Source organism: Lycium barbarum, chromosome 8 (assembly GCF_019175385.1).
Source record: "Lycium barbarum isolate Lr01 chromosome 8, ASM1917538v2, whole genome shotgun sequence".
In the NCBI taxonomy this organism is placed as follows: Eukaryota; Viridiplantae; Streptophyta; class Magnoliopsida; order Solanales; family Solanaceae; genus Lycium; species Lycium barbarum.
Window position 1 is genome coordinate 129055661 of NC_083344.1, and position 60948 is coordinate 129116608.

A 60948-nucleotide genomic window follows, 5' to 3' on the forward strand; every position below is an offset into this window, starting at 1 on the left:
TAACTACTACTAGAGTTGTGATACACTTGCGCATGCCCCGGCTTTAGGCGTTATATTAATTGCAAATTCAAATTGCGCGTCAAAAAAAATAATTATTGCCTTCCACTTGATCTTACGTAGGGTGACAAAATTAGCATGAAAATATGATCCGCTCAATCCGTTTAAGTTTGAATGGGTTAATACATAGCCCATTTTTATCGAAGAAATTGCACGGTTTTCCCTTCAAATGGGATTGTCTTTAATTTTTGTCCTTCAAAATCGAACTTATACCTAAGGAGGCATAAGTTCTTTCATGGCGCGGGGCATAACTCGTGGGATATTATGATATGAAAATATAAACTTATGTCCCGAGAAAAATTTGTTTGTGTTGAGGGAAAAAAATTAAAGACCAGCACAAAATAGGGGAAAAGTGCAAATGAGCTCAATTCAATTTAAAAATTGAGCTGATATGTAGCCGAGATTGATTGATGAGAAATTTTGCCTAAATATTTTTAAAAAGATTTTTTTTTTTATTTGATAAATTATATATAACCATAATAAAGAAAAAAAGATTCACTAGGTACTTAAATAAATTATAAAAAAATTGATATTGAAATTATAAGTTACTGCAGCTTATCGAGAAATGACCCTAGATAAGAGGATATGAAGGTCGAAGATTAGGGCAGAATGTTAGTAGGTAGTCGAGCGTTGTCAAATTTTTCTTATCAGTATTATTATTATTACTCTCCTCTATCTTTTATTTTAATTTTATTATTACTTGTTGTTTTCTTTACTTCAGTTATCGTATTATTTGTTGTTACTACTGTTCTTTTATGCATTATTTTCTATATGGCTTCTTCAATATTGTAATTTCCTTTTCATATATACCTGATCTGATATGTTTTATTTGAGCCGAGGGTCTATCGGAAACGACTTCTCTACCCTCACAAGATAGGGGTAATGTCTACTTACACACTACCCTCCCCAGACACCACTTATGGGGATTGGGTAGATTGAATTATGACCCGTTTGTTAGCACATTTCAGCCCAAATAACTTTTGGACAAGTCATTGGTTCAATGACCCGTTTACTTATTAACTCAACCCATTTTGACTCTCCCAAATTCAGCTCAACCCGTTTATTTGTTACCCCTAGTCTTACTTTTGGAAATTATAGCTTTGGGTCTTATCTATTTAAGTCTTCTTACTCAACTACCATTGAAGTTAGAAATTTTGTTACGAGCATTCAAGATTTGGTTGGGTGGGTGGTTTCCCACGTGGGAGACCTGGGATCGATTCCCCTCACCAGCAGCCTTCTCAGTCAGAGCTCGTCACACTAGGCTTGCCTAGTGCGGTTTACATCTCCTGTGTGTTTGCGAGCTATTGCACAGTGAGCAGGTTACCCAATGCGCATCCGGAGGTAGCAGCTGCGGATTTCCATGCAATTTCCAAAAAATATTTGATCACCCTTCACAGCTTGTCGCACTGCCATGTATTAAACTAAAATGCAATTAGCAGTCTACAAAGTAATTAATTTCCCCTAAAATATACATCTAAACGGGACCCTAATAATGATCCAAATAGAAAACCTACGGATCATAATGCTGCCGCTGAGTGACTTTATATTTGCCACAAAAATTCGAATATAAAGTCAAAAATTATTTTAAATGAACGTAATTGATTAAAAAAAATTCTCACCATAACTTACAAAGCCTCATGCCTTTGCCCTGCTTTTATCGGGTTCATGTTGCTTTCTACCACTAATTACTTGCAACTTAAACTCAAGTTAGGGTCTGTTTGGAAAGCCACCTGGTAATTGGAACTGGTGTAATTACTAGGGTAGTAATTACACAACATTGTAATTACAGCGATCTGTTTGTTTGTCATCACGTAATTACAGTATAATTACAAGCGTACTGTTTGGTTGCACAAGTGTAATTACACAGTAAGTTTAATTTAAAAATAAAATTTATTATCAAAAATTTAAAATTAATCTTTGAAAAACGTGTGCCTTTATAGATGATATTAAATATGTATTTACCAGCACATTATTTCTTGAAAATATATTAATTAATAATCATATATTTGTAACTAATATTGTAAAAAATAATTGATATATATTTTTCAAATAAATAATATTTTAATTAATTATAAAAATTAAGTAATTTTTTTTATGAGAACATCATTGATTGGATGTTTGACAAAAAAAATTATAAATATAATGCCATAATATTATTCAAATGTTTGACAAAAAAAAAGTCAAATGTAAGTAAAAAATAAACAGCATGTAATGTGAAATAACAAGTCAATAGTACTAAAACAAATAAATTAAAATCGTAAATATAACCTAAATTCAAAATCCAAAAAAAATAAAAAATAATACTCTTATGTCAAATTCCAACATTACATAAGTAAGTTCGAACGTAACTTAAGTAAATATAATTTTAGGGAAATATATAATATATCCTCATTCACAAAGAGATTCTACTTTAATAACATCACTCGTTATATGCTAATGACTCATTCTTTCTAATGCAAAGAGGTAGTTTAAAAAAAATAGTATAATAACACAGTTATGCTAAATGAATAAAATAAAAATAAATACGAGCAATTTCATGGAATCACAAGAATAGATTGGGAATGAGAAAAAAGGGAATTTAAATAATATCAAAAAGAAAAATATGTTTTAAAAATAAAAATAATTAAAAAGCTAAAATAATAGAAATAAAAATAAATTAAAAAAAAAGAAACTAAAAAGTAACCCTATAATTACACCCAATTCTCATCCCCCCCCTCTCCCCCCTCCCCCCGCCTTGAGAATTAGATAGTATAATTACTCTCAATTCCCACCTAACCAAACAAACACGCCAAACTGTGTATTACACCCAATTATAATTACCTTGGTGGCTTTCCCAACCAGGGGCGGATTTAAAGAGTGCTGAGGGTGTTCACCGGCAAAAAATTATAGTGTACATATAGGGTAAATTTTCTGTGTTTATGTGCATATATTAACTTTTGAACATCCTTAAATTATATTTAGGTTCTTCTTTTTTTTTGAACCCCTAAATGAAAATTCTTAATCCGGCATTATTCCAAACCGGCCCTTATATTTGTTTTTAAGTACATCGTTTTCTTGATTTAAATAATTACTATATGAAAAAAGTCCAAGGTTCCTAGCAGTTGAAAATGACATAGCAGTTCTGAGACGCAAATTGATGAAAACTTTACTTTTTCCAAAACCTTATACACTCTTACATTCCATTCCCTCTAAAACAAATTTAGAGTCTGTTTGGATTGGTTTATAAGTTGCTTATAACTTGCTTATAAGTTGTTTTCAGCTTTTTTGAGTGTTTGGCTGACCAGCTTAAAGTCATTTTGTGCTTAAAAAAAGCTCAAAAAAAATAATTGGGCCCATTTGACTTAGCTTATCTAAAGTAGCTTATAAACTGAAAACAGCTTATAAACCAAAAAAAAGAAGTTAGACTACCCTAACTTATTTTTTTTAGCTTATAAGCTGTTTGCAGCCTATAGGCATAAGCCCATCCAAACAGGCTCTAAGAGGGTGTTTGGATTGACTTATTTTAAGTGCTTATTGGCTTTTAAGTTTTTTTCCCCCTACTTTTTGAGATGTTTGGGTAAAATAAAAAGTGCTTTTAAGCACTTACTTTTAGGCTAAAAAGTAAAAAGCCAAAAGTTGTATATTCTCAATTTATTGCTAAGCTACTTTTAAAAGGTCAATCCTAAGAACATTGAAGAATCGATTGTTCTCACAACTTCAATGATTGTACGCAGCTTATCAAGTGTAATTTCACAAATGGGATCTGGAAAGAATAGAATGTGCGCAGATTTTACCCCTATTAGAATTAGGTTGTTCATCCATAAGCGGTGCTAATTAACACGTAAACCAATTAGTTAGTGCTCATTCTAAATCCCTGCTAGTTTGTGACCTATATAGACATAACTATAATAATATAGTAACATAAGTTTTCCCTAATGTTTCTTGTGGCAAACAAATAACGGCCAGCTAAGGGTTATTGCTTTCTTGCATCAGGATATATAGTCTAGTATGTGGATAAGGGGAGTTCATTCGTATCATAAGTATTTCCTACGGTCAGTAACTTAATTCGCAGTTGTTATCGATCAGCATCCACAAGTAGCTAGAAACCCATATATATAAGTCTTCTTAGTATTTATTAAAAGAATACTTCACTGTTCTAACTCTTTTGATATGTTTCTGAGTCATGTACAAGTATTCGAAACGATAAGACAACAACAACAACAACAACAACAACAACCCAGTGAAATCCCACAACGTGGGGTCTGGGGAGGGTAGAGTGTACGCAGACCTTACTCCTACCAAGGTAGGATGGCTGTTTCCGAGAGACCCTCGACTCAATAAAAACATAAAAAGAGGTCAGATACGGCTAAGAGATTCAAAGCGATATGGAAATGAAGTAACGCAAGCGACACAGATAACATAGAATAATCAAAGCACAGGAAATAACAGATAATAGCATAATAGCATAAATTAGAGCACAAGAAATTATACTACGATAATGCGACTATTAATAAGGCAGGGTAATGAGACTATCTACTAGCCTTCTACCCTAATATGGGTCCTCCAAACCCTCCTATCTAAGGTCATGTCCTCGGTAAGCTGTAACTGCGCCATGTCGTGTCTAATTACCTCTCCCCAATACTTCTTTGGCCTACCCCTACCTCGTCTGAAACCATCCATGGCCAACCTCTCACACCTCCGCACTGGGGCATCCGTGTCTCTCCTCTTCACATGCCCAAACCATCTCAATCTCGCTTCTCGCATCTTGTCTTCCACCGAGGCCACTCCCACCTTGTCCCGAATATCCTCATTCCTAATCCTGTCACTCCTGGTGTGGCCACACATCCATCTCAACATTCTCATCTCAGCAACTTTCATCTTTTGAACGTGAGAAACCTTAACTGGCCAACACTCCGCCCCATACAACATAGTCGGTCTAACCACCACTTTGTAGAACTTTCCCTTAAGTTGTGGTGGCACCTTCTTGTCACATAACACTCCGGAAGCAAGCCTCCATTTCATCCACCCTGCCCCAATACGATGTGTGACATCATCGTCAATCTCCCCGCTGCCTTGCATAATAGACCCAAGATACTTGAAACTACTTTTCTTCTGGATGACTTGGGTACCAAGCCTCACTTCCAAGCCGGCCTCCTGAGGTGCTTCACTAAACTTACACTCTAAGTACTCTGTCTTGGTCCTACTCAGCTTAAACCCTTCAGACTCCAGAGTTTGTCTCCAATCCTCCAGCTTAGCGTTAACTCCGCTACGAGTCTCATCGATCAGGACTATGTCATCCGCGAAAAGCATACACCATGGCACCTCACCTTGAATTTGCCGCGTCAATCCATCCATCACCAAGGCAAATAAGAACGGACTAAGAGCTGATCCTTGATGCAACCCCATCACAACTGGAAAGTGCTCTGAGTCTCCTCCTACTGTCCTTACCCTGGTTTTGGCTCCCTCATACATGTCCTTGATCACCCTAATGTACGCCACAGGTACACCTTTAGCCTCCAAGCATCTCCATAGGATTTCTCTTGGGACTTTGTCGTAAGCCTTTTCTAGGTCAATGAATACCATGTGTAAGTCCCTTTTCCTCTCCCTATACTGCTCCACCAGTCTCCTCACAAGATGGATGGCTTCTGTAGTTGAGCGTCCCGGCATGAATCCGAACTGATTCTCTGAAATAGACACGCCTTTCCTCACCCTCATCTCCACCACCCTTTCCCACACTTTCATAGTATGGCTTAGTAGCTTGATACCTCTATAGTTGTTGCAACTCTGGATATCTCCCTTGTTCTTGTATAGAGGGACCATTACACTCGACCTCCATTCTTCAGGCATCATTGCCGTCTTAAAGATGACATTAAACAACCTAGTCAGCCACTCCAAACCTGTCGGGCCCGCACTCTTCCAAAATTCCCCAGGAATCTCGTCAGGTCCGGTCGCTCTTCCCCTGCGCATCCTACGAACAGCACCCTTAACCTCCTCAACCTTAATACTCCTGCAATACCCAAAATCTTGACGCCTTCCAGTATGTTCTAGATCTCCCAACACAATGTCTCTGTCCCCTTCTTCATTTAAGAGTTTGGAGAAGTATGACTGCCATCTCCGTCTAATGAGAGTCTCCTCTACCAATACTTTGCCATGCTCGTCCTTGATGCACTTCACTTGAACCACATCACGTGCCTTTCTCTCCCTCGCCTTGGCTAGCTTGAACAATTTTTGATCCCCTCCTTTCTCTTCTAGTTCAGCATAAAGGCGTTCAAAAGCTGCCGTTTTTGCCGTCGAAACCGCCAACTTCGCCTCCTTCCTCGCCATCTTATAAAGTTCCCTATTCGTCCACTGCTCCACCTCATCCTTGCTTTCTATCAACTTCGCATACGCCACCTTCTTTGCTTCCACCTTCCCTTGAACTTCTCCATTCCACCACCAGTCCCCTCGATGCTGGCCACGACTACCTGTCGAGACCCCCAACACTTCCCTTGCTACCGCCCTAATGCAACTAGCCGTCCTATCCCACATACTTGTCGCATCCCCACTGCTATCCCAGGCGCCCATAACCTTCAATTTCTCTCCCATCTCCACGGCACTAGTCGTGGTCAAACTCCCCCATCTGATCCTAGGTCGGTCATCCACGACCCTCTTCTTCCTCGGCATCTTGATCCCTAGATCCATCACCAAGAGCTTATGTCGGGTTGTAAGATAGTCGCTCGGAATGACCTTACAGTCTTTGCACAGACCTTTATCGTCCTTCCTAAGGAGTAAAAAGTCAATTTGGGTCTTAGCCACTGAACTACGGAAGGTTACCAAGTGCTCCTCCTTCTTTGGGAAACTCGAATTGGCTATCACCAACCCGAAAGCTCTTGCAAAATCCAAAAGTGAGACTCCTCCTCCATTCCTGTCCCCGAAGCCAAAGCCTCCATGCACATCATCATAACCTCCCGAAATAGGCCCGATGTGCCCATTGAAATCACCTCCCACGAATAACTTCTCAGTAGGCGGTATGCCTCCCACTAATTCGTCCAAATCCTCCCAAAAGCGCCTCTTCTCCTCCTCGCCTAGGCTCGCTTGCGGCGCATAAGCACTAATAATGTTCAAAGTGAGTCCTTCAACGACCACTTTAATCGACATCATCCTATCAGTGGCTCTCCTAACCTCTACCACCTGGTCTCTTAAATCACTATCTACTAAAATGCCCACCCCATTTCTATACTTCGACCTACCAGAGAACCACAGCTTATACCCGTCTACCTCTTTAGCTTTAGGACCTACCCATTTAGTCTCTTGGACACAAGCTATATTAATCTTCCTCTTCTTAAGAATCTTAACTAGCTCTATGGACTTTCCCGTTAACGTCCCAATGTTCCAAGACCCTACTCTCAACCTAGAGACTCCTTTAACCCACTTACCCCTCCTAACCCTCGCCCCCGTCCCCGAACGAGAACATGACCCTAGTCTACCATCACTAACCAAAGCCACGAAAATAAGTATGAACTAATAAATTATTCAAAGGTCTAAAGTCAGCAAAATATAACTACAAGTGTATAGACAAATAGTGAATATGGCAACCGGAGGTACCAACTCCAGTTGAACTAAACCTGGTTGTCGCCGGAAAACACTGTTCACGGTCGAGTACTGTTCACTGCCGGAAAAATGTTCACAAATACCTGAAAGGGAGAAGAGAATAGGAGGGAAAAAGAAGAAAAGAAAAATAAAAGAAAAAGGGAAAAGGAGAGAGAAAGAGGGGGCTGGCCGGAAAAAGTCGCCGGAAAAACTCGCCGGCGATGGCGCAGCGGCGTACTGGCAGCGCCAGGAGCAGATTAGAAAAGGAAAAAAAAGGAGAAGAAAAGGAAAGAGAGAAGAAAAATAAATCTAGCCGGAAAAGTGGCCGGCGTTACCTGGTCGCCGGCGTTACCTGGTCGCCGGCGTCACCTAAACAGTGGTGACGTATGGTCGCCGGACGGAGTGGTGGGTGGGCAGATCTGGGAGAGAGCAGAGGAGAGAGAAAGTGCAGAGGAGAGAGAAAGAGCTCATTGGGGTTCCGAAACGATAAGACAAGAATTTCAAAAATCATTAATCGGAGTATTTAATTTTTGGCAACTTGGTATAAAAATTGTGAAATGACCACGTACATCTATTTAAATTTGTTCTCATTAAAATAAAAATAAAACAAGACTAGCCCTCAATGTTATACTGTTTGACAAGTTAAATTTATTATACATGATGTACGTTATAATGTTGAATGTTTGCCTAATAGTGAGATTTCACTATTGCAACAACTATGATTGCAAAACAAATCACATAGTTTTAGTCTCAATGGTTAGCTATATGGTTATCCATATCCTTCTTAATTTTGACTGGTATTATATTACTGCTATTATTGTTGTGGCGGGCTGTGTTGTTACTTTTTGAACAATTATAAATTGTATTTTTGATGACTGTCTTATGTAGAAAATGTCCCTTGTAACATCACCCAAAAGAATAAAGAAGTTCTTACGATAAATTGACAAGCAAAATTAGATCATTCTCCACTTCACTAGAAAACAAAAGATTTCTCTTTTTTTTCTCAACCCTAGAAAAACAAAAGATGATCATAGAAAAAGAATGGCACACACTAAAAGACAAATGGACAAATTTAAAAATAGAAAATGATAGCGACAAGAAAAGAAAAAGGAAAAGGATTATACTAGAAAATATTAACCCATAGACTTGGTTAAACTGACTAAACTGGAAAACATTACCCGTAGACTTGAAAATGACAAGTCTTTATTGAAATGCTCAACGAAAATCAGTCATATTAGAACCTCTGTCGCTCGCAGATATATTTTATAGTTCATTATTAATGCTATTTTAAATACATGACTTTTTATTTATTGGATATAAGTAAAAATAGCACGAAAAATCTGAAAATAAAACGCAAAAACCTACTCTTTATAGGATCATTTTATTTTATTCAAATGGTAAGTTAGCATGAGAGATTTTCGAATCTCTGTTGATCCTTTTTAATTGTTAACAACGTAGTTTACATACTGACAACAATCTTTATAATGTTGGTGTTTTATTTCAGCAGGAATATTTACAATAGTAGAACTATATTTGAATAAGTTTTATATAATTTAAATTCTTGTAAGTTGGTTTCTTTATAAAAAATAATAAAAAAAGTGTTCTAGTAATAATAACAAAGTACTTTTCTTCTCACTACTAGGATTGGCCAGTTAAGATCTCTCACGTTCAAAAGATGAAAGTTGCCGAGATGAGAATGTTGAGATGGATGTGTGGGCACACTAGGAGCGACAGGATTAGAAATGAGGCTATTCGGGATAAGGTGGGAGTGGCCTCGGTGGAAGACAAGATGCGGGAAATGCGACTGAGATGGTTTGGGCATGTGAAGAGGAGAGACATAGATGCCCCAGTGCGGAGGTGTGAGAGGTTAGCCATGGATGGTTTCAGAAGAGGAAGGGGTAGGCCAAAGAAATATTGGGGAGAGGTGATTAGACAGGACATGACGCAGTTACAGCTTACCGAGGACATGACCTTAGATAGGAAGGTGTGGAGGACCCACATTAGGGTAGAAGGCTAGTATATAAGTCTCGTTATCTTTCCTTATTAGTAGGCGCATTAGCGCATTATAATTTCTTGTGCTCTGATTTATGTTATTATTTGCTACTTTCTGTACTTTGATTACTCTATTTTACCTGTGCCGCTTTCGTTATTTGCATTTCCATATCGCTTTGAATTCCTTGATTATCCTGTTTTACTGTGTGGCTTGCATTATTTCATTGCAATATCGTTTTGAATCTTTTAACCTTATCTGACTCCCTTTTTATGCTTCTATTGAGCCGAGGGTCTCTCGGAAACAGCCATCCTACCTTGGTAGGAGTAAGGTCTGCATACATTCTACCCTCCCCAGACCCCAAGATGTGGGATTTCACTGGGTTGTTGTTGTTGTTGTTGTACTAGGCTTGATTACTTGTGAGAGGAAAAGCTAAATTAATTAGAAAATTATATGACCCGAATACATTGTGTGAACAAGATAATCCTGTAGAATTAACGAATTCAGTTAATAACGAAATTTTCCTTATTTATAAATTAGTTCAATAAGAGTATTTTTTTTCCTCTTTTATTTTTCTAGTCACAAGAAATTACTTGGATACATTATTCCGGGAATTTAATTTACCTCAATGGCCTGCCAATAGTACACTAATTTTCAACAGGAGGTATTAGTCATATTTAAAGATATAAAATCATTGATTTATAGATTGAGTCCAACAATAATAGATAAGTTCTCTATGCAGTGTGACATGCTCCAATTTACATATTCCGTTATATCTTTTGTTGTAAATCTAAATTTTAGAGGGATACAAATAGTTCACAATCTATAAAGTTACTATTGTAAGTAATTAAGTTACTAACTAAATGGGTCAAATTTGCGCTTAAACTTTACAAATGATGTAAATTTTCTCTTTAGTTGTTGTCGTTAACCTATTAGGGTGAACTCGAGCAACTTTAATAACGATAAGGGTAGGATGGAGAGAGAACTCAAGCCACTTTAATTTGATAATAACAGGGATAGGAACGAGATACTTTTTTAACAAACGATAAAATTGTTCCATTCTGCATAATCTAGAGGCAATTTTGACATTTTGCTCTAGTAAGAATACCTAATAAATATGAATATGAAGGTGTTTAAACTAAACAAAGCTAATTTTAGACTTCGGTATCATGACATTATAATGACCTACCTAGTTCATGAACCAAACAACTTAATATGTTGCTGCCCGTGGGATATTTGGCTCTAGAGTTACCACATGATTTGACCCCGTTCTTGTTCAATTATTTTTTTTGTAATAGTAATGTGCATCTTCAAGATCATCCAAAGAACAAATAGCTGTTGTAGAAGCTAAAAAATTCTTGTTTAAGTGACTGATAAAAGCCGCCATGGTTGTTAAATGCAAATGGTAATAAAATGGGACTCATTCTTTTAAGAGTCAAAACCAAAACGATTGGATTAAGTAACATGGATGTGTCACCATTTTAGTGATAGCAGATTTACATCATGATGTTTTTTCACTTTGTTATCTAAAGCTAGAAAATGAATAAGCAACTTTTAGGTCAACTTTATGATTACTTACAATATGATCAAGTGTGATGTAACATGTTTTATTAAAATGATTTCTTCCGTGGAATTTGACCATTTCCATTAACAATATGATAGACGAAGATACTATTGGATGTCGTACCAAAGCAAAGTTAAGGATTTTGATTTTTGGATTTTAGAAAAGTCAGCTTATTGGATTTTATATAGATTATTTATGCATAGTAAATAAACTTTGTTAATACGGTATATACATGATATTTGAACAAAGCCATTGAATTCTACCGAATCCATAAATAAACTGTAGCTTCACCACACAACCCCCCCCGGGGGAGATGTTGTGTACGGTGTTGCTAATACTGTGTGAAGGATGAACAAATGTAACCTACAATCAGATGTAAAAAAATAGCCTAACAGTAATATTGAATTGAATATGTACAATATATATGGCCCACCTACTAATCTCAGGCCAGATCTAGCCCAACATTGGTCTTGGGCCAGGTAGAATCAATATATGTCTTGGGCCAGATCCAGCTCAATCAGCCACTTCAATTTGCAGGTTTGGCCTTCGCTGGGGGTGGTCTTTAATTTTCGTCCCTCAAATTGGTGGTCTTTAATTTTTATCCCTCAAGCCCAAATTTTGCCTATCAATTTTTTTTTAATTTTTTTTTACTGAGCTGGGTGCGAAGGCCAAAACTTAAAGAGCAGCCATTTGAAGAGCAAAAATTAAAGACCACCCCAATCTAAGGGCTAATCTGCGCCAAAAAAAAAAAAAAAAACTCCAAAATCTCTGAAATTGTATTATCTTTCTATCATTTGTGCAGATGTGCATCATCTGAAATTAGAATTTGTCGTCTATAATGTACTTTAAATGAAGATTTCAAACTTCGTTTATGTCATTACAAATGTTTATACGTCAATTTTCTTTTGAACCGTGGTAGTATTAAAATCCAATTTCGTTGTGAACTCTTCTTAGAGTATATAACATGAAAATAGGATTTCTTGCCTTCTTACAATTTGAATAGAAGAAAATGGTTTTTCCAGATCTCTTCTGTGCTTTTTTCAGATCTCTTATTTGTAAAAAATGAAGATCTCTTGTAAAAAGGTCATAAAACTAAATAAAGTTATATAACTGATTAAAAACTCTAACGTAAACTGTAAAGTATATCACAACTTTATACTATTCTTAGAGAGGCTAAAACTACAAAAGAATTTTTGACAACGTAAATAAGTTTTACACAATCTATCATAGCATTGGCTTGATAATAAGCAAGCGGTTGACCCACAAATATTGGAGAAAAGAGAATCTTGGAAATTGATTGCTGTGTTCTAAAATTATCCACAAACAACACAGAGTTGGCTGAAAGGAGTGACAATACATCAGAAATGATCAAGCATGTTATCTTATAAGTACTTCAACCAAGCGGGGATTTTCACTGAGAAGTAACCAAAGGAAAAAAGCAAAGGAGATTCAACACCTACTATTTATACGTAAAAAATAATTATGATCGTGTATATACAATGTAATTTTTACCCTAGCTTCGCAATGCTTACACCAACATTAAAAAAAAAAAAAAAAAAAAAAAAAGAAGAAGAAGAAGATAGCTCTAAAAATGATATGCGTCTGCCGGGAGTCGAACCCGGGTCTATTGCTTGGAAGGCAATTATCCTAACCGTTGGACTACAGACGCTTGTTGAGAGGGTGGCTCAAGATATTACTTACTATATGTCTATATCACTCTGGAAATTCTTCTTGTTTTAGACATAGTTTGTTATCAATGTTTCTGTTTCTAATTTGATGGATTTTGCAAAAACATCAGCATAGATATTTGGATGCATTGTTTTCTGGTCTTTCTTGTGTTGTTTCTGTGCCTTTCTACACTGCTTTCCTTCCCTTGCTCTTTTGGGTATGCTTTTCTTTTGTTGCTTCTGTTCTGTGTATGTAAATAGGTACTTTTGTATACATTTAAATAAAAATACTACGTGATTTCTTCCCATCTGTCCAGGTGGGAGTTAGCACGCACCCATGTAATTAATCAAGGTGCGTACAAGCTGGAGTGGATACCAAGAGAAGGTACATTTGTATATAATATATAATAAGTGAAAATTGTGAATCTTTTTCTAAAGGGTCCAATTTAGTGAATTGAGTCTACTTATGTAACGGAGTGGGCATTGGCAGGAGTCCGCGACTTTTGTAGGACAAAAAAAAAAGTTGAACCAATCTAACAAAAAAAAAAAAAAAAACATAAGTAGGTTTCACGCACTAATTTAGTGCATGAAAGGACCAAACTGCAAAAATAAGAGTTTGACCTTTCACGCACGAAATTTGTGCGTGAATGAGCCCGAAGTCAATTCTTGATTGTGTGCTGTATGTGTGCATATTTGATTGCCACGTTTTGGTAATGTGGGCCACTTTTGTCTTTCCATTCTAGACCTCTCTATTTTTCTGCATTGTCTGTTTCTTTCCTTTAAAAACTTTGGTTATCTGCCTTAACATAGCCTTGACATTTTTATTTTTCTTTCTGTGTAAAAATATTTCTCACATTTTCTTAATAGAAAGAACTCAATCAATTGAACAAATATTAGTTAGAATACATAGAATTGATGCATTTTAAGGATAATAAGTTACAACTATAAGAAAAGTATGTGGCTTCTCTTTTTTGTTTTTTTTGCATATTTTCTTCTGTGACTAAAATTGCCAAACATGTTTTTCGTATAGCACAAAAGAGCGTGCATAACATTTATGTATATAGCTTAATGTATTGTAAGTTTGATTAAGCACATAGTTTAGTACATGCTAACCTAACTTATATGCTAAACCGTTAAGATAGGATACCACATCAAATAATGCAGATATTTAAAAACTAATTAAATTCAGGTTATGCATAAAAATTTGTAGAGATTTATGTAGCATTTATAAAATAAAATTCAAAAATTGTCCAAAATAATTTCTTCTTTAAAGTGCAATTTACATTACTAAATAAATATTATCTTATCTTAGAAAAAAATTAATTTACATTATTAAATATCTGCATTATTTGATGTGGTATCCTATCTTGACGGTTTAGCATATAAGTTAGGTTAGCCTGTACTAAACTATGTGCTTAATCAAACTTACAATACATTAAGCTATATACATAAATGTTATGCACGCTCTTTTGTGCTATACGAAAAACATGTTTAGCAATTTTAGTCACAAGAAAATATGCAAAAAAAAAAAAAAAAAGAGAAGCGACATACTTTTCTTATAGTTGTAACTTATTATCCTTAAAATGCATCAATTTTGTGTATTCTAACTAATATTTGTTCAGTTGATTGAGTTCTTTCTATTAAGAAAATGTGAGAAATATTTTTACACAGAAAGAAAAAAAAAAAAAGTCAAGCCTATGTTAAGGCAGATAACCAAAGTTTTTAAAGGAAAGAAACAGACAATGCAGAAAAATAGAGAGGTCTAGAATGGAAGACAAAAGTGGCCCACATTACCAAAACGTGGCAATCAAATATGCACACATACAGCACACAATCAAGAATTGACTTTGGGCTCATTCACGCATAAATTTCGTGCGTGAAAGGCCAAACTTTTATTTTTGCAGTTTGGTCCTTTCACGCACTAAATTAGTGTGTGAAACCTACTTATGTTTTTTTTTTGTTTTTTTGTGTTAGTTTGGTTCAACTTTTTTTTTTGTCCTACAAAAGTCGCGGACTCGCATTGGCAGTGCAAATTGGCAAAGGACATGACCCGTTTGATGGCCTTCCGTGATTATGTGGGTAACTGTATTATAAAGGTGCACTTTTCTCTTTCTTTAACTTAAATTATCAGGTAGCAGTCTGTTAGCTAATAATGTATCATAAACCTATATTCCTCGGACTCTTAAAAGTGTCTGTTAGGTGCGTGGAGGATCCTCGAAAATAGTGCATTTTTTTGGAGAATCCGACACGGTCACACGGGTGCGGCATCATTTTTGGAGAGTCTGAGCAACATAGTCATAAACTAAATCGATGCAATTAGTGTGTTGCTTGTAGAATGGTGTATGCACATTTTATGTCCATCTCATTAATCCTAAATGCTTCTAAAAAATGTCACAAAATCTCAAATGCATTAGGAAATACTAGGATAAATCTGTATAAGGCATGCCAAAGACAACATTACTGTCTTGAACATGCAGCACTTTTTGGTAGTAAAAAAGTTCTTTTACTCTCATTGATATAACTTTTTCTCTGTTGCTACTCATTTTCCTTCATGTGTTATCCTACACACAAAATGAGGATGTCATTATCGACTTAGTAGGACTTGCAATTGCTTCTTTGCTCGTGTTCTTGATAGGTCCGAATCATCTCTCTAAAAAGTCGGATGAAATAAAGCAACCAGGTTATATTCAAAAGCTGTTCAATTCTCTCGGCAAGAGTCATTTGATGTTTATACAGGTACAAGGTTCCGTCAATAGGCTGGTCTGTGGTTGATCTTGTGCCTTTTCTATTCACTCACCTGAATTTATGATGCTTGGTGTTTCACATACAGTAGAAAGAGTAACATATTTGTTGTGTTGGTACAAACAGATACATTCATAGCTACTCATTTTAAGATTTTGTGTAATTGTAATATATATCATTATCAATGAAACAAACTACTTTCTGCTGGATGATTAAAGCAATACTTTGCTGCTTTTCAAGTCTTCGTGATACTCTTCCCCCTTACCAATACATCTTTTAGTTCAAAAGTATATTTTATCCTGCAAAAATCTTTTTGTGTTACATGCAGAAGAACCCCAAAAAGCATTGAAGATAGACTTACATTGCGATGTTATTTCATCAGTGATTAATGGGAAGCACTTTCTTTTTCAGCTAAAATCGCACAGCTATGAGGGGGAAAAAAGGAAGAAAGAAAACCAACAATTCTACTAAGCAGATACTATGAGGATGAACTGCATAACCCTCTTCCTTTCATTACATACTTCCTTAGCCCTGGAATGTGGACATTGGATATGTAATCTTTCCAATCTATGTTCTCCACATCAAAACCAAACTGCCATCGTTCTTCTTTAGACATGCATTCCATCAACCACTGAGTGTTGCTGTTGTCAAATCTGGCAAATTTTCACTATTTTAATAGCCTGTTTGGCCAAGCTTCTGGGAAGCCAAAAGTGCTTATTTAGAAAGTTGAGGTGATTGGCCAAGCGTATAGGGAAATAAGTGCTTGGCCAAGCAGGCGATAAGTCTCAGAAATCCAAAATAGGATTACGAGGTAGATAGCGAGGATAATAAACAAACTCTTACCTTCCTCCATAAAAAGTGTATGGTTCATAGATATGTGCCAAGTACTTTGCTTGCTCCACTGATTTTCTGCAGATATTCTCGAGTTTCCTTGACAACTTTCCGTTAGGATCAGCCGTATCTGTTAGCCCACTTCTGTTAATAGCGTCTTGCCAGAGGTGGAAAGACAGGTCTTCCATGGAGTTCAACAGCTTCATTCTTGGAACATGAATAGGTCTTCCTTTGGAGTCAATATACGGTGAAGAATTGAAGTGATCGAAAAGCAACGTGGCCAGGTCCTTGAAGACTAATGGATTTACAACAGACGAAGCAACCTGGTAAATATTACTCCCCGGTTTTCCTGCTGCCCCGTGCTTTGCAATAGCTGCCAACGTTGCGTTCACAACCATGTCAGCTGGAACCTAAGTGGAAAGAGGTTTATGCTTGTTAGAATTATGCTTTTGGACTGCAGTAACTTTATTTTATAGTTTAAGTTTTTTGTTAGCCAGTTATTTCGATGTTAATCAAAGAGCTGTTCTGTGGAGAAATTCTAGACTAGGATTATGATCGTTTTTTTAACTGCTTTGCTTTTAATACTTAAAGTACTATAAATGCAAAGCTAAATAAAACAGTTCCCAGGAACTGCATAGCCAGTATATTTCTGTTAGCCTTCCCCTGTTATTTCTATAAGTTTCTTTTGTTAAAAAACAACAATGCTGACCATTCAGTACCCGGTACAAAAGTAAGATTCATCTGCAGCAACATTAGGTCACTGGTTAACTTTGTGAAAAAAATTACCACATCTAGAACTCCGTTGGGATCTACAAGAAAACCGGTGAGCTGCCCTTTGCCATAGTGGAGAATAATTGGATCCATCATCCTGGAAGGGAAGACTAAAGTTATCCCGATTTTAATTACATCATTATGAGGCAATGGAATTCTGTTATGTTTTGAGAGTATTACCTGTTTCCTTCCATCCATCCACTGAATGGTTCTCTATAGGTGCTCTCAATAACACTTGGTCGAATTATTACTACTGGTATATCACTTCTCATGGTATCGATCATCATCTCTCCCATAGCCTTGGTGAATACATAAGTGTCTTGCCACCCAAATTTGTTCGCTCTGATCAGGTCACGACTCTTCTTTTAGTAAAAATGCTGTATAAATAGTTTGTTAAGAAGAATGATGATGGAAGTATGTAATGCAATACCTTTCCAAGCCAAGTTCTCTAATTTTCTGGCCCGCTACGTTATCTTCTACAGCTTGTTTAGATTCCAAAATCAGCTTTATCTCATCTTCAACATTCAAACTAGGGAAGGAGTTTTGGTGAATTCCAGAGAGAGGAGTCTCTTTTGTTATACTGTCTCCAGAACAGAAAGGCTTTTCCATGATTCTTCCTTGTCGTTGTCCGTTAACATAAGCTGTTGGCAGTAGAATTAAAAACATAGAGTAAATGGTCTCTAAATAGATGACCACATTATTATCTAACATGAAGCTTTGCTGCTCATAATCTGTTAGCCAATGCTTTATACAGTCAGAACTCTCTATAACAGTCATCCTCCATAACACCATTTCACTATAACAATCATGTATTTTTGTGGAATCGATCTTTCATCGCTATGTTATATTATGTGCTATCTATAACAACATTTCATTATAGCAACCAAAAATATCAAGACAAACGATGCTTTTATAGAGAGGTGTGACGAGACGAACGATGCTGTTTCATGTAACTTTTCTTGGTAACTGATCTATTTACTTGCCTGTGGATATTTGGAGGAAAAGCTTCAGGTTATGACATTGTTTTGCATAATTCATTAGGCGGCTAGGTCCACCGGTGTTTATATCAAGTGCAATATCATACCTACAACATCATCAATCTTTCACTAGATATACTTTCTGCAGGCACAAGAAAAGATTGAGAATGATACAGTATGTGCAATTCCCAAGTACCTTTCATCAAAAGTAGTATTAGCAGCAGAATTAACAATTATGTCGACCTCTTTAGCGATCACATTGGCTAAACCTTTGTCTAATCCGAGATGAGTTTCACAAACATTTCCAACCACAGGAACCAACTTACTCAACATGAAAGTATGGTAAGATTTCCCATGGACTTGTTTGAGGTTCTTGAATATGTCAGCATTGAGGATCTATATATGGTGCAAACATGTGAAAAAACTATGTGAATTATAGGAAATGAACCAAAATAAACAGTTAGCAAAGAGTCAAAACAGAAGTATGATGTGCATACTTCATTTTTCAATCTATTTATAGCAACTTCTTGATTCTGTGCCTTGACCAAGATGAATATTTTGTTCACATCAGGTATTGTCCTTAAAATCTTCTCAATCAGAACTGCAATTTGTTTATTCAGCAGAAAGGGTGTTGGAAAATCATTTGTAAACGAAAAATGACATGATAAAAAACAAAAGAAACTTATGCATTGAGAGAAATAACCTTTTCCCAAGAAACCAGTTGCACCAGTTAGGAGAAATGTTTTGCCTCTGAGGAATTTGATAATGCCAATACCATCATCATTCCTTAAATGCTTGTGAGCTATGCTATTATCTGTGCTTATCGTCGATGACCTCTCAGTTATAACAGAAGAAAGATTACTAGCTTTTACTGCATTTCCACCACTACTTTGGCAATGTATCACACTTTTGATCTTCTTTGGCGGGCATGTTCCGCTATTATTAGACAATTTCAGAATACTTTTTGATACAATGGAGGAAGAACTTAGACTACACAAAGCCTCCATGGTTAACAAAGAGAAAGTGGAAGGAAAAAAAAGGTATAAAGGAAAATGGCAGGAATATTATAGCTATGAGCTAGGTGCAAAGTTGGCTTGCATACTCTACTAGCGAGCTAATCACTACCATTTTTTTTGTTGAGAAAAGAAAGTCAAAAACAAGTCAACTAACTGATTTCTATAATATATGTGAGTTTGGTTTGATGTAAGAGGGAGAAAAAGAGTGTTTGGTTAATGTCTATTTAAGGGAATTAAGAGGAGATGAAAGTTAGGAGAATGACACAAAAGCTCTCTTTTTGCCCCCAAAAATTTCTTCACATCTTTTGACCTATGGCTAAGATAGCGGGTTTAGGGACTGAGGCGTAGTTGTTGTTTGGCTAAGATAGCGGGTATTACTAATTTTATTTCTTGTTCTTATTAAATTATCCACTTTGTGTGTATAACAAAGTCAAGACAGTAATGTACAAGAAGAAAGGGTGTGACAATGTTAGGCAGAAAGATCTGTTTGAAAACTAATTAAGTGGTGGCGTAAAACTAGAATTGCAGCCTTGAAACTAAAGTGTTAGTACTCTTTCATTTTTTTTTTGTTCAAGAGATAATTAATAGTACTTAGTATGTATATTGGAGTTAAGTCTTAATGCATCATATTTTCTGAGGAATTTAGTGAGTGTTACTTGACTATTGTATTTATATCTTAGGCCAAATGTTACTGCATAAATTTTCCCAAGTCTCAACCATTTGTCTCTTGGTTGAGTTAGTAGGTATATACGGTAGAAGGCGTTGCTTAAAAATATCAGCACAAATAATACAAACATTTTTTTTTTTTTTTTGATAATTACACAAAATTGGATCAAGACATATAGTTCGAATCAAAGGAATTATAGTAAATGGTTACCTTTGACTCAAAAAAAAAAAAAAAAAAAAAGAGTTCGAATCAAAGGAATTTAGTAGAGATAACTGATATGTGTCAAACTGTGATGTTAATTACTTAACCATGAGAAGAAGAAAAAAAAGGATTGAAAGCCCCCCAACTAGGGCCACTGTCATGGCTAGCAATACGAAAGAATTCAATGAGAGTTGAATCTTACACATAGAAGATGTTAACGAGATTGTCGTAATAATGAAAATCACCACACGACTTTATTCTAGAAAGAGGTACATGTTTGTGTTAATATTACTCAAAATAACTTACTACTCTGAATTCATTCTGTCTCAAAACCATGATTCTTTAAGAGTACTATAATTTATGTTAGAAAAGATTACCTCGTTAGCTCAATTTACTAAATCGAAAGAACTTAATATATTATGACAACGGCTACCTGTCAACAAGCGTCTGTAGTCCAACGGTTAGGATAATTGCCTTCCAAGCAATAGACCCGGGTTCGACTCCCGGCAGACGCATATGTATTTTTATAGCTATCTTTCTTATATTTTGCATATATCTTTTTTATAGCTAAATTCTTATATTTTTGTATGCATAAAATTGTTTCTATATGTCTAATTAAGCAGACTTTGTTGTAACTTTGTAAGTTGCTGTAGAGAGCTTGTTTTTTTGTTGAATAAAAGCCTCTTGCAGAAATGCTGGGTAAGGCTGACTACAATAGATCTTTGTGGTCCTGGCGCATAGCGGGAGCTTAGTTCACCTGGCTACCCTTTTTAAATAGCTCTCTTATTCTTCTTCATCTCTTAGGAAAACAAAATCAGAATATGGAATGTTTAGAGGCATTTATGAAATCCCTGCTGAAACAAAAACAAGGTGCACGTAAGCTAGCCTCGGTATCACTGTTATGAAAAAAAAGATGTGCTCATACATTTTTTAGCCTGAAGAATTTTTCCTGGGTTCTTAATTAACCCTCCCACCCCCTCAAATACCTCTCTTTTTTTGGTCTAAAGAAGACATGAAACGAGGAAAATAGTGCTTAGTATCATGACAAGGCATTGTTGACTTTGCAAAAGTTTGGCCAGCTTAGCTACATGGTTTCTGTCTATGGGATTATATTGCCTGCTAGTGTTCTATCAATGTAGGTAGCTAAAATTGAGCCGAATAAAGAATTGATAGCACCAAAGTACTTTGGATGATAGCAGATCTGTAATATTGTCTATTTATTGGGGGTCAATCTTTTGTTTTTAATGAGCATGTATCATTTAATATGTGCCGATCTTTATTAAATTAGACTTGTTCATCTCAGCAGTGTTCATTTTTAGCTGTATTGAAACTGAAAAGTTATACAGTATAACTTATACTAACATATAATGATGTATTAGTAGAAGGCCCTATGCCCATGCCATTACCTGAGCATCTGCATCTACGTGTCTTATTCCACAACACTAACATAACGTCTGTGATTATTCAGACTTTCAAGTATTAGGCTGTAGAACAACTGATAAAAGATGAACCATCAGAAAAGTGACATTAAGAGCAATTGGCTTGGCTGTATGCAATCATGTTGACAGCCACTGGAGATAAGCTTGTCGTCTGGATTTACTGAAAAAATGCAGCAAACTAGATAGTGAGAGCACATGCACAGGTTTCTTCCAAATCCAAATTCTCATGTGTTGTTTATTTAAAATTGACGAATTGTGAAACAGTGACATCCAGGAGACCAGGACCATTAGTTTGATATATGGCCACAAATGTTATCGATTTGGACGTTGCTGCTGTTCTTGGTGATAGAATCTATTGGCGGATCGATCCCTTTGGTGCTACAGTCCTGTCAGTGTCAGAGCCAGAATATTCATTAAGGGGAGTCAAAATATAAAGAAGCTGATAGATTATGTAAATATTAGATAGAATATTTTGTAATCTCCTATTTTAGGTTAGAATATTTTGTATATTTTGTAATCTCCTATTTTAGGTTAGAATAATTTGTATATTAACCAATTCAAGGAATGAAAGGAAACTACGGAAAATAATTCTTTCATGGTATCAAGTCTAGGGTTTTCTCTCCTCCTCTCCGCTGCGCCCTAGCTCCGTCATCTCTGCCTCCTCTTTTCCGCCACCATGTCTGACTCAAAGACATCTTTCCACCCCGCGTTCGCCGTCTCCAACATCCGCAATCACATTCCTGTGGTTCTTGAAATGGAGAATGCACAATACGGTACATGGGCGGAATTGTTTAAAATCCACGCCAAATCCTATAAGGTCATACACCATATCATCGCACCAGAGAAAGGGAAGCAGGCAGCCCCTCCCTCCGATGAAGAAAAAGAGCTTTGGTCGACTCTTGATGCGACCGTGCTCTAGTGGATTTATTCCACGATTTCGAATGACCTCCTTACTACAATTCTTGAACCTGAAGCAACGGCCATGGAAACCTGGATTCGCTTGCGTGACATCTTCCTGGACCATCAAAACTCCCGTGCCGTAATGCTCGAACAAGAGTTTTCCACTACTAGGATGGAAGACTTCCCCAACGCGTCTGTGTATTGTCAAAGGCTCAAGAGCATCTCTGATCAATTAAAGAATGTGGGGGCTCCGGTTTCAAATTCTCGACTTGTTCTTCAGCTTGTTTCGGGTCTCACCGAAGCGTTCAAGGGTGTGGGAACGCAGATTCGCCACAGTAAACCATTGCCTCCATTCACTGAGGCGCGCTCCTCACTTGTTCTAGAGGAACGAGAACAGGCGCTGCAGGCGGCCCACACTACTCCTTCGGCGATGGTGGCTGCCACAGGTGGTGAGGATTCCTCTTTTTTTTTTATTTATTTTTATTTTTATAATACTCACAATCCTGGTCATACTGTGAATAACAGGGGCAAAAATAACAACAACAAAGGCCGCAATTCTGGCCGTAGGAACGGCGCTGGCCGTGGTAACAGCGGCGGTAAGGGCGGCCGTGGTGGGAGCCGCAGTAACAGCGGCGGTAATTTGCAGCCATAGCAAGGCAGCTGGCCGCGTCACCCTTCTCCTCACCCTTGGCAGCTTTCGAATTATGCATGGGGTTGGATGCCACAATGGGCCGTACCTCCTTGCCCATATCCTTCAACTTGGACTAGACCTGCGAAAGGCCCATCGGCCAAACAGCCAGGCGTACTGGGCCCTGCTCCCCAACCTCCGCAGCAGGCCTTTGCTGCTACCCCGTATCAGCAGATGTATGCCCCACCTTATGCTCCGTCTTATGCTCCAACGGACATCGAATCAGCAATGCATACGATGACTATGAATCCTCCGGATCAGAAGTGGTACATGGACACCGGTACCACATCTCACATGACATCCACGAATGGTAATCTCTCATCTTATTCTAATTTGAGCAATCATCATAATGGTATTGTTGTTGGTAATGGTCATTCAATTCCAATTCGTAGTTGTGGTCATACTCATTTACCTCCCTCAAACCCTCCTTTATCATTGAAAAATGTCCTCCACGCCCCAAAACTCATTAAAAATTTAATCTCAATTAGAAAGTTTACTACTGATAACTCTGTGACTGTTGATTTTGATCCATACGGGTTTTCTTTGAAGGATTTTCAGACGGGGATGCCAATAATGAGATGTGAGAGCCGGGGCGATCTATATCGCATCACCACCACCATCACAAAAACAGCCAATTCTCCATCAACCTTTGCTGCTTTGTCTTCTTCTCTTTGGCATGATCGCTTGGGTCACCCGGGAGCGTCAATTTTGAATTCTCTTAGATCAATAAAAGCATTGAATGTAATAATTCTAGTTGCTCTAGTATTTGTCGTTCTTGCGTGCTTGGTAAACATATTAAGTTTCCTTTTGTTCCGTCTAATTCGAACACTTGTATGCCATTTGATATTATTCATAGTGATTTATGGACGTCTCCTGTCTTAAGTTCCATGGGTCATCGGTATTCTGTTATTTTCTTGGATGATTTCTTAAAATATTTGTGGACTTTTCCCTTAGCTAAGAAATCTGATGTCTATGCTAAGTTCTTAGAATTTCGGGCCCATGTCCGAACACATTTCGAACGAGAAATAAAAAATGTCCAATGTGATAATGGGAGAGAATATGAGAATAATGATTTTTGGCGTTTTTGTGAGTCGAATAGGATGTCTTTCCGTCTTTCTTGTCCTCATACATCCTCACAAAATGGGAAGGTCGAAAGGAAAATTCGGTCTATCAATAATGTCATGTGGACTCTTCTTGCCCACGCTTCTCTTCCACTTTCATTTTGGCATCATGCATTGCAAATGGCAACTTACCTCCTCAATATTTTACCAAGCAAATTATTGAATCAAAAGTCTCCCCTCTAAGCTCTATATCAAAAGGAACCTTTGTACTCTCATCTTCGGGTTTTTAGGTGTTTGTGCTACCCCCTTTTTCCGTCAACTACGATTAATAAGTTGCAAGCCCGGTCTACACCTTGTGTATTTTTGGGGTACCCATCAAACCATAGAGGCTACAAATTCTATGACTTATCATCAAATAAAATCATCATTAGTCGTCATGTTATTTTTGATGAGACTCAGTTTCCTTTTGCTAAACTTCCTGCCCCTCAATCCCATACTTACGATTTTTTGGATGAAGGAATCTCACCTTATGTTTCTCATTACATCAAAAAATCCGGAGCTGCACCTCCACCGCCCTTGGTCCAGTCGAGCAGCCTTGCTCCGTTATCTCCCATTCCCGCTGCTGGCCCACCATTGCAGCAGTCCCAGCCGGCTTCCCTCCTTATCTCTCCATTGCTCGCCACTCCTATGGTTGCACCGCCTATCGTGCAGGCTGCCTCACAAACGGCCCAACAGGCCCCTAGCCCAACCACCAGCCCCCTTCCACATACAAATGTCCAGCCGCATATCCCCACTCCACGACACACCATGGTCACACGTAGCCAACGGGGTATTGTCAAGCCTAAACGTCAGTTTAACTTACATACCACGGTTACGAAATCTCCTCTACCTCGTAACCCATTGGCAGTTCTTCGTGACCCGAATTGAAAAATGGCTATGAATGATGAATTTGATGCTCTTGTTACGAATAAGACGTGAGATTTGGTCCCCCGTCCACCCAATGTTAATGTTATTCGTTCTATATGGATTTAGTCATAAAGAAAATTCTAATAGTGATTTTGAGAGGTATAAAGCTCGACTTGTAGGTGATGGCAAAACTCAGCAGCAGGTTGGCATAGATTGTGGTGAGACATTCAGTCCGGTGGTGAAACTGGCGACTATCCGCACTATTCTTAGTCTATCTTTCTCAAAGCATTGGCCTATACATCAACTAGATGTGAAGAATACTTTTCTTCACGGTGAGCTCAAGGAAACTGTGTCTATGCATCAACCTATGGGTTTTCGGGATCGCACACATCTTGATTATGTTTGCCTATTGCGTAAGTCTCTCTATGGACTTAAGCAGGCTCCACGTGCTTGGTATAAACGATTTGCAGATTTTGTGTATTCCATTGGCTTTTCAAATAGCAGGTCTGATAATTCTTTGTTCATCTACCATACGGGGACTGATATGGCATACATTTTACTATATGTTGATGATATTATTCTCACCGCATCCTCAGACACTCTCCGTTGTTCCATTATGGATCGTCTTGGTTCCGAATTTGCTATGAAGGATTTAGGTCCTTTGAATTATTTTCTTGGCATTGTTGTGACCCGTCACGAAGGTGGGATGTTCCTCTCTCAACGAAAGTATGCCGAGGAAATCATTGATCGAGCTGGTATGTCTTCTTGCAAGCCCTCTCTCACGCCGGTTGACACAAAACCGGTCAGTGCTACTTCGGGTGCTCCTTATGAAGATCCCACTCATTATCGTAGTCTCACAGGTGCTCTTCAGTATCTCACTTTCACGAGACCCGATATTTCATATGCTGTACAACAGGTGTGCTTACATATGCATGATCCGAGAGACGATCATATGCATGCTCTTAAGCGAATTGTGCGTTACATACATGGCACTCTTGACCATGGATTGCATCTCTACCCCTCCTTAATCACCGACCTTGTCTCATACACAGATGCAGATTGGGGTGGATGTCTAGACACTCGTCGTTCTACGTCGGGGTATTGTGTATTTTTGGGAGACAACTTGATTTCTTGGTCGTCAAAGCGACAACCTACTCTTTCTCGGTCTAGCGCTGAAGCGGAGTATAGAGGTGTTGCTAATGTTGTTTCTGAGTCTTGCTGGATTCGCAATCTTTTATTGGAACTACATTGTCCGGTTCACAAGGCTACGTTGGTATATTGTGACAATGTGAGTGTCGTATATCTGTTAGGAAATCCGGTGCAACATCAACGCATCAAACATATTGAGATGGACATTCAGTTTGTGCGTGAGAAGGTTGCGCGGGGACAGGTTCGTGTTCTTCATGTCCCGTCCCAATATCAGATTGTAGATATTTTCACTAAAGGTCTTCCTCAGGTCCTTTTTGAAGATTTTCGAGACAGTCTAAGCGTTCGTAAACCTACCGCTTCGACTGCGGGGGTGTGATAGATTATGTAAATATTAGATAGAATATTTTGTAATCTCCTATTTTAGGTTAGAATATTTTGTATATTTTGTAATCTCCTATTTAAGTTAGAATATTTTGTATATTAACCAATTCAAGGAATGAAAGGAAACTACGGAAAATAATTCTTTCAGAAGCAAACAAGAAGAAGCTAAGGGGGTTTAAGTTTTAACATATAATAGTATATATACATTAAAAATATATTTAACCTAACTACATTTTCCGGCGAAGGGATGTCAATACAAATGTGGCTCCGCACTGCTTCCTGTACTTACAATTACTAATTGGTCACGAATTGTGCTGGAAAATGTAGGTTTCCTCCCTTTGCTCTGGAAATGGACTTATTTGATTCTGTTTCTGTAAAAGTAATCAACTTACTCACTGAATACAAATTAAGACATCCTAAAAGCATGCTTATCATTTGCTAAATCTAAATGGTGTTTTTTGTAACGAAATGACAAACTACGCAAAATTATGTTCTTGAGATTCCTATAATTAAATAATTCTTGAATAGCATCACACCCTTCTGGAATTTGTTGGCTCTAAATGTGCAGATTTGCAAACTTAAGCACTTCTTAACTGTTCTTTCGCCTTACCTTAATGTTCTGCTTTTTGTCTAGGAGATATTGCAACAAACCAATGATTAGTCTCTTTGAAACATGATTATCTGATTGTATAATATAGTATTAGTTTCACTAGGAATTTGTTCAAGATTCAAATGAGTCGATGCTTATGAATAATATTCACTTAATAATCTCTATGGTTCTCCTTCCTGCAGCTTCTTTAGTTGTACGTACAATTTACTCCTGAATTTCTGCAGATACTTGCATAACTGGTACTAAGGCACCAATTATATGAGTTTTAAGTTCTGTGCATTTACTCTGTAAAAGATGTTTATAAATCATATTACTTTAGTTCATTACAGATAATTATCTATGATAAGCATTAATTAGTAACCTAGTAAGCATTATTGGCTATCACAGCATAAAGTATATTGATGGTGTAAAAATGTATAAAACTTAAATCCATGCCACATTAATCAGTGAAGTGAAAACTCATGTCATACAAGATAAATTGAAACATCATCGAAGTCTTTCCTCTGCTATATCATGGGGAAAACATAAAGCCAAAATTAAACTAAAGCAAGCCAACTGAACTAATGAAAAGAACGAAGTAGTGGCAGGGCCTAAATTTTCACTAAAATATTCAAAATGTAAAGAAGTAACCACACAAAAAAAAAAAAGTCAAAGGAATTCGACATCAACTACATATAACAAAATAATCTTGACCTATATATCAGTGCAATTTTCGGCGAATTGGATTCGAATGAATCCCTCGTGCCCCTAGCTCCAACCTTGTGCTGAAGGTTGCAATTGAAGGGTGTGAATGGCTCTTCAAATAGTTCTAACTTTCACATAATTCACATAACAAGGGTATTTAATTAAATTATCCAATAAATCTTCTTAAATAGTCAATAATGAAGCTAAAAAATCAAGGACCTATTAGCATACTAGTATGATTTATGAACAAGGATAAAGCCGCCTTAACCATTCCACACTTGAAAAAAAAAATACTAAGATTAGCAATGAAAAGAATTTCATATATTAAACCAAAGTGTAAAACATTTCATATATTTAACCATTCCACACTTGAAGACTAAATTAAAACACTGTACTTTCTGTTACCAGACTTGGTTGTCTTATTTATAGCTTTAGCTTCAACATAGTTGTACTTTTGTCACCTATCTTTTAAGAACCTCATATTCGTTTTTATCAGCCATGGCCATCAAGGACCCCTCCACCTTATTGTGAAGAACAAGTCAAGAGTTCAATATGTGGAGGAAGTAAAAGAAGATATAGAAAAGATCAATAATGATAATCGGTGATGGACGAGAATTTTGGGCTCCTTATATGGCTTAGGATATTCTCCTCCCTTTGAGCTAGCTTTTGGGATGAGAGTTAGGTTGAAGACCTAATTTAACATGGTATCAGAACGAGACCCCATTCGATGCAGGCCCTTGGATAAGGGGGTGGAATGCCCCCGGACCAATGGGAGGGGATGGGGGTGGAAATACCCCCGGTCCATGAATGTTCACGCTCCAGGTGAGACAGTGGAAACCCGAATAAAGATGTCCCAATCTGGGCATGAGGGGAGTGAATGAAATGGAATGCTACATCGATGACGGACGAGAACTCTAGCTCATTATATGGCTTAGGAAATCCTACTCCTTTGAACTAATTTTTGAGGTGTGAGTTAGGCCCTAATTTGAAAATAGTATATTCAAGTTACATAGTTTGATAATAAGAAAATTTAATTTTAATATAGTTAACATGTGGTAGCAAGTTGCTTCAATTGCAGTCAAATCATTCTATAACAATCGGGTGAAAATCATTTACCTTTCCCATTTTTGCTTTAAAAATCAAATTCTCCCTCCCCTCCCCCAATCAACTTTGAACAATAGACATCCCCCTTCTTTATCCTAATTGACTTTTTAAAATGTCTATTTTACCCTTACATAATCAGCCTTTGTCTTTTTATTTTACTATTTAAAAATCATATATTTTTAATTTTTAAATCCGTGTAATAAATTTTCTATGAAAAAAAAACAAATATAGTATTTTTCAGACGAAAAAAGAAAAGTGAGATATACTAATTGAGTATATAAGTTAAAGCGTTCCATAATGCATAAATGAGCAGAATAAAAATTAATTTAATTACTAATAATTAAAAATCTAATATCTATTTATACAAGTAAAAATAACAGGTAATAATAACTTTACAACATAATTCAATGCAGGTAATATAAAAATAATAGAAAACTAGAGGTATATTTTATGATAAATTCCTAAAAGATTGTCTATTTATAATGTAAATGGATTTTAAGTCATAATTTAGAAAATATCTCATTATTAACAAACAAAACTCGTTTATCTATATAAACATTAGAGAATATACAAGAGAGGATTGAAACATGCATCTATATACATGTACCATACTTAATGCATGTAATATTAAATAAAAATCAAAAATATTAGCATTAGATTTTGTGACAAAATCATTAAATAATTATTCTACTTATAATGCTAAATTAAATTAAAATATATATAAATAAGTTAAGAAAATTAAATATTATGTATATTATAAAAAGGAATTATATAAATGGAGAATTGAAAATATCAAGGGTAAAATAGACATTACATAGGATTGGGAGGGTTTTTGGTGTGTGTGGGGGGTTGGGGAGGGGGGGGGGGGATGTCTATTGTTCATAGTTGAGGAGGAAGTTTAATTTTTAAAGCAAAATTGGGGAAGGTAAATGATTTTCACCCATAACAATCTCATTTATTCGGAACTTTTTTGCTTGCGATATCGATTGATTATAGACAAAAATTACTCAAAAATTAACATTATTTTATCAAAAATTTTATGTTATGCTTCTAAAAGATAAAATTTCATTTAAACTTTAGATCTAAAAGATATTCAAGTTCACAAGAGCATTTGACGTTCCAAATTGCTCGTTGAAGGTTGCAAAATTCATTGAAGGTTGTAATGATGGGTGCTGTTGTTTTAAGAAAAAATTTAATATGAACAGTAAAATATACCATAAAAAAATTGAATACAAAAAAAACTTGCTTATTTGAGTGATTGTTGTTGCAGAGAATAGCTATTATAGAGAAGTCTAGTTGTGATTTCCAAATAGCTAGTTATTACAGAGTGTAGCTGCTATCATGAGGCATGATTGTATTTTTCATGTAACTAGTTTCACTTATTAAGCGCAACTATTTGTAATTGTCTTTTAGATGACCTGACAAAGTAGATATTATTTAAAATATCAGTGTATAATAATTAAAATTGAATGATAATAATATAGGTATGTAGAGAGAATATACATGTACTTTTTAGGAGAAGTGGAAGCTAGGGACCATTGTATATGATGATGCCAAAAACATTGCTTATGAAGAAAAGCAGCAAGTCCCACAAAGGGCATGGACTTCGACTCCTCTCTCTTTTTCTGGTTCTATCTGTATTTGTAGGGCTAGTTTAGAGTTGATAACAAATGTAGAAACTACCAAGAAAGACCAGAAAATGATTGCGGAGGTAGGAAAAATTCAATAAAGTGAAAGGAAAACTTTCTTCCAAACCTAGAAAATTTTCTTTGCGTCTCTCTTTTACTTTTTACGAAATTCTTTGGTTGCATGCATGATTGACGGTGTATAAAATTAAACTCAAAATGAAGCAGTTATAATTAATTTTGTTTTGATAACAGTTAGAGAAAAAGCCCGTGTTTTATAGAAACATAACATAAGTATTAAGTACATATTGTACATTTACATATACTCTTAGATATTCAAAAACAATGTAGAATGTGCAATTGATTATTTAAGGCGGATCACAGTTGATTTTATAGGTTCGGCAGAACTCAGTTACTTTGGTTCGGACATTGCATTTGTTAAAAAATTCACTTAATATGTATAAATAATTTATTCATAACCCAGTAAGTAAAAAAGGTTGTACTCCATAAATCATAAATTTAAAATTGGAAAATTTACTTGTCATAGCTACCTCTAAGACTTATTTATGAATAATAACTACCTTATTTTTTATTTAATTTTTGTAGCTTTATTTTTCCAAAATTACATTTCATAACTGGTCCAGTAATTTTTGAAATACATGTACCTCTCTATTCTTTTCACTACACATTTAAGATTTATCATCTTCTCCAAACCCTAAAAAAAAAATCTCTCTCCTCTCTCCCCTTCCCCTCACTGCCGCCTCTCTCCCTCCCTTTCTCTATCTCAGGCCTCTCTTCTCCTTCAGCCAAACTTCGTGAGGCAACTGAGCGTTAAAGCTCATAGAAACTATAGCAACATCGTTGTTGCACAAGTTGTTGCTGCTTCCTAGTCGAATAACAATCATGACTTTACTCTGGCGGCTGCTAAAGTCGTCGATGCCGCTGCCGTTGCTCCTGTTGTTGATGATGATGAGGTGGCAGCGATAGTGGTGGAACGATGCCAAATCTGAGAACACACTCAAATCTGAAAAAGAGGGAGCAGTTATCATTTCATCATCTTTAGATTTTTTCTTTGTTTGAACGGAGTCCATTAACCAAAAGACCAGCAATGGAGTTATTCCACAAAGCAAAAGCAGTACGTTTACAAAGTCATCATGACAAGTATTTAACAGCTGATGAAGATAAAGAATCAGTAACACAAGATCGTAACGATGCTTCAAAAAATGCAAAATGGTTTGTTGAATTTGTGGAAAAAACAGACAATGTTATACGTTAAAAAAGTTGTTATGGAAAGTATCTTGCTGCTTCAAATCAACCTTTTCTTCTTGGTATGACTGGTAGAAAGTCTTGCAAACTTTGCCTCAAAGACTTGATTCCTCAATGAGGAGGTTTTTTTCCAGTTTGTTGTGGTGGTTCGGTAGGGTTTTTGGAGTGAAGCAGGATGGTGGATCGGAAGAAAGGCGGTGGAGGAAGGAGGAGGGTTTTTCCAGTTGTTGTGATGGTTCGGTAGGGTTTGTGGTTGTGGTGTTTCAGTATATTTAAGTATATTTCGCTATATTTCAATGTACTGTTTCAGTATATTTCTGTGTACTGTTTCAGTATATTTCGCTATATTTCAATGTATTTCTAATTTACGAAACAGTTTCTGATACATTTCATTGTATTCCATTGCATATACGCATACTACAATTTTATATTTCTTAAGAAATCAACCATATTTCATTGTATTCCAGTGTATATTTTTCTGTATTTGGAAGTATTTCTAAAAGTTTGGAATGGAGTAATTTGGAGAGAGAAACGTGGGTTGTTATGCAACTTCAGCCGTTATGCGTGTTGATTTAATTTGACTTGTCATTTAAAATGAAAGAAGAGAATATGTTCCATAAATACAGTCTATTTTTACTCTGTCAAATTTTGTATTTTCATGTATTTAAAAAACGCGAAATACAACTGAATAAACAAAACCAGCAAAAAACTTTTGAATGGACTGATTTTGATAGAGAGATGTTAGCTGTCCTCATGAGGTTTGCGTGAACCATGGAACCATTAATCCAAATTACCATATAATTTGAAAAAGATTTTTATTGCCATAAATATAGCCTTTTTTTAATTCAACAGCCACGCTGTATTTCGTTGTATTTCACTGTATTTCAAAAACGCAAGATACAACTGAAATACGGCCAAAAGTAGCTACGAATTTTAAATCTTCAACTTATAGCTATAACTTGTTAGAAACTGTTAAAAAGTAGTTATTTGTGTAAGTTTTACTTTAAAATTCTAGATCCTCCTCTCGACATATTCTTATCTCATTTGCACCAAAATGGGAAGGTATCTACTGAATATGTTTGATTATATAAGTCACCTTTCCACCTAGAATTGTACAAATATATATGGTGGGGGACGGGAAATGAATTAACATCATCTACCATATGTGTATATAGTCTCTTATGTCAACATCTAAAATATGATCAAAGAAGAAAGGACCATTATTTTAGCAGTGACATGAAGTAACTGAGGGAACACAATTCATGTGATCGTCCTTATTAACTTGCGACTACCATAAATAATACCCAACCTTTTCATTATTGTCAAACTGATCAAACAACTTGTCTCCGTACATAAACTGATCCCTCCACCGTTTAATTGAATGTTTCAGGTCCGAGTTCTAGAAGAAGAGAACTTCTCAGTAACGAGCGCTACCTCTTATGAATTATAGGCGGATCAAAAATTTGAAATTTATGGATTAGCACAACAGTTTCAATATATACTACAATAGCAATTGAATTCACAGTCAAATTTTTTGTAATAACATAATGGACATTCTAGATCCACCTGTGCTACAAATGTGTCCTACGCGGCATGAATTAAGTAGGGGTTACTACATCCCGAATACCAGGTGATTGGAAAAAAAGTTTCCTTTAGCTTCAAGAGTCAAGACATGCCATGGCAAACATAAATTTCTATCTATAATTTGGAAAGTAATTAAAGAATAAATGATTTTCCAATTCAAGATATGTATATCAGCCTATTCAATATATGCATTACATATGCACGCATTGCAAAATATGACATGTATATATATAAAGGCCGGAATAGGGCCAAAAAAGGCCCTGGACTATCTCAAAAGGTTTAAATATACTTTCATTCATTTATTTTACTAAAAGTACCTATCCGCTCACCTTTTGACTCATTTTTACCATTAAAATTAACTTAACAGACCTCTATTTATTTGTTTAAAATAATTTTTTAATAATTTTTTTTTCTCTTTTTCTTTTTAAAGTGACAATTGAGACTCAGATCTGTCTTATGCTCCGTTATAATTTTTTTAATTTTTATTTATTACATGTCATATTGCTATTTCGTCCAATGAATATGACACGTAATAAATAATAATTAAAAAAATTATATCTGAGCATAAGATAGATCTGAGCTTCAATTGTCACTTTAAAAAGAAAAAAGAGAAAAACAAAACTAAAAATAAAAAAATTAAAACTAATAAAAAAAGAAGGAGGGATGTTAGTTTTAAAGGTAAAAATGAGACGAAAAGGTGAGCGGATAGATAGTTTTAGCAAAATAAATGGATGAATAATATATTTGGATCTTTTGAGATAATTCAGGGTCATTTTTGGCCCTTTACCTTATAAAGGCAGGCAAATAAAGTTCGAGCACACGAACTAAGTGATCTGTTAATTTGATACTGCTAAAATTTTGAAGATTTTGCAGTAAAAAAGGAATAATCTCGTAGTTGCCGGCCTATATTCACCAAATGAGATCGGTTATATCAAGATGGAATAAAATATATTATGCTTATTTTATTGCACATTTTGTGTGTGAGAAAATATCATGTAGTAACTCTCTATAGTCCTAATTATTTTTATCTTTACATATATGGGACCATACATCTTGCTGAATTGATGGCGAAAACAACACAAGAAAGTGGACAATAGTAATAAAGAAGCATCACCAACTATAAGTACCTGGTCCTGCTAGATATAGACCCACAAGAGATAATTAGGTGGTGACTATTTGGATAATTAATTCAACACTAGTTAGGTCCTAAGAAAGAATCATTTGAAATGAATAAACAAAGTTAATATAAGTTGTACTAGTTTCAATTATATTGACAGATACCGAACTGAAAGGACTTTTTGTAGAATTAACGTCCAAATTTGTTAAACATATCTCTATACATTACACATTATAAGTAGTTTTTTTTTTATTATCAACTATCAATATGAGCCTTTGATAAAGAAATGGACATTATTAGGTGCAACTCTACTTCAAAAGTTAACTTATGAGGTGACGATTGCCCAATATTATATAAAGAATTTCTACACGTCCAGAACTGAACAACTAAAGCATGAACAATATTTAAGGCATGGCTCTAAGAAACAATGTATGTGGGACTCAACATCGGATAAAACAATGAATTGAAGTAGACATGACTCTGATACAATGCTAAAGAAATATCTTGGACCTAACCCAATTCCAAAAGTTAGCTCATAAAGTTAGTTAAAAAGACATATATCCATTACATCCACATCTCATCGTTGTGAGATTCAACACCCTGCACGCTCAAAAATGAATATCGGAAACATAGACAGTATATAAAATGGAGGTCGAACATTTAGATAAACAATGAACTCGGATATTGAGATCTGACTATGATACAATAATAACGAAACATTCTAACTCAACTCAAATGAAGGAGGCACATAAATCCACATGGCCGCAATGTGGGGACCGAATAGCCTTTTGTTCTGAAACCCTAACATCAATGTCAAATGTAGAATTAGATATGATCTCTAAGATACACCAAGATTTGTGATTTAGCATTGTCTGTTACCATGAACATACAAATAAATGTATTGAAAAGTCAGCTCCATATCTTATAGTAATACCTTTGGATATCTGAGCACTTCATATATCAGTCCCACTCCAAAAATATACACAACATATATACTTCTCTCCCTTGTGCTTCCCCCATTATTCTCTCTTCTAAACCCTTTTATTCTATATTGAAACAACACAAAAATTCATGGAGAGGACTGATAGAGAAACTCAAGACTTGATGAACGTTGAGTCCTTCTCCCAACTGCCCTTTATTAGGCCAACACCAGCAAAAGAAAAGGCCATTAGGCTTTTTGGCAAAGAATTAGGTACTAACTCTAGTCAAGAAGAAACAAAAGGCAGTAATGATATCGGAGAAAACGGCGAAAGCAACCGAAAATTTGAATGTCAGTATTGTAGCAGGAACTTCCCAACTTCACAAGCACTAGGAGGCCATCAAAATGCACATAAAAGAGAACGTCAACATGCCAAAAGAGCTCATCTTCAGTATGCAAAATTTCAGTATGGTACTTATTTTCATTCACCGATGAACAATACTACTAGTGGCTTTTATGGAAGTCATGTTAATAATGGTAGCTATTATTCTCAACAAAGTCGTGGTATAAATGGAAGTTATCTTAATAATGGCAGCCATTATTCTGAACAATCTGGTAGACTTAATGGAAGTCCACTGGCGTTATGGCGAGTACCTGCAGCCGTTCATCATAATTCTTATTCTCCTCTTCCTAATTTTGCTCACCATGTTAATGGAGAGTTGAAGCCTTCTCCAACGACTAATAATAGCTCGATTTGTATAAGCCGATTTGGGTATGAATTGAAGGAAGGAGTTCATCAAGATCATGTGAGTTTAGATCTACACTTGTAAAGATTTATTTGCCTAGTAATTTCTCTATTCTCTAGTTCAATATGCGGGTACTCTTTTGTAACTTTTGTTATTATACATTACATTATTTTTCGTATTAGTAGTACTTATAGCCTGTTTGGCCAAATTATCTCCCCGTATATTTGCATAAATTTTGTGCCTTAGTACATCTCAAGAGAGGAAGCTCTCCAAATACTATAAATAGAGGAAGAGAAGATAAGTGAGAAAGCAAGCCAAAAACTTCTAATTTCATTACCGGACAGAATGCCTTTCTCTGATTTCTGTAATGAGATCAGTGAGCTTACTTCTTCATAATTTTAGTCGAAAAATGCACTGTTGTAGCAAAAGTGTAATGATTTTTTATCCTGTTTGTTAAAAATTTCTAGTCTTGGTTTAGATTTTTAGATGTATCAGAAAACCATTTCTCGTACCTTTGAACAGAATGATTTCATGTTCTTTCATGATTAATTCTTCCTCTCCATTTGTATCTCTTTTTCCAATTTCGACATACAAAAAATAGAAAAGTCCCCATAAAAATACTTTAAAAATGAATATAATCACTTCTAAAGGGTTGTGAAACTCTTGTGGTTATGGATTGAGGAACGTTCAATTCACTGAAGTAGTACTGGTCCATTCCAGAGTTGGACCAAAAGATAATTTGGCTGAATAAAAACGTGAGAACTGTCCCAATTTATGTAACATACCTTTCTTTTTTAGTTAGTCTTAAAATAAATGACATATTTCTATACTTAGTAACAATTAAATTTTAAACTTCTCATTTTATAGCCTCACAAGTATTTATGATTTATTTCAAATCACAAATTTCAAAAGTCTTTCATCCTTAAATTATGTTTCAGTCAAACACCTACAAACGAAATAGTATGCTAGTACTACAAGAAAGGGGAAATTTTCCCTTTCGAGGAAGAGCCTTAGAATAATCTTGTCTCCTTCAACTCTATAGGTTGTAGTCTCTGAAATTGTTGCTTCTCTATATTAGGGAGAAATGGGTAACTACTCTAGGCCTGCGTTTGATTAAAGGTATGAAAAGGGCAACAACGAGGATAAAACATTGGCTGAGATTTAGGACCACTAGCTAGCATTGATGAAAGTGAACCTTATTTGGGACACATTGTACAGATTACTCTGCCATATACAATCAATGCATGTACATGAATGCACTTCCCTCATCAACCGTATGCCGTGTTTAATTTGAATTGGAGTTGATTTCACTGATGACACTAAATTTACTTTTTATAACACTAACAAGTTATTTTTTGTAACAGTAAAATCACTAAACTCAATATTTATAACATTAATTAAAGTCACAAATCTAATTTTTACAATAATAAAGTCACTCAACTATGTATTAGTTGCCTAGAAAATACAAAATCACTGAAAATTAAATTTTCGGCGTAGGAAAATGACGCGTCATCACCACATCATCATTTTGCCACTGCTATAAAAAGAAATTGACTTTGTCAAAACCTAGTTTAAACATATACATACAAACAATATTAAAGTTACAAGAAACAAAAAGAAAAAAAGTGCTTCCTACTGTACGATTCTCAGGGATGATGAGAAACGTTATTTATCAGCTCTTATACGACAGTCATCGCAAAATCAGAGGTGCAAATATAATTTCCAGCCTCTTCCCAACGGACTTTCCAGAATATCAAAAGTTGAGGAATAGCGAGGTTATATTAAAGTTACATGTCTGATTTTTTATATAATATTTGAAGATATTACATTGAGTTTTCCGGCAACAGCATCAGCTTTAATAGAGTTGAGGCGAATCGAATGCCCTGACAATTGTTATTCTCTCGCGAGGTTAAAAAAGTAAAATTTCTCGTTTGTTCAAATGATTTGCTTTTTGTTTTTCATTTCTAAACAAGAAACTTTTGGTATATTATAACATCAAGTTCAGTCTAATTACCATAAAAATCCCAACTATACAATGGGTCCATTAGTAAATGCAACAAGCTAAGTGGGGGACATTGAATATAGAACTACGTAAAAAGACACACATGTATGTAGATAAGATGATAAAAAGGGAACAAATGAACAATTATTTTGAATTTTGGACCACTGCCAATCAAAAAAAGAAGAAAAGGGACATATATGGAGTGTTTAAATGTTTTAGTGTAGTGTCGGTGCAGGTAAGCGTGCAGGTCAGCAGCTGCTATTTTCTACTCTAAATTTACTGTAAAGTATGCAACTTAACATGACGAGTTTAGTAACATAAAGGTTGATTTAGGCGGGAGCGGACCCACGTTATGCCGAGGGGTGTCATCTGACACTGCTTCGTTCAGAAACTTTAGTAAATATATATGTGATATATCTGAAAACTTATAGTATAACATATACAAGTGACACACCTTTGACATAACTAGCAGCCTAGCTCGCTGGTCTAGCATCTTGCTTTATACACTAGAGTCTTGAGTTTGATTCTCTGCTGGACGTTTGGTTGATATATTTAACTTTTTTAATTGTCTCACTCTTTTAAATCTGCTAAACAGTGCGCGACTTGATCATTCCTAACTTTAAAAAGACCAAACTTACCAGCCTCACTCTTTTAAATCTGCTAAACAGTGTGCGACTTGATCATTCCTGACTTTAAAAAGACCAAACTTACTAGTCGAGCTAGAATCAATTTTCATGATAATTTAGTCACTTAAATTCTAACTTTGAAGACAAATTACCCATTCTCCTTTTCAATTTCTGGGAGGGCATACTATTTGCTGCTATTGTTTTATAAGTTCTTTTCTTATGTGAGTTACGTTTTATTAATACGATTTTTTTTTTAATGTGAGTTATGTTTTATTAATATGATTTAAATATTATTTTAACATGACGTTATAACAATTTATTCATTTGTTTACTTCTTTAAATGTCGACACCGCTTACAAAAAATCCTGCGTACGCCACTAGATTTAGGCAAATGTTTCTTTTAAAGCTATCATTTGGATTTTATACCTATTTTTCAAAGTTGTGCAAATAAAGCCTATGTGACTGATTAACAATTAGACAGTCGTCTAGTGTCACAAATTTTTAGACCGTGGTCCAATGTGTTCTCATAAGATTTTCAGTTTGCTCACTAGAGATCTTTAAACCGTAGTCTAAAAGACCAATATATTATAAGAAATGAAAAAAAAAGTTAATTAATAACCAACTAACTCAGAAAGGATAAGAAAAAATTACAGCTCAATACCTTTGGTTATCTAGTTTATAAAATATGTACCTCATGTATAGATTGTCTATACATATACCAACATGTAGATATACTATACATATTTTATACATATAATATACATATATACCTATACACAACGGGTGTGTTTGGTATGACGGAAGATATTGTATAGGAAAATAAGTGGTTTTTCTACTCATTTTGTTGTTCTTGGTACGCAAGTTAAAGAATATTAGTTTAAGAGCATTTGTATATATTCAAAGCAAACATTATGAGGTTTTTGAATATAGAGTGCAACTTTAGTGGCGAGGGTTTGGGGGGCGGGGGGAGGTCAGGGGGTAGGTGGTGGGGGTTAGTAGGTAGGTGGGGATAAGGGTGGGGTGGATAGGGTTAGGGGTGCGGTGGGTGAATAGTGCGAGGATGGGATTTGGAATGCGTTGGTGTGTTTTTATTGATCCGAAAATACATTCACCCAAATTTTAAGGAAAACATTTTATTCTATTTTGAGAAAAACATTTTTCAAGATGATCTAGTGCAAACAAAGGAAAATAAAATTAAAAAATATTTTCACCATACCAAACACGAGCCCAAGACTTTTGTAACCCAAAAATAAATTTTTGGAACCAAAATAACCCATTAAAAAAAAACTAAATAGGCTTCACGCACAGATTATGTGCGTAAAAGGACCAAAGTGTAGTTTTTACACTAAAGTTCTTTTACGCTTATAATCTGTGCTTAAAAGAGGTCGGGTCCCCCACCCCAACCTTTATTCTTTGGAAATCAAATTGAAAATTAAGCTTTTTCCAATACTTTGACTGAAAATTAGTCACGTTTCAAAACACCGGAATATAAATATTTTATATAGAACTTAATATCTTTTTTAGCGTACAATAATGTCGGCTCATTACATCAGGTATACATATATGTTTGGATCGTCGTTTTAGGGGTTGTAAAGTGCTCCGAAGTAAGTTTGGAAACTTGTTATCTTTAAGTTTTTTTGGTACTTTGACCGAAGATTAGTCACGTTTCAAAACGTCGGAATATAAATATTTTATATATAACTTAATATTTTTTTTAGCGCACAATAATGTCGTCTCATTACATCAAGTATACATATATGTTTTGATTGTCGTTTTAGGGGTTGTAAAGTGCTCTGAAGTAAGTTTGGAAACTTGTTATCTTTAAGTTTAATAGTCATATTTTATAGGGTTTTAATTAATCTAGGACGTAGCATGAGTTAGTAATAATCGACAATAAATACTAAAATAACTAATTATCATTAAAAAAAATAATACCCAAGAATATATATAATATTAACATAAAATGTACATTTTATTTACAAATATACAATCTCCTAACGCCTAAGGCCAACCCCACCACCCTCACTATCATCAGGACCCTCTCTCCTCCTCTTAATGACTGGATGATCTATGCCATGATCATCCTTTCTTCTCTTCTTCAGGCCCTTGGTGAAAATATGCTTCCTGTGGGAGACGGCGGCGGTCTCCACCTGAGTAGCCTCTGTAGATGCCTCAGGAGATGACTCAATCGGAGGAGACTGGACCACAGGAGCAGAAGAATGAACCTAAAATAACATATATACTTTTGAATTTTGGACCACTGACCACCAAAAAAGGAAGAAAAGGGACATATATTGAGTGTTTAAATGTTTTAGTGTAGTGTCGGTGCAGGTAAGCATGCAGGTCAGCAGCTGCTATTTTCTACTCTAAATTTACTGTAAAGTATGTAACCTAGTGTCACGACCCAACCCCGTAGACCGTGACTAGTGCCCGATCTGGGCACCCAGACACATCTATCAGATGCTATCTCAGATTTTATTAACTGCATTCTAGTATATAGCAGAAGCCGACAAGACTATATTTTAAATTTAGATAATTTCCAGAAAAATTTCGGCAGAGTTTCCTTTGTTTTACGGACTATCCAATATACCCTGCGCACAGCAAATACCAACAAAGGCCACACAGGGCCAACAAAGCAACATTTAAACATATGCGGACCGGCCGCCGCGGCGAATGGGATCGCCCAAACACAACATATACACGCATTCATACAGGAAGACCCCCAACCCACAAACATGTCCACAGACCTCTAAACAGACCGACAGAATCATATGACGGGACAGGGCCCCGTCGTACCCCTGAGTGACGTACATTTATACAATAGCAGGAGACTGTACCAAAAATATAGGCTCCGGATAAGAGAGCGCCTCAGAACAGCGGAATAAGATCCTAAGCGGGCGGATCAGCGAACCTGTCGTATGTACCTGCGCGGCATGAAAACGCAGCCCCCGAAGAAAGGAGGTCAGTATGAAATATGTACTGAATATGTAAAGCCTGAAGTAGAGAAACCAAAATTATAACCGGAAACAGAACGAACAGAAAGGAATGCAAAAATCCAGAATACCAAATGCATATTTCAAAACATAAGGAATGTGTACAGAAACATATGCCATATCATGTCCGGCCCCCGCCAAGGGACTCGGTAGACAGAACGTGGTCACCCTCCCGACGCTGGTGCCACAACACATAAGGATCAGAATAGGGGATAACCCCATAACATAGCATGTCATGTCAAATGGCCATATCGGATCATATCATATCATATCAAAATAGTGTACATGGCACAGCATACTCCACAACCCATGTACACGTATACCTGCCCCCTCACCATCGAGGCACGGCGAACAATGCAGAGGAATACGCTTGACAACATATCCTGGCCCGGGCTCAGTGAAGGAAACATTGAGACATCCACGAGTGGAGTAGTGAGAAACTAATGCAATATGAGACATAATACATTTTACAAGGACTCGATGGAGTATTCCGAACAACAACCGTATTAATGAAACCGCACGATAGTCACGGTGCGTATATTTCGGATAACAAAAATAGATTATGTGATAATAGTCTTCTTGGGATCATTTCCATATTCCAAAATAATTTATAAGACTTAATAGAATAACTTAAACAAGTGTCATTTAGTAGTCAGAAGAGTAGTTAAGACGTTTCCTTTAAAACTTCTCAAAATAGGTTAAAATGCAATAAGAGTGAAATCGAGCATAGTGGGCCCACCTCGGGTCAACTAAAGTGATAGGCTCAATTTACGTACATTAAGTCTATAGAGTCATCCCTGGAGATCTTCAAACAATCTCCTAACTTTCCAAGCAATTTGGGTAAACTTACCAAATTCTTTCAACAAAACGTACTTATAGGATTCAATTCTATTGAATGAAAAATGGACATTTTCAGATTTAGTTTGCTATAAACAAAATATCCCCCGAGGTTCAATTTCAAACCTAGTACATCTAGGACATGCCAAGAGAAAGAAAAGGATAGCTTTACATACCTGTCGACGACTATCTGTGAATCCCTTTTGCCTTGTTGCTCTTTTCGCCTATTTATATAAAAGTGACGTTATCGTTAGTAACTATATTTCCTAGTTCGCCACTCTATAGTTCATTCTTCTATAGGACCTACATTCAGTCTATATATATGTTCTCACTTAAGTATTCTATTATCTAGCATTTTGGCGAAAATTCGGCAGCACTTCCCCTTATAGGTTCACCTATCCAAATTTCCAATTGTGTTCATGTAGACACAGAAATACCAGCAACAATACATGGGCACACTTATACTTTCAATTCCTTCAATCCAATAAAAAAAAAAAGCGACAATATGATCGTATCAACACAATTCCAACTTTAACTTTCCAATCTTTTCGCCATATAGTTCGGGACAACAACAACTATAATTCTACTTAAAATTAACTATCATGCTTGATCAAAAATAACTCCTGCTCACGGCCCAAAACAGCAACATAACATTACCATTTACAATTTCTTGTGATCAACACTTATCTATCAAGTTTACAAAAATCGCAATAACTTGCAATTGTCCAACTCCAACCCAAAACAGCAACATAACATTACCATTTACAATTTCTTGTGATCAACACTTATCTATCAAGTTTACAAAAATCGCAATAACTTGCAATTGTCCAACTCCAACCAAACAACAATAACTCGTTTAGCAACACTGTCTATATAACCGCAAGAGACTATATTAATAGCATACTAACTCCTACAACAGCTCATAACGACTTCAACTCCACTTTTTAACCATCGATGTCTTCATTCTTATTTTAGAACCCATGACAACAACAATCAACATTCAAACTAAATTAGCCCATCCATTTACATAAAACAGTCCACGGTTGGACTGTTTTTCCCACTTCCACATATATCATTTCTTTTACATCTTAATTCACATATTAAAAATTCAAACAATACACCACTATGTCCATAACAATCAACAACTAAAGTATCACATAAAACAGTCCATTAACTCCTTAAATCAACTCCTACACGGCTTCAACACAACCACATACAAAATTCCATAATTTTCATTCCTTTCAAACACACTACATCATTCAAACCATCCTTAATACATGTACAAGAAATTCAAACATTACTTCACATAAGCCCTTCACACGGCTAACTTTAAATTTCAACAACATTCAATACCAACATGCACCATTTTATACATATTCACAATGCATCCAACTCATTCTAAATGTAAAAGAAATAACCAATTCTTACCTTGGATACTTGACCCCAATTTGTGTCTTAAATCTTTATACTTGTTCTTGCTTTTCCATCTCTATCTCCTTGTCTTCTCCTTAGAATTTTATTAAGCTACAAACTGATTTTTTTTTAAAAAAAAACCTCAATCTGGCCGTGAGAAGTCATGCATATGCTTTCTTGTTCTTGAAAGTTGATATCCAACAAATGCATTGGAAAATGTCATTTGCACTTTGCCTTATTCTATGTATATGGTTTCCCACCATGTTACACGTACACCCCCACTTGATGATTCAACATTCCACCTTGTTTTGTTAATTTTCAGATTTGATTCCCCCCCCCCCCCTTTTTTTTTTTTATTCGGGTGGGGCCCACATGGCCCCTTAAGCTTAATTAATTAATGAAGTGATTTAAATTTTAATCCCACATAATAATCTAATCATAGTTAATTTACACCTAATCTCCAATAATATCTTTATACCAATAAAATTTATACACAATTTATGTTTTAATTAAAATTGAAAATTAACGATTTCTATTTCGTATCCGAAAATAATTCCGCCTTTAACTTGAGTCGATTTGCTTGCGGATAATTCGTCGTATAAATGTACGGGGTATAACACCTAGCATGACGAGTTTAGTAACATAAAGTTTGATTTAGGCAGGAGCGGACCCACGTTATGTCAAGGGGTGTCATCTGACACTGCTTCGTTCGGAAACTTTAGTAAATATATATGTATAACATATCTGATATATCTGAAAACTTATAGTATAACATATACAAGTGACGCAACTTTGACATAACTAGCAGCCTAGCTCGCTGGTCTAGCACCTTGCTTTATACACTAGAGTCTTGAGTTCGATTCCTTGCTGGACGTTTGGTTGATATTTTAACTTGTTTAATTGCCTCACTCTTTTAAATCTGCTAAACAGTGCGCGACTTGATCATTCCTAACTTTAAAAAGACCAAACTTACAGCCGAGCTAGAATCAATTTTCATGATAATTTAGTCACTTAAATTCTAACTTTGAAGACAAATTACCCATTTTCCTTTTCAATTTCTGGGAGGGCATACTATTTGCTGCTATTTTTTTATAAGTTCTTTTCTTATGTGATTACGTTTTATTAATATGATTTAATTTTTTTTTAATGTGAGTTATGTTTTATTAATATGATTTAAATATTCTTTTAACATGACGTCATAACAATTTATTCATTGGTTTACTTCTTTAAATGTCGACACCGCTTACAAAAAATCCTGTGTACGCCACCGTTTAGGCAAATATTTCTTTTAAAGCTATCATTTGGATTTTATACCTATTTTTTAAAGTTGTGCAAATAAATTCTATGTGACCGATAAAATATTAGACAGTCATCTAGTGTCACAAATTTTTAGACCGTGGTCTAATGTGTTCTCGTAAGATTTTCAGTTTGCTCACTAGAAATCTTTAAACCGTAGTCTAAAAGACCAATATATTATAAGAAATGAAAAAAAAAGTTAATTAATAACCAACTTACTCAGAAAGGATAAGAAAAAATTATAGCTCAATACCTTTGGTGATCTAGTTTATAAAATATGTACATCATGTATAGGTTGTCTATACATATACCAACATGTCGATATACCATACATATTTTATAAATATAATATACATATATACCTATACACAACGGGTGTGTTTGGTATGACGAAAGATATTGTATGGGAAAATAAGTGATTTTTCTACTCATTTTGTTGTTCTTGGTACGCAAGTTAAAGAATATTAGATTAAGAGCATTTGTAAATATTCACAACAAACACTATGAGGTTTTTGAATACAGAGTGCAACTTTAGTGGTGAGGGTTAGGGGGGGGGGGGGGGAGGTCAGAGGGTTAGTAGGTAGGTGGGTTAGTGGTAAGGTGGGGATAGGGGTGGGGTGGATAGGGTTTGGGTTGCGGTGGGCGAATAGTGCGAGGATGGGGTTTGGAATGCGTTGATGTGTTTTTATTAATCCGAAAATACATTCACTCAAATTTTAAGGAAAATATTTTATTCTATTTTGAGAAAAACATTTTTCAAGATGATCTAGTGCAAACAAAGGAAAATAAAATTAAAAAATATTCTCCACCATACCAAACACACACACAATATATGCACTAATCGGTCACGTTGGTATATTAGTTGACCCAACTATACATATCTGTAACTTTCCCAAAGGATAAAGGAATTTTTACTGGTTGTAGCTTCTTTTAAGACCTAGTAGCTAATTCACTTTTCTAAATTACAATTGGTAGCTATATCAAAAAACATATACAAATACATATATGTTTCTCTATTTCCACTCATTACCCATTTCATATTTTTCATTCTCAAAACCCAAAAAACTTTCTCTCTCCCCTTCTCTCATCTGCACCGCCATAACCACCACCACGGCGTGCGCCGCCGCTGCCCCAGCCCCCACCTGATAGGCTACGAAAACCCTTTGATCTTGAGGTTAAGGGATTTATGAACAAACAGATCTTCGCCACCATCATCATCAGATGATTCCAACCGTGGTAGACGTTATCGACCATACTAGAACGATCAAATAGTGTTGCTGATTGTACTTGTTTCTTGAATTGAACGCCAGACCAGTAACCCAGGACATATGTTTCCTACTTCCTCTTTATTTACAAAAAAGAAAAAATGTTAGACCAATCTCAACAACTTAATGTGCATTGTAACTAAACAAGGATGTTTGAGATGCATTGGGCGTTCCACAATCTTTTGTCTGCTGGACTTTTAGTTCATAAATTGCTTCTCTAGTGTTAGGGTGAATGTTCATGAAATGTTTGAACAATGTTCTCAAATACACGAAAATTTGAATGTATTTGACTTTATATGTAGTTTGAATGTACACAATGTATTTGAAAATTTGTTGAAATCCATTCAAATAAGTGAATATATGAACAGTGCTCTCAAATACACGAAAATTTGAATGCATTTGGCTTCATAAGTAGTTTGAAAGTACACAATGTGTTTTATTGTTACTGATTAGATATGTATTTGAAGCCCTTCAAATACACGCGTCCAAATACATAAAATCATTGTTACTGATTAGTCATGTATTTGAAGGCCTTCAGATACACGCGAAAAAATACAGAATTTTAGCAAAGCGTAGCTACAAATGGTAATATTTAAAAGAATAACTACAAATGGTAGAAAGTTACAATAAAGTAGTCATTTGAGTAATTTTACCAAGGATAAATCCCCAAAAAAATTCACATTGATGAAGCCTAGAATGAAGGTTCTGAAAAGTAAACTTGCGCAACCCATTCACACAGACCCAATCAGATGAAGCTCAGTTACTGTCAGCCAATTCAGCGTCCAAATAAGTAAAGGGTCATTCGAACAAATGTCCTATTTTGAGATGGTATTTAATTTTTGGCCCTTAAATTTGTGGTCTTTAATTTTTTTCCTTCATCATTTTTTGCGCGGCATAATTTTAAATTTCGCTCGCAATATTTTATGTTTAACTTTCAACATAATCTGAAAAATACTATTTCTTTTGTTTTCAATTTATGTGGCACAATTTTCTTTTTAATCTATCCTAAAAAGAATGTCAGATTATTATATTTAGAAACAATTAACTTTATGAGATGACTTACGGCTCCACACACATATATCTAATAATAATTGTTTTGGACCACAAATTTCAAAAGTCTCTTTTTTTCTTAAATTTCGTGCTTAGTCAAATGACGGCACATAAATTGAGATGGAGGGAGTAAAAAACTTATACCACATAACATAATTGCTACATAATTTATACCGAGCCAGAACGAAACAGATCTAAATATTTTCATTCAACAGGTAGCAGGGACAAAAATTAAAGGCCATTATGCGAGGAGCAAGAATTAAAGACCAGTGCGTTTGAAGGCCGATCCGTGCATAAACTTGTAAGTAAAGCCCAACCCATACAAAGCCCTAAATCCTGTTATATACATACATTCATCTCTTTGTTTTACCTACTAACTAGGGTTTCAGTTGCTTCCTTTACACACACAGAGAGACAAAAAAAAAAAAAGAAAAAAAATGCCGGCAGGACATGGATTAAGGTCTCGTACTAGAGATTCGTTTTCTCGTGCATTTAGAAAGAAGGGTGTTATCCCACTTTCGACTTATTTGAGGATATTCAAAATTGGAGATTATGTTGATATTAAGGTTAATGGTGCAATTCACAAAGGAATGCCACACAAGTTCTATCATGGTCGTACTGGTCGTATTTGGAATGTTACCAAACGCGCCGTTGGTGTCGAAGTTAACAAACAGGTCCTCTCTCTTTCTCTCACACACACATACACATAAACATACATGTACCTGACATGTTTTTTTAGCTCTTTAATTTTTTGTTGCTTAAAGTAGTCATTGGTTGTCGGTATTTATACTCAGTCCCAATTTATGTGAAGTGTTTGTCTGGGCACAGAGTTTTAGAATGATAGGGAACTTTTGAAATTTGTGGTCTATAAATCATTTAATTATTGTTACTGAATATATTGTCATTCTTATTGGGACCGACTAAAAAGTAAAGAGTATCAGATAAATTGGGATTCATGGAGTGTATAATATAACATAACATGAAAAGGTCGGTTTCAAAAAAAAATTGGTTTAGGGTTAAATGTGGTTACTAAGGTGATATTATAGAGACGAAGCGTATTTTTTTTTGTTTTCGAATGCTAATTGATGATTATTGGACATGAAATTTGAACCAAAAAAATATGAGGTATGCATTTCGACTCGGGAAACAAATGGAGTGTTTGCAGCATATGCTTTCCTTTTGAAAGGAGTTAAATAATAGAATTGAGAGCTTTCAGGGCCTTAGAGTGAAGAGCATTTATTTTTCCAAGTAAAATGCATGAAAGGAGCTCTGTAATAGTGCACACTAACCTAAAGCTTCGAGCATTGTTTGTAGAATGCTACGTGGATAACAAATGTTGAATTGCATTTTTAATAGTGGAAGAAATCACTTTTTATTTTATAACTATTGTTAGATAAAAGAGTTTCTTTCAAATGGAATAGTTAGTATAGGAGAAGTTTAAGAACTCATAAGAGTAAAAACTTTCTGTGAAATGGAATGGTGAGGGAGAAGTTTGAGAACTAACAGAGTAAAAAGTTTCGTTGAAATGGAATAGTAAAGGAGGAGTTAATGAACCCATATGGTAAAAAGTTATCAATGTATAGATCAAATTGACAAATACAGGTTATCATTAGGTCTTGAAACATGAAAGCTTTGAGATTTCTACTTAACTGGAGCTTTTTAGTATGTAACTGACCTATTAAAAGACATGCTAATGTTTCTTGGCTGAAATGATGAATACGCAGCATCTCTTTTCTGTCAGCTTTTTCTCAGATATCGAGGATATCTTGATGTGAAAGTCCGAAGGGCTGAGATTTCTTGTATATCTGTTGTCCTTTTGACCTTGTTATTTTTGGTTCTCTCACACTAAAATGCATGGCATGCCTATTTAACTTTGTTCTTCGTTGTTCTCTATCTCAGGTTCGTAACAAAATCTTAAAAAAGAGGATCCATGTGAGGATTGAACACATTCAGGCTTCCCGGTGCACTGAAGAAGTCAAAGAAAGGATCAAGAAGAATGATCAGCTAAAGGCTGAGGCCAAAGCCAGAGGAGAGGTCGTCAGCACGAAAAGGCAACCCGCAGGACCCAAACCAGGTTTCATGGTTCAAGGCACTACATTGGAGACGGTTACCCCCATACCATATGATGTGGTCAATGATTTGAAGGGAGGCTATTGATTTTTAACTCTGTTTATGTGCTTTTATGAAATTGAAAGACAGGATTAGTTTTTTGGTGTTACCTCAGACTCTGGTTTTTATTTCGAAATTTTGTTTACAATATCAGTTGAGGCCTTCATTGAACTTGTTGCTCCAAATGGAAGTGCGAAATTATCTGTTACTGCTTCATTCTATGCACTGATTATGAGTTCTATTTGAATTACATAAGCGCTGCGTTGCCTTATCCTTCTTTTGAATTACTAATGAGGAGAATGTTAACCAAATGTGTGTGATTTTCAACCTGATTTAATGTTCACTAAACCTTTTTCAGCGTGTAATCTTGTATTTAATGTTCATTGTCCCTCTATGAGGTGACAATCTCTAATTGATTTTTTCTCGAGTGGTAGAGTTCCATCTCAAACAGTGATAATGCTGCGTAAGCTCTATTGTAGCCACAAAGCAATATCTCTTTGTAAGATTAATTTGTGTTCCTCAAACACAGCTAATATAATGATTGTCTCGTTTAGGAGGACTAAAACTTGGGATTTCACACCAGCAGTTATGGTTCAAGTTTCTGAAAAGAAGAGAAAAATATCAATGTGTTGAAAGTATTACTATTAATATTCATAGCTGTTTCGTAGGATTAAGTACTATCTTCATAAATAAAACGACATTTCCTGATCGGCTTATAATTGCTCCTCTTTCTCCATTGTAATTTGTGTACATTCTTTTTCATTAGTTGTCATGTTGATGATAATGGCTTGAAGATCTCTTGTAAAATTAAGAAGTGATACATTTGAATAGTAGACATAGGGCTCTGAACGTTCGAACTCCCAAAAGGTAAAATTACTGGTATTCATAGCCAGTATCATGTCACAAAATCACAAAACTTTTTTTCAAGTCTTCTATTCTGTAGAAGCAGACTGGATTCAGAGCGCACAACCTTAATGCTTATGCTGCTAGTTGGACAATACAAGAATACCCTTGTTTGAGGATTGGAGAACGCCAACCAAATATGAAGATCATAGATTTGTTAAGACTCCAAAATATTAGTTCTGCTGGTTTCAAAAGTAGACAGTGCCTATGTATTAGACTCAAGTCCTGCAGGTTTTGCATTGAGAAGTGGTTGCAGTGCCTTAACAACTATGGTCATATTTGGCCGAAAATCTGCCTCATATTGAACACAAAGTGCTGCAACTGCTGCCATCTGAGAGGAAAGTATACATAAAATCCATAAATGGAATACAGTTAGAAAATTATAACATGAAGTATTCCAAGATTTCTTTGACTGGTTTTTCTACAAAATAATACTAGCAAAGATCAGTGAGAAAACCTTGGCAATTGCTTTTGCAGGACAGTCATTATTTAGCTTTGGATCAACACACTGTTTCACTTTGTCTTCACTCAATCTTGGAGTTGCCTGCAGAAAGTTCGAGCATGAATTAATAGACTGTTCGTATAAATAGGTCCAATAACAAAGAGGTAAAAGATAAGAACTTACCCAAGTGACAAGACTTTGTTGCCCTTTGGGCATTGTATGATCCACTGGCTTTCTTCCAGTCAGGAGTTCTAGAAGAACAACGCCAAAACTATAGACATCGCTTTTTTGTGTTATCTGTCCTGTCATTGCATACCTACACAACAATATATCTTTATATTAATTTATCTACTGATTGTAGCAAGCGGGTTTTTCTTGTCAATTCTAAATTTCTTTTGTGTTAACGTTTACTATAACGATGAGTTGTTTTATAAAGCTTGATAAACCAGAAGCCTACTCCGGAGCGTGGTAGCCAAATGTCCCCAAAACTCGAGTGGAATGCAGACGAGCTGCTGTATCGGAAGTTTGGTTTGTCAAGTTGAAATCAGCAATCTTTGCTGTAAAATCATCAAAGAGAAGTACATTGCTGGATCTGACATCGCGATGAATAATAGGGGGCTGAATTTTCTCATGTAAGAACTCGAGGCCTTTTGCTGCACCATATGCAATTTTAACTCTCTGGTTCCAGGTAAGAACTGGACCAGGCTCCGCACCTTGAACCCCTTTTCTACCTACAACGAAAACATCCAACATTCAACTAAAATGCTGCAAGAAATCTTGCATATATTTGATGTCTTTTTGGCTTGAAGCCTTTGTGCAGTGTGTTACTCCGTCCATCTCAATTTATGTGAAGTGTTTGACTAGCATGGAGTTTAAGAATAAAAGGAAGATTTTGAAACTTGTGGTTTAAAACAAGCTATAGATATTTGTGCTGCTATAAATCAGTAAAATATAAAGTTTAAAGTTAAATTGCTATTAAATATAGAAAGAGTGTCTTATAAATTGGGAGGGAGTATTAGTGAAGGTCAATAATCACGAGAGTAATTTTATCAGTTCGATTTGACATACCGTGTAATACATCATGTAGAGAGCCCATAGCTGCAAATTCATATATCAAGATTCTATTGTTTGCTTCTAGGCAATACCCCATAAGAGTCACAAAATGCTCATGCTTAAGTCTTGAAACCGTTGATAACTGCATAGGCAAAAAATATCAAATTTCATGTAGTATAACTGTGTCCTATGTGGACTGGACACCCTTCATCGGAAACTTATACTGAATATATAGAAAAATGTATTGTGTATATAGGTCAAAAGTTACTTTTTATACATATATATTACTCCAGTAATTTTTTAACACCCTTATACTTCTTGCATCATCACTGGTCCTTACTTGTTGCCACAAAATTAAAGAAGAGAGAAATGATATTATTAGGGAATTCACCTGGGCTGTAAAGTCTGAATCTGGTTCTGCTGAAGAACTAGTGTCCAACTTTTTAATCGCCGCTTGCTGGCCATCGCTTAATTTAGCAAAAAATACGCGTCCGTAAGATCCCTCTCCGATCAAAGCTTTCTGACCAAAGTTACCGGTCAATTTGTTTAGCTCGTCCAAGGGCACAGCCGGTATCTCGATTGGTAAAACTTTCTGAGGAGCTCCATTTCTTGTACCACCCCTTGGCTCTGCTCTATCACTAACTACAATACCAAAAAAGCTGTTTTGATATAACAAATGGAGTAGTAAATTTTATATATCAAATTTAGTACTATATAATATCTGCATCTTTCATCTCTTATCCAACCTTTGACTCAGAAATGAAGAGCATGATATCCTGCTATATCAGGTAGATAAGGAACATACTTGCATAAAAACAATGTTCTCTTTTCAAAAGTAATGCTTTAGCTTAATATCATCAGTTTGATACAAAATTATAAAGCTATACTACAGCTAAGATCATTCTTTCAAGTATACGAAAATAGAGGGTAGGAGTGCGAAATTCTTACCGATCTTGGTGTTTACGTTAAACCCAACAATTTAATCATTAAGTTACAAACTAAACTGAGAATATATATCACTTAACCGCGGGTGGAGCTATGCGGGGCTAGGAGGACGGAAGGGGTTCATCCGACCCCCTTTGCCGGAAAATCATATTGTCTATATAAAGTCAAAAGAATTATGCATATATAGTTGATGTTGAACCTCTTTAGTGAAAATCTCGCCTCCACCACCGACTTAAGCATGGTTAAATGATAAAAAGTGTATGTACAAGACGCATATAAAAATGTACGTGCCAGACACATCTCTTTGTACTTATTGATTTGGAGTAAACACCGAGAACATATAAAAAAGAGATTTCCGAGTAGGAGCGTACCACCACCGTAGGGATTGCCGGCTTTAGGAGGGGCTGTATTTTGGTTAGGTGGCGGACCACCGCTGTAAACGTCCTCTTCTCCACCTCCACAGCACGACATTGCTATTCAATTAGGGAAGCTTCAATCTCTCTTCCAAATGCTGCTTTTATCAATCCATATAAATTTTGTATGAAACACAACAGAATTTCCTAGGAAAACTTTAGAAGATATTAATTAGAATGCACATTGAAAAAACTTATGAAGCAAGAACCAAGAAGACTCAAGGGGTCGTTTGGTTTTTGAAATATTACATATATTTGTCAATCATGAAAAGGAATTAAGCACCAGAAATTCAGAACTATGAAAATTAGGAGGACATTATTAATGTGCTTTATCCCGTAGAACCAACATGTTTATATTAGATATCCGTGAATTCATCCCTACATGACCATTGGCGGAGCCTGAAATTTAATCAAGGGGATTCAAAAAGAAAATTCTTATGCCAAGGGATTCAACAACTTATATATATGCAAAAAAAAAAAAAAACATTTTTGCACTATTTGTGTAGTATAATTTTTCAACGAAGAATTGAACCCCCTATGCCTCCACCCCTACACATGATTGTAGCTCAATGAAACACAATATTATATAGCTAAATATGAGAGATGTTACATACCAAAATTCTTAGAGAAAGAAACAGCAATCTATCATGGAAAATGAGTCTGGAAAAAAAGGGGAGATAAAAGATTGAGAAAATCAGAGAAAAAAAAGGAGAAGGAGAATTAAGGGAGATGCTTCATAGCTGCATTTCTCTTAAATTTCTTGTTTTTGCTTTTGTTAATTTTCTTCTCTTTTCCTTTCTTTCTCTGTGGAAAAAAAATGGATTTTTTCTGTTTTAAACGGGAAAGTCGCATGGGCTCTTTAAACCGCTAAAACCAACACATTTCTACCTACTAATTATTAGTACGTGACTCCCTTCTCTTTGCACGTCCCTGTATTTTCAATTATTGTCATGCAGTTTTTCATTTACCTTTAACTTTTTTTCTATTCAACTATAACAAATATATATACAGTCAAACCTCTTTATAATGTCGTCGTTTGTTCGGATATTCTTTTGCTACTATAGCAAAATATTACTATAGAGAACATAGAACCATCATAGTAAAATGTTATTTAAAAAAGATGGTTGTTATAGAGAAATTTGATTGTATATGTGGTTCGATCTAAAGTGTCACTAATTATAATTTTCAACCAAGGTTCGTAGGTTAATTATATCAGGGGAGGGTTAGGGAGAAAGGACTAAAATTGACCCCTTTTGAGATTGGAAAATTGACCATTTCTTTTTATTAAAAGACTATTGCTTGATATTACAAGTTCTTGTAAATAACTCATTCCATATGCTTGCTAAAAAATTCCTCAGACAACTTGAACAATTTAACTTTTAGACAAAAAATCAAGGATAGAATAAAATACTTTTCAATAAACAAATCAATTGAAGGAATTGATAGAATCTCCCAAGCTGGATCAAGAAATAAATCAACTTTATTTCATGCAAATTAGTAGTACTAAAATCTTTTACATGAGACTGGATTATGACTTCCAACTTACATGTTAGTGAGTTTGGTATCGAGAAGATATTTTCCGATGGATAACATTTTCCCTCATACCAAACACACCTGTTTTCTTCATAAGTGATCCTGAGGCTGGTGATATACAACATGCTGAAAAGGAAAACTATGATATATTCAGCTTCCGAAAATTGACACTATACAATTGCTTAATAGGTACCATTAACTAGTCGAATGCTCCTTCCATATACGACCTATGACCTTCAACGTAAGCTCTTCTACGTTCCCACCAGAGAAGAAAATTGCTAAGCTTCTCGGAATTATAAGTCCATCTTTACAGTCGCGAACTTTTCTATGGCTGTCTCGTATACTCCTAGGAACACCTTGCCATGTCAACTTACGGCCAAAACCACCAACTTCTAGACTATAGTTGAACATTTTGGCTTCATTCTCCTCGCCCATAAAACGTAGAAATGCCATGTAAACAGGTGTCATACCTAGCAAAAACGCCTCAAAGTGCAAGACAAACTGTTTTCCAAAACAGTCGAAAACCTGCATTGAGTGAAATAGGTCATTGTGCAATCCAGGAGCCATAACATAAGAGATGTTAATCCGCCTGTCCAACAGATTTCTTGAGTGTCCGAGCTTTCGAATGGCACAAAACATTTCCAATTTTTTTTTCTAGTTCCTTAAAAATGGGCTAAAAGGGAAGGGCATTTTTGGGTACTGCCTTATATACTGCTTTTAGGCAACTTCAATTCGAGGAACACAAAGACTAGTTTAAGCACTGAGCCTCCCCAAATTTAAGGTGTTTCTTTAAATACGAAGACGAACATTTACCAAAAAATCGGCAAAAAAAAAAAAAAAAAAACTCTGTTTGAGACAGAATGCAAAATACAAAATACCCCTTATCAGGATCATTACTATTTTTTTCGCAGAAGTAACTAGCATTTTGTACATCACTAAACAGAATTTATGACCAAAATTAGCTGTTAAAATCAGCAAAAGACTTACTGTGAGCATCCATACAGCATTCTCAACTTCGTGTGCATTCGATTTAACATATCGATGATTAAACGTGCATCCTGTATGCATATCAACTTTGTGGTCCTCCTTGAGATGCAACATAAGTGTTGGAACATCCCCTTTTATCGAGCATTCTGATCCAACGTAAGGACAATGGTAAGGTCGAAATTTGCAACGTTGTTCGTGTTTGAGCTTTCGATAGTAGGGTAATATTTTGTGACAGCCAAGATTTTGATGTCTGCAGGGCAATTCCAATGACTCTGCTACTTTTTCTAAGGCTAAGCACCTTATGTTTCCCAGTTCATTTTGGCAAGTAGGGCAGCAATTATGTGCTCCAATCTTGCAGTTGGTGCATAGTGTATGACCATTTGGACACTACAAGGATTTTATATACTGAACGTGAGATAAAAATATTGAAACAAAGAATGCAAGTGCTTAATAATTAGCAAATGATGGAACATACTTAAGTAAATAAAACTGTTCATAGGTGTTCTAGCAATCTGATGCAGAGGTAATAAACTACTACTACTAATACTCAATTTTAAGATGAAAATATGATGATATAAAGAGTGCGAGCACCCAAGGGTGTGGCTCGTGGTCAACGAAGACGGCGAAAATCATGGGAGATGAGGGTTAAATTCATAGAGAAAATTAAGCTAAATTATGGTGGGTAGAGTTACTCGATAACTAGGCTAGTGGGAGGTAACAAGTACCCGATGGAATAGCAATCTGGCTCGGGTACCACCACCGTTACAAAAAATACACTTTAAAGAGCTTAATAAACTATGTTGCTCGGACGCTCCAAAAATGGTTCCATGCCCGTGTCGGAACCTTCAAAAGAAACTGTTTTTTTAACAGAGGAGGATCCCGGATTTGAAGTTTATGGTTTCCTGCTGTGACCTCAAGTTAATATATAATTATAATTGGATTTACATTCAAATATTTATAAATATTTAGTGCATATTTAATACATGTATAAGGTTTGAGCAAAAGTGATTGTGCTCTGGTAAACCCACAAGTTGCACTCTCCATCCGTCACTGTTTTTGAAAAGCCCGAGCAACATAGATAGACAGTTAAACCATATGTGAACAACCACAGGAGGAGTAATTACCTGGTAAAATGGAGGATACATGGACCTTTCGCAGATTGGGCACTCAAGCAACCTATGGACACCATGGATTGAAGACTTTTGAAACTTTTCACCAATATGTGTAATACTTTTATCTAGCTCTGTCTTTATTTTGTCACAAAGTGTAAAATTTTGCCATGATTCTACAAGTTCCTTGCAACTAGCACCACCTCCAGGAGCCATATTTGTCAACTTAATTGATATACTTCTATTTGCACAACTTAAATAACCAAGGTTAACCACTGAAAGTGGCTGACTTAATGAGTCTAAGTCTCTGGTCTCTGTAGAAACACTTGAAAGATTAGAAAAATCAAAGAGAGGAAACAACGGTAATATTACGCAAAGAAAGACCATATATACTGGTAGAAGTCCAGATGCTCATTATGACTTAGTCTATAGTGGAAAAGACCATAACAACAATAATTACGCCTCAGTGCCAAATAAGTCACGATCAGTTATTATGAATCTTCACAGACTATTCTACTCCATTTAAACTCATCTCAGGTCAATATTATACTATAAACAATATTAACAGAAAAGGAAAAGTACTAAAACTTCAGTCCAAGGATAGTCGATTAACATCTTTTCGTCGGAAAATGATACAGTCTAGATAGGTTAAACAAACTTCTCATTTATCTATATATACCTTATATTGAATCCTCTTGACGTTGTGTATATTTGCCTCTTTATATTTTGACTCCCGATAATCTTGATTTCTCCATTACTAAAACATATTGCCAACTGATAAATATTACTCCATATAGATCATTTTCTTGTACCGATAATGAAAAAGACAATCAGAAAAGAGAAGACCAAAAAGTGGACCAGTAGTTATTGAGTGGGGACTTAGTCTGCTATTCTTTTATTAGCTCGACCTGTATATATAATCTTTCATATTCCCTCTTGTTTTTTCCTACTTGGGTAGATGAGGTAGGTATAACTTTGAGCTAATTTAAACCAAATAGATTCTTTCAACAATACTCCAATGGAATTAGAAAATTAAAAATGATCTTTTCAGCATATTTGTTAATATCTCCAAGAAACGACAAACGACCAAACACAAGGTCCAAAAAAGTACAAGCAGAAAAATTCATTTAGATGCATTCATCTGTATGCATTTATAATAAATATACATCCATTTGAAGGGAAAAAAAAAAAATTCAGAAGATAGAGAAGTAAACCAGGGCTCAGAAGGTTAAATTAATATTGTGAGTGAGATGAGAATAGTTGAAAGCCAGTAAATTAAAATTAAGTCTCGTTTGGTTTCGCTAATTAAACATAGCTGATATTACAATTAAACATTTATGTGTTTGAATAGTATAGTGTTGAATCTTTATTTATTTTTTTACAAATTTTAGCCAGTATGCACTCGATAGTTACTGTACAACTAGTGTAGATTATTAAACACTTGTATTATTGTGCGTAGAAACCAGTGACAGCTGCGAATAACTTAGACTGTTGAATTTTTTTTAACTGACTAGCTAAAAATGTTAAGATCCGATAAAAAAAAAAAAACTCCATACTTGTTGGACCACCACCGAGTTGTAACAGTAATTAATTTGTCATATAAAGACAATACTATATTCACACAGAGACAATTCAGTGAATTGATAGCCCAACCAGCAATCATCAGGACCACCCTTTTCTGTTTTCCTTAATCTAATATTCAGTACTTTTAAATGAAATCATAGAAAAGGCCAACAACAAAAAATGTCCTTCAGTTTTATTTTGTCATCAAGAAACATCTTTCTTGCAATCAACCAACCATTCATGTTTAAACCCAAGATAGGTTTTGCAGAAAGCTGCCCAAACAACCAAGGCCTATCCTAACAACTTAGAGCCTGTTTGGATTGGCTTATAAGTTGCTTATAAGCTGTTTTCAGCTTTTTTTGAGTGTTTGACTAGCCAGCTTAAAGTCATTTTGTGCTTAAAATAAGCTCAAAAAAATAATTGGGCCCATTTGACTTAGCTTATAAGCTGTTTCAGCTTATAAGCCAAAAAAAAAAAATTAGACTACCCCAACTTATTTTTTTTAGCTTATAAGTTGTTTGCAGCTTATAGACATAAGCTCATCCAAACAGACTCTTAATATTCTGAGAGCAGCACACCAGAAAAAACAAAAAACAAAAAAAAAAAAAAAAAAAAAAAAGGAAAGAAAAGAATAGAAAAGAAAACCTTATAGCTTATGTAAGTGCCTTACATAAGCAATTCTTGATTTTTTTTTTTTAACATAATCATGGTATTGTGACTCCATATATAACGGGTTGATAAATATGAAACGCCGTCTACTGATCACTTTTCAATCATATTTTTTAAAATAACCACGGTTTCACCTGCGAAAATTGAAACTACATGATAATTGCTTTTTATCAATTACAAGGACTAAAAAGTGGTCATTTGTGAATTTTACCTAATTGCATACATACAAACATTAAATGAAACGAAAGATGAATAAATATCCTATGAGTAGACTCCCAAAGAGCGCAGTTATTGAAATTATTAGTAAATTTAAAAATAATAGTTGTCAGTTTATTATTGTTTGAGAAGCTAAGCGTACTCTTTTAGGATCATAAAATTTTTGAGGTATTCTTTAAAATTTTAAGCTATTAATAATGTAATTTATTAAATTTTCATGCATATTCTAAACATGTAAGTGTAATTCACATAAATATATTAACAATCATATGTCCGCACTGTAAATATAAATTTTTCACTACATGTGCTCTGAATCCCAATCCTTTAAGGATGTAGGGAGTAATAGAAAAAAAATCTCAAAAGGTGTGGTTATAAATATGAGATTTTATTTTAAATAAAAATATGGTATATATATGCATATGATTCTGCACGTCAATCTTTTTTACTTTTTATTTTTTAAACGATTTGTTTCCTTAATTCCATTCTTAATGTTCACATGTTTGCCTTCAAACACTATAATTTCCATGCAAATAATCTTGAAATATAAATAACTCATAAATGTATTACTAATAGCAAAATTAGAATTTATAAGCAAACCACTTTTGAATCTTGAGTAGAGCTTTCAAATTTAAGATTTTCAACAGAAATTTTATCACTGGGTTGTTCCACATAATTAAGAGTATCACCCTAACTTATGTGCTCCGTCTCTTTTCCACTTTGTCAGGATCATCTCCCTGCTAGTATTTTAGAATTTTTTTCAAATAATGTTCAAAATGTGAAATTTCGATTGTACTGTATACATGAATATGCAAGAAAATTAATGGATTAATAACAACACCTAAGAATCATCCTATTGGACATCAAAATAAAAAAGCACCTCTAAATCCCCCAAAAAAGCACCTCAAACTAATAACCAACTAAGTTTGTTTTAAAACAAAAACATTCACAATTGATTTTCAATTAACATATATTAAAACAACATCTTGCATTAAAAGAAAAATTTGTTGTACAAGAAAAGAGAAGTGAGTAGAAAATTTGTGATTGTGGTGTTTTCCTCCGTTGCTCAGACAGATAATCAATATCTTTATTGCATATCATTCTTAAAATGTGTGTTGTTATTTCAGTAAGTCAGGATCTCTTATCATTTTTCTTGAAGATTTTGTGCCTTTGCCCTTATTTTCCACTCTTAACATTTTGCAGAAAATTAAACCCATTTATTTCTTTATAGTGACTTTCGGGTGTATTAAACATAAGTTGAATGAAAATAATCTATATATATAAAAAAGGAGAGGTACAGGCAACGTGGTTAAATCA

The 60948-nt window shown here is 35.4% G+C and overlaps 6 protein-coding genes and 2 non-coding genes across 11 annotated transcripts; 4 read left to right on the top strand and 4 right to left on the bottom strand.

Moving 5' to 3' along the window:
• Positions 1 to 12756: 12756 nt before the first annotated feature.
• On the bottom strand, positions 12757 to 12828 carry TRNAG-UCC (transfer RNA glycine (anticodon UCC)). The gene has a single exon. It is a non-coding gene; the product is annotated as a tRNA-Gly (tRNA).
• Positions 12829 to 15861: 3033 nt separating this feature from the next.
• Positions 15862 to 19317, bottom strand: LOC132607368 (fatty acyl-CoA reductase 2, chloroplastic). The gene is made up of 9 exons (XM_060321302.1): positions 18851 to 19317; positions 18645 to 18748; positions 18344 to 18543; positions 18154 to 18254; positions 17601 to 17811; positions 17351 to 17512; positions 17186 to 17267; positions 16412 to 16809; positions 15862 to 16221 (listed from the first exon to the last, which is right to left on the bottom strand). The coding sequence occupies exons 1-9, from the start codon at positions 19152 to 19154 to the stop codon at positions 16047 to 16049; spliced, it is 1737 nt and encodes a 578-aa protein (XP_060177285.1). The 5' UTR covers positions 19155 to 19317; the 3' UTR covers positions 15862 to 16046.
• A 1157-nt stretch (positions 19318 to 20474) lies between these two features.
• Positions 20475 to 20546, top strand: TRNAG-UCC (transfer RNA glycine (anticodon UCC)). The gene has a single exon. It is a non-coding gene; the product is annotated as a tRNA-Gly (tRNA).
• Positions 20547 to 22452: 1906 nt separating this feature from the next.
• Positions 22453 to 23022, top strand: LOC132608336 (uncharacterized). Its single transcript, XM_060322370.1, has one exon. It carries the CDS (start codon positions 22453 to 22455, stop codon positions 23020 to 23022), a length of 570 nt encoding a protein of 189 aa, XP_060178353.1.
• A 12290-nt stretch (positions 23023 to 35312) lies between these two features.
• On the top strand, positions 35313 to 36421 carry LOC132607369 (zinc finger protein 8-like). Of its 2 annotated transcripts, XM_060321304.1 has the most exons (2): positions 35313 to 35935; positions 36060 to 36421. In XM_060321304.1, the coding sequence occupies exons 1-2, from the start codon at positions 35617 to 35619 to the stop codon at positions 36185 to 36187; spliced, it is 447 nt and encodes a 148-aa protein (XP_060177287.1). In that variant the 5' UTR covers positions 35313 to 35616; the 3' UTR covers positions 36188 to 36421. The 2 variants fall into 2 exon arrangements, with proteins under 2 accessions (XP_060177287.1, XP_060177286.1); XM_060321303.1 differs by having other exon boundaries at positions 35329 to 36421.
• An 11638-nt stretch (positions 36422 to 48059) lies between these two features.
• LOC132607371 (large ribosomal subunit protein eL21z/eL21y-like) lies at positions 48060 to 50009 on the top strand. Its single transcript, XM_060321307.1, has 2 exons — positions 48060 to 48366; positions 49592 to 50009. Exons 1-2 carry the CDS (start codon positions 48130 to 48132, stop codon positions 49847 to 49849), a joined length of 495 nt encoding a protein of 164 aa, XP_060177290.1. The 5' UTR covers positions 48060 to 48129; the 3' UTR covers positions 49850 to 50009.
• Positions 49924 to 54355, bottom strand: LOC132607370 (probable protein kinase At2g41970). Of its 2 annotated transcripts, none has more exons than XM_060321306.1 (8): positions 54172 to 54355; positions 53516 to 53655; positions 52591 to 52841; positions 52215 to 52341; positions 51604 to 51877; positions 51330 to 51462; positions 51162 to 51248; positions 49924 to 51035 (listed from the first exon to the last, which is right to left on the bottom strand). In XM_060321306.1, the coding sequence occupies exons 2-8, from the start codon at positions 53613 to 53615 to the stop codon at positions 50910 to 50912; spliced, it is 1098 nt and encodes a 365-aa protein (XP_060177289.1). In that variant the 5' UTR covers positions 53616 to 53655; positions 54172 to 54355; the 3' UTR covers positions 49924 to 50909. The 2 variants fall into 2 exon arrangements, with proteins under 2 accessions (XP_060177289.1, XP_060177288.1); XM_060321305.1 differs by having other exon boundaries at positions 53516 to 53713; positions 54172 to 54354.
• A 662-nt stretch (positions 54356 to 55017) lies between these two features.
• Positions 55018 to 58118, bottom strand: LOC132607373 (E3 ubiquitin-protein ligase SINAT2-like). 2 transcript variants are annotated; one of them, XM_060321309.1, is made up of 4 exons: positions 57866 to 58118; positions 57202 to 57500; positions 56078 to 56464; positions 55018 to 55615 (listed from the first exon to the last, which is right to left on the bottom strand). In XM_060321309.1, exons 2-4 carry the CDS (start codon positions 57400 to 57402, stop codon positions 55286 to 55288), a joined length of 918 nt encoding a protein of 305 aa, XP_060177292.1. In that variant the 5' UTR covers positions 57403 to 57500; positions 57866 to 58118; the 3' UTR covers positions 55018 to 55285. The 2 variants fall into 2 exon arrangements, with proteins under 2 accessions (XP_060177292.1, XP_060177291.1); XM_060321308.1 differs by lacking the exon at positions 57866 to 58118 and having other exon boundaries at positions 57202 to 57841.
• Positions 58119 to 60948: the final 2830 nt, after the last annotated feature.

Bases quoted from the DNA above. Each gene is read 5' to 3' on its own strand.
- LOC132607368 (XM_060321302.1), bottom strand. From the start codon at position 19,154: ATGGAGGCTTTGTGTAGTCTAAGTTCTTCCTCCATTGTATCAAAAAGT. The intron at 18,749-18,850 runs GTTATTTCTCTC...AACAAATTGCAG, and splicing joins AACTGGTTTCTTGGGAAAAG to TTCTGATTGAGAAGATTTTA. The intron at 17,513-17,600 runs GTATTGCATTAC...TGACCTGATCAG, and splicing joins AGAGAACTTGGCTTGGAAAG to AGCGAACAAATTTGGGTGGC.
- LOC132608336 (XM_060322370.1), top strand. From the start codon at position 22,453: ATGGAAACCTGGATTCGCTTGCGTGACATCTTCCTGGACCATCAAAAC.
- LOC132607369 (XM_060321303.1), top strand. From the start codon at position 35,617: ATGGAGAGGACTGATAGAGAAACTCAAGACTTGATGAACGTTGAGTCC.
- LOC132607371 (XM_060321307.1), top strand. From the start codon at position 48,130: ATGCCGGCAGGACATGGATTAAGGTCTCGTACTAGAGATTCGTTTTCT. The intron at 48,367-49,591 runs GTCCTCTCTCTT...TCTCTATCTCAG, and splicing joins GTGTCGAAGTTAACAAACAG to GTTCGTAACAAAATCTTAAA.
- LOC132607370 (XM_060321306.1), bottom strand. From the start codon at position 53,615: ATGTCGTGCTGTGGAGGTGGAGAAGAGGACGTTTACAGCGGTGGTCCG. The intron at 51,878-52,214 runs GTATGTCAAATC...TTTTCGTTGTAG, and splicing joins TCTACATGATGTATTACACG to GTAGAAAAGGGGTTCAAGGT. The intron at 51,249-51,329 runs GTAAGTTCTTAT...AACTTTCTGCAG, and splicing joins AACAAAGTCTTGTCACTTGG to GCAACTCCAAGATTGAGTGA.
- LOC132607373 (XM_060321308.1), bottom strand. From the start codon at position 57,573: ATGGTCTTTCTTTGCGTAATATTACCGTTGTTTCCTCTCTTTGATTTT. The intron at 56,465-57,201 runs GTAATTACTCCT...AAATCCTTGTAG, and splicing joins TGTATCCTCCATTTTACCAG to TGTCCAAATGGTCATACACT. The intron at 55,616-56,077 runs GTAAGTCTTTTG...CACTCAATGCAG, and splicing joins ATGCTGTATGGATGCTCACA to GTTTTCGACTGTTTTGGAAA.